Source organism: Aedes aegypti, chromosome 3 (genome assembly GCF_002204515.2).
Source record: "Aedes aegypti strain LVP_AGWG chromosome 3, AaegL5.0 Primary Assembly, whole genome shotgun sequence".
Taxonomy (NCBI): Eukaryota; Metazoa; Arthropoda; class Insecta; order Diptera; family Culicidae; genus Aedes; species Aedes aegypti.
Genome location: NC_035109.1, coordinates 283,445,955 through 283,518,043, shown reverse-complemented (window position 1 = coordinate 283,518,043; position 72,089 = coordinate 283,445,955). Strand labels below are relative to the sequence as shown.

General features: G+C 37.4%; 1 protein-coding gene across 1 annotated transcript; it reads left to right on the top strand.

Annotated features, from left to right (window-relative positions):
- The first annotated feature begins 33,423 nt into the window (after positions 1–33,423).
- Positions 33,424–55,113, top strand: LOC110678735 (protein gooseberry). The gene is made up of 3 exons (XM_021852006.1): positions 33,424–34,575; positions 45,914–47,126; positions 53,975–55,113. The coding sequence occupies exons 1-3, from the start codon at positions 34,521–34,523 to the stop codon at positions 54,117–54,119; spliced, it is 1,413 nt and encodes a 470-aa protein (XP_021707698.1). The 5' UTR covers positions 33,424–34,520; the 3' UTR covers positions 54,120–55,113.
- Positions 55,114–72,089: the final 16,976 nt, after the last annotated feature.

Sequence of the window (72,089 nt, the reverse complement as noted above, 5' to 3'; positions counted from 1 at the left end):
TAAAGAAAATTCATTCATTCATTCACCACCGCACTGTTTCCCCGTGATCATGTTAGAAGGTTAGAATGAAGTGTTTTAGAGGATATCTTGACAAAATTTCTTCAGGGCAGAATTCTTTTTTAATCTTTTTGAATATTTGCTTATGTATAAAACTTCTTCTTTAATTTTTACACAAATTTTCTTGAGCTACTTTTACGAGAATTCTGGGAGTAAATTTTTGATTCATGAAAAAATATATAAAAAAAAATATTGAAAGAGAGGCGTAAGAAATTAAAAAACCCTCTGAAGTCGAGTTCGCATGGAAATTTCTGGATTAGGTCGACAATATGTAGCTAATAGCCAAGGGCTGAAAGTCTCTCTAATAAAGACAATAATAATAATAATGTAGCTAATACATTGCAGTAAAATATTTTCTGAAAATTTCGTTTGCAATATTAAACAAATGTATTAAAATACTATGAAAAAATGGTTCAGCAATTTTAATTCATTCAATAACATGACTTCTACTGAGTTTGAAGGTTAAAGTTTATAAATCCGGTAGTTTCAAAGAATAAACAGTAACTTTATAAACTATTTGTTTATGGTGAAGATGTATTGAAGCCATACCTCAAAATTTCTAGAGCACAAATCTAAAGAACCAGATAGGGTTTCGAGCTGAAAATTTGATTCAACGATTGATCTATCGATCAAGTTTTCAGTCCGAACGATTGCCTGATTCTGTAGATTTATGCACTTGTAGAGGCTAGTTGAGGTCACGATTAATTTTCTTCTTAAAGAATCTTCTATATATCCTCCAGACTGTCTGATTCTCAGGCAGTTCGGCGCCAAACCTCAAATCTACAGCACAATGCTAGATAATCAGACAGCCATTCAAACTCAATATCTGATCTACTCGCTGGTAGAGGTGACCGATCGATTAAGCTTTTAGCTTGCATCGCTATTTGGTTGTCTAAATAGCGTTGTGCTGTTAAAGATTTGAGGAGTAGCTTCGATTCATCTCCATATTAAATAACTTTCAGTATTATTTTTTTTCAAAGTCTTACAAATGATTCAATAAATTCTAAATTTTAGTTAATTCCTAAGCTTGATCATGGATTTACCATAGAATTTTAAAAAGTATCGTCGATGTTTTTCTGAAATGTTTCATGTAAACTTGTAAAATCTCGAAAACTTATACAAACAGACTCAAGTCAAAAAAGAATTCAAACTTACTTTATCAATTCTACGTGTTTCGCAGACGAAATTCTAAACATTTTGCTCTAAATCAACTCGATTTTTCCCTTTTAGAACGTATGCTTTCCGGATTTACAAAACGACGAAAGTAAGATTTTCAACTTTCGCTACCTAACCACTACTTTCGCCGCTCCGCTGTATGGAGAGACAAAGTGACTTAACAACGAATGAAAACAAAACATTACTTGAGTCGATTTTACAGTGGTACAAAAATGTTGAAAGTAATTGAATAAATCATTTTTTAATGAAATTTTTGTGGGAAATAACAGGTACTGCCTAGTTTTTGAATGCGAGCTTATTGTATGCAAAATTTAGGCAATGTGCACGGCGAAAAAATGTCAAAAAGGTGATTCATTTTAAAACAGTTTTAGAAGACATGTTGTGATTCTCCTGAATTAATTTTCCCAAAGCCGTATGGAAGTTACTTACGTCGATTTGAAAAAGTAATCGAGAAATGTTATAATTTGAGCTTTGACTTAGGGGCGCTCATATGGTAGTTCGCCAAGGGCGCTTCGGCACCACGCTACGGCTCTGTGAAGCACATTTATTTATTATCGTCAATCAAAGTAGACTACATGTTAACACTTAAATCTATATACTGCTATATCTTACAGAGTTAAAGTATATTCTTAGGTTACTACGCGACATTGTTAAGTCTATTGTTTCGCAATGTTGATTATATAAACTCATCATTCGGTTTAGAGGAGAAAATTTTGCATAATTAGTACGACGGTGATTAATAAAAAACAAGTTACGATTCCTCAATTGCCGGGAAGGAGTATAAAAATTTAAACTGTTTAATAGGTTAGGAGAATCAATACGATGCGAAACAATATCGTTCACGAATGAAACCATAGCGAATTCGCGGCGCTTTTTCAATGTCTGAATATCAATGAGCATGCATCTTGATTCATAAGATGGAAGAGGGAAGGATGTCCAGCCCAATTTACGAAGAGCATATAACAGAAATTGCTTTTGAACTGATTCAAGACGTTCTTCATGCGTCTTCATAAAAGGAGACCATACAATACTACAATACTCTAATATAGACCTCACGTAAGCGACGTACAAAGTTTTAATAGTGTATGGATCATTAAAGTTAGAACCAAAGCGTTTGATAAAACCAAGCATATTTGTTGCTTTATGTATAATGGTGTTGTAATGATCGATAAAAGTGAGTTTTGAGTCTAAAATTACGCCTAAATCTCTGACCCTATCGCATTTTTCAACGATTTGATTTCCTAAAACTACAGTTGTTTCTTCTGTGTTTCGCTTTCTGCTAAAAGTAATTAAATTACATTTTTTAACATTTAACTGAAGTAGGCTTTTACTACACCATTCATCAAAAATAGATATTTCACTCAGATAGATGTCAATGTCGTTAGCATACTTGATTTCCATGAATAACTTCATATCGTCGGCATAGATAAGAATATTTATATGCTTAAGAATGTAGGAAATATCATTTACATATAATATGAAAAGAAGAGGTCCTAGATGTGAGCCTTGAGGAACTCCTGATGTAACTTGGATAGGATTCGATTTTTTACCATTATATCTCACTATTTGTTGCCGATTTGTTAAATATGATTGTATCCAGTTTAAAGATGGTTTATCAAATCCTATTTTTTCTAACTTGAAGAGTAACATAGAGATATCAATGCGGTCAAATGCTTTGCTGAAATCAGTATACAGAGCCTCTACATAGTTACCATTGTCCATAGCATTCAAAGTATAATTGGTGAATTCTAGTAAATTTGTAGAAGTGGAACGGCCTTTAAAAAATCCATGTTGTGCATTTGTAATTCTGTTCCTTAATTGCCCAAACAATTTTCTATTAACAATGGATTCAAAGAGCTTTGGAATACAGGAAATTATAGCAATTCCACGATAATTACGAATATCAGTTTTCTTCCCTGATTTGTAAATAGGTACTAAGAATGATTTCTTCCAGATTTTAGGAAATTTGCCGGATTTTAGTGACATATTGAACAGCCAAAACAAAGGAGATGTTAATTCAACAGCAAGCTTCTTCATGAATACTGGAGGGATTTCATCAGGTCCTGCACTTTTTGTGGCATCCAATCCTTTCAAGCCTGATAAGATGTCTTGTACACTTATCTGGTGCACACTAATGACATTTGAGGGGGCAGGGAAGAATGAAAAATAATTTAGGTCCCGATCCTCTTCTGAAAATGTCGTATAGATTTCTTGGAAAAACGTTGAAAAGAGGTGACAAATTTCTTCCGGGTTGTTAGCGTCTTTATCGTCAAGTTGCATTTTTGATGGTAGATTGTTTGATTTTAATTTTGTTTTAGTATAATTAAAGAAACTTCTTGGGCATGACTTTATATCGCTCTCAATTTTTCTATTATACTCTTCAAGTGCAGAATTTATAGCAATGTTCAACTGTTCACATAAGTCCAGGTATTTCTGCATATTATCATCACTTCCATGTTTTTTATAAATTTTGTGAGCCTTTTGCTTTCGATTTTTTAAATTCCTGATATTTCTATTGACTCACCTCTTCCATTCGATTGTACTCCGTTTGGCATAAAGTCGTTTGGCATAAGGTCGTTTGGCATAAAGCCGTTTGGCATAAAGTCGTTTGGCATAATGGTCATTTGGCATAATGGTCGTTTGGCATTATGATTGACTTAAAATAAATATCGGCATTTTTTAAGCTTTCACCGAGATCAACACCACCGAGCCCATAGCAAAAAATTTGGTAGGTTCTAAACAAGCGTGGTGTTCGTTCAGAGATTTTCCAAGCTAAGAATTCTAAAAATTGTTGTGAGATTAGAGAGCATTACAAAATTAAATTCGTGACGGGTCTCTACATCTCACAACATAGAGTATCTTTGAGCTTGCTGCGATATACATATTTGAAAACAGTAAATTGGCAAAGAAAGTTCGCAGTTATTCATTAAGGGAACGCTCATAGAATATTTCGCTGCAGATCAAGCTCTGTTCCAGTTTTCACGTAACACTGGATGAAAATTACTTGATAAAAAAAAATGTTTTTTTTTTTTTTGAAAAATATCTAAAGCTCTAATCCAAAGATCTATCAATGCAACTTAATGCAAAAGTAGCCTATATTTTTTTAGATTATTTTTCGTTTAAAATGTTTAAGGCTCTAACACAACAAAAAATTTGCACATCTTTAAAAGAAAATATTTGTGGCAAAACTTTTCAACGGTTCAATATAAATTCTAATTTTAGAAGTGAACATCAAAAACATCGTCTACTATCCAGACAAGGGAAAATTTGTAATTGAAATAATATTTTTTTCAGTATATCTCGGAATCTCGTGATCTCCGCGCTTTTTTTTCAAAAAAAGTATATGTTGAATATTGGCAGGTTCTAAAGTAATTATCGTTCTAACAACACATCTGACAAGAATTGATATAACAGCAAAATATAAAATTGGTTAAATGTTAACCTTAAGCTTTACTAAATAATAAAATTTAAAATAGTATACATGTGTATACAGGGTATCGGCAAATTATCCGTACAAACTTCAAAGGCATGGTTCTATGCAATTAAGCGGAATAATTTCAGTATTCTTACACGTTATAATACATTGACCTATTATATTCTTTAGCAGTAAATTTCACACATTTCCGATTTCAAATATTTGTAAAACCAAGACAAAAGTGTTGAAAGGTCTTAGAGAGAGCCGTTTTTCGAGCTTTTTGACAGAAGATAAAAGCCCATAGAACTCACAGGATTTGAACTGATTCATTTTCTATTTCCAGCCTAACTTGAAGCCAAGGAACTGTAGATTACTTCGAACAGTAATAGAAAATTTGGATTAATCTATTTCAGATTTTAGGGAGAAAAAATCTCAAAAATGACTAGCGGCCCTCAGGAATAACGTCTCCGAAAAATTAAAATTTGCTTATCTTAGAAAGAAGCAATTGTTTTTTAATTATTTGAAATTCTATTTTGTGTCAACATATGGATGTATTAAAAAAGCTACACGGTCAATGATTTTTTATCGTTTTAAATGTGTGATCATCTTTCCCATATTTTGTTGTTCGGATAATTTACGAACATCCTGTAGAGAAAAGCCTATTTTTCAAAGAAGGCTAAATTAATAATTAAACCAATAGAAGAATGGACGCCAAAAATTATTGCGGCATAATAAAACGAAAAGACGTAAATAAGTGCGTTCAGAATCAGCGAAGTGATTGTGCTACTTTTCCCCGAATGCCTTTTTCCCTAATGACTGGTTTTCCCGAAAAGTGGTGACGAGAAAGAACGATAAACAGTCAAAAGAAGGAAGTATTCTGTCATTCTCGGCTATACACATGTTGGCAAAAATGCTGAGGACGGTAAAACTCGAAAGAACCGCCAATTAAATAAACAAGGGTGCATATTAGATGGTCAGTTCGTTCACCACCATGAAATGTATAAAGTAACGACAATTATGAGTGCTAAAAACTTTTCGGGGAAATGGGCTAGACAGGGAAACGAGATATTCGGGGAACTGGCATTCGGGAAAACGACATTCGGGGAAAAGTAGCACAACCCATCGAAGTAACTGCAGTAATCGATTTTTCTCTTCGCTGATAAATTGAGCAGATCAATGTTAACGATTGCCGCCCCTTTGTCAGTTGGAAACAAAAAATACTTAAAAATATAGCTCCAAAGAACAGTCTATGCATGAAAGAAGATTTAATGAAATTTTAAATCAACAGTTTTCATACCTATAATTATGGTTACATCATATTGAGAAAACAAAATAAAACAATTAAAAAAAGGGTAAATTTGTGCTAAATATATAAAAATCTTCAGTGCAAAAATTTGTTCCAATAGCGAAACTGAAAAGAAAAATTAAAATTTGAAAGAAGGGTAATTTCTGGATAAATAATAAAATACTATTGGCCATAAATTTCCTTATATGCTTAAATTTATTCAAGAGTGAATGATTGTTAAATGAAGTGCCATTTTGTATCAATTGACTCCAAAACAAGCCTGATGTCATCAGAAAGATTCAATAGAAACGTAAAAACGAAAAATTGAGAAATTCTTGGTTTGAGACTCATTATGCCAAACGACTATTATGCCAAATGACCTACCACCCTTCCATTCACAATGGCTCTAAAGCATGACCTTGCTCAGTTTCCCAACTGAGCAACGCTTCCAATTAAAAACGAAAACTGATGATTAAAATTAAACAGTCTATCAGATAAGCTGAATCAATATGTATTCCTTATCGTTCACGTATGCTGAATAATACAGAGATTTAACGAAGATCCCCAAAAATCTGCAGGATAAATTCAGCATTTCTGTCAAGTATAACTCCAAAATTCCTTTAGCTTTAACACACTAAGGACGAAGCCTCAAAATCAGTTGGAACGCTTAATTCAATATTGGCACCTATAGGAATACATGGGTTTCTAGATTCATGTGGAATTTTTAAAATAATTCTAATATCTATTGTTTGATTTGTAGTACTACTTAAAAACACCGGAGCAAGTCCTATAAAAATTCTAATCGGCAGTGATTTGTAGATAACTTGAAACTTATCGTGATAACCCAGAGATTTTTAGCTGGTATGATAATCGTATGGATGGCTCCATCCCATTACCCCGAACGCCACTACCCCGAATGAGCCATTACCCGAATATTATGAGCAGCAATAATAAAAATAGCAAGTTTCTTAATTTGCGGGCAAAAATGTTGACCGTACAATAAAAATATATTGACCATTGATGTATACGTCTCTAATGTAAACTGGTAATTAGTGGTGCATAAAATTCGTTGGTAAAATTTTCATCATATATTTTCCTTTCAATTTTTTTGAAATATCCTCTTTTTTTTCTTTCTGGGACAGCCTGTTCTGCCTGTTTTTCAGCTCAGTGTGCACTTTCACAGTTCAAAGGTTTATTAACAAATTTAATAACGCCTAAAATTTATATTTTTAACACCTACCCAACCCTGCCGTAACACTTTTTGTAAGGAAATTGTATACATTTTGAATGAGGTGTAACATCTCGAGGACAACCACCCATAGAATATGTTTGCCCCCTTCAACATTTCAAATTTGTGATTGTGCTTTTCATAAAACAAGCCTTCTATTGACTGAGAGCTTCCTTTGTAAATTTGCCATTCCCGTTCATGTGCCACTATGCCCAGGGAAGTCAAGGAAATAGGATCCGTCATCGGAGGATTTCGAACCCATACCCTCAATATGATCTTGCTGAACAGCTACTTGCTCACCGGTATTTGGAGTTCTTGGTGGTGTTCATATATCAATTTTGTTATTAACACAGATTTTCCTTTGTTTTTTTTTGCTTTATTATAGAGACATTCAGCCCTGAGCTGGTTCGTCTCTGAAAAATTTTCCTTTGTTATAAATATAGGTTGTGTGATAGCATCATGTTGTTACAATGATTATTTCCGTCACGTCACGGCATAGCTGCAAGCATTTAACCAGAAATGTAGCCTTTTTTCTTAAATAGGCTGTTTTTCTAAGTTTTTGTTGGATGAACTAGGCACTTATATTTTAATATGGAACAACTTTTTTTTTTTTGAAAGCAGGATATCCCTAAAACAATTATCGAAGTTAATCCTGCTATAGTTCTAACAAAAAAAATCGTTCTTTTATCTTCTTGCATTAAGGTGAAACAGTTTGGAATCAACTTCTAAGATTGCACTGAAACTTCAAAGGCACAAATCTCGCGAAGAAAGCATCCAACAACAGTGTACTTTTTATTTTGGCTTTGTGCACTAGCAGAAAGCTTAAAATAAGAAGATCATTCATATTTCATCTGCTTATAAGAGAAAAAATACGTTTTCAATTTACTTAGTCTAACTTAACCTAAACATTTAACGCATTGATCATGGCAATAGAAGATTGTAACGATTTTTGCCTGAAATTAGGCTGATACAAATATTAACCCTTCAGTCGTCGCGCGGTTTGTCACCGTCAGAACCACCACGCTGATGCGATACGATAAGCGAGGTTTTTTCACCACTGTTGTACAAAATACAACAGCGCGACGACTGAAGTGTTAATTTTCTTTTATGTCACCCCCCCCCCCTTCGAAAATCCGAAAATTTTGAAGGGGAGAAAAAAAAAGATTCATCATTTTTTTGACATCAGTTAGGTTTTTTCAATTTACAAAGTAAAAAACAAGTAAAATAATGATCCAGAGGGCGATGAAAAACAGTTTAACAACTATCATTAAAAATAAAAATTCGATAAAACAACTTTTTTTTTTCAACTCATTGGTACTATACCAGGGAGGAAGCTTCAGAATCATTTTCAAAATTTTATTTTGAATTCTCTGCAGAGCTTTCTTCCTGGTATTACAACAGCTAGTCCATATTGGTGCAGCATACAACATGGCTGGCCTGAAAATTTGTTTGAATATCAAAAGCTTGTTCTTAAGACAAAGTTTTGATTTTCTATTAACCTTTACGTTACCGGCCTCCGATTATTTGAAAATGCCTAATAATTGCCATTTCGTCAATTCTGATTCGATTTTTTTGAAACCACAGTCAGTTTACTTTAAAATAGTTTCAGTTGTTAGTCATAATTGAAGAATGCTGAATTCGAAACCATGCCGGAGATATTCCGGATTGTACTGAGGTCACAAGGGTGACAAATTGGAGAAATGTGATTATTTTTTTTTATTTATTGCAGTTACAACACTGAAGTTTTTATGTCAAGTATAAGATAACGGTCTATTGTCATCATTTCAACATAATTCGAATAAGTGAACCGTTCCGGAACATCGTAGCCGGTTCCGCCAGGGCCTCTTTGAGGACATTTCCGTTTATTGTCGAAAACATACCGTGCGACGTCTCAATCTTCTTGAATTCAGAAGAACATGTCGATAAAGGAAGAATAAACTAAACACTCAAAGAATTGGCCACTCCAGAGCGCCTGACACAGGTTGCGCCAAGGCCTCTTTGAGCAAATTTCCATTTCTTGTCGGAAACATACCGTGTGACGTCTGAATCTTCACGAATTCGAGGGAACTTATCAATAAACGAAGATTTGGCCACTCCAGAGCAATACAATTTGAATTGGGGCGAATGAAGTGGCTTATTAGCTCAAAAATAAAAAATGCATGAAAAATTAGTAAGCAAAACCTTTGCGGAAAATTAGCATGAGCTCAAGCATAGATGACCGCTTCGTAGTTGCACTCCGAGATTAACCGGAGCAGTCGAAGATGCAGAGAGATTTAATGAATGGGGCTTGGGATTAACGAACCATTCTCAAATAGCACGAATTCAGAGTTCAAAGACTGAATGTACCTCTGCATCTCCACAATTGTCTTGGTAAGTACATTGGGTTAGTGGGTGTTTCCGATCCCATCGCTCGCTCCAGCTGGAGCAAGCAATACAATCGATGGACCAAACATTTATGACTGGATTACACCACTTTTTCTTCGCACTGCGCGAACCGGACACGTCCGATTTCTATTGCATCGCTCTCCCCCGTAGGGGCAAGTGACACAATCGATGGAAAGCCGAACTGTCCTGCTTGGGCTTCACGAAGCCCTACCTGAAACGTTGCACAATAGGTTTTGGACATGAAATTGAAATGTCCCCTAAGAGGCCTTGGCGGAACCAGTACCAGGTGCTTAAGTGTGACCTTATTAGTTGAAACCTAGTTCATACTTCATTAATTGACATGTTCTTTCGAATTCACGAAGATTCTTCACACGGTTTGTTATGGATATAAAATAGAAATATCTCCAAGGAGGCCCTGGTGGAACCTGTGCTTGGAGCTATGGAGTGGCCACATCACACGTTAATAAATTGATTCTTCTTTTATCAACATGTTTTTTTTACAATTCACAAAGATTGAGACAAAAGCAGAAATGCCAGAAGCTCTGGAGTAGCCAATCTTTTATTACCGTTTTATTATTCATTTATTGACTGGTTATTTAAAATTCATTAAGATTGAGATGTCGCACGGTATGTTTTTGGACATAAAATGGAAATGTTCCCCAAGAAGCCCTCGTGGAACCTGTGCCTGGGGATCTGGTGTGGCCACATCTGTTCGAACCGAGCTTTTTCTTCTTTTATTGACAATTTCTCTCGAATTCACTAAGATTGATACGTCGCACGGTATGTTTCCAACAAAAAATGGAAAAGTCCTCAAAGAGGCCCTGTGTTAGGTGCTCTGGAGTGGCCAAATCTATTGAAATTTAGTTTATTCTTCCTTTATTGACATGTTCTCCTGAATTCATGAAGATTGAGACGTCGCACGGTATGTTTTGGACATGAAACGGAAATGTCCCCAAACTGGCCCTGGCGGAACCGGCTACGATGTTCCGGAACGGTCCACTTATTCAAATTATGTAGAAATGATGACAATCGACCATTATCTCACGTTTCACCTAAACACTTTACTGCTGCAGCTGAAATGAATAAAAAAAATCACATTTCCCGAATTTGGCTTCGTCGTGACCCCAGTACAACCCGGAATATCTTCGGCATGATTCCAAATACAGAATTGTCCATATATGACAAATAACTGAAACCTTTTTAAAGTAAACTGAGGGTAGTTAAAAAAAATCGAATCAAAATTGACGAAATGGCAGCTGTTTGAAAATGCCTTGTCGGAGGCCGGTAACGTAAAGGTTAATAAGGGGATAGAGAAATTTTACATGTTTGTTGGCTTGAATGTCTTCAATGTGATTTTTGAAAGTCAAATTCTTATCTAGCATGAGCCCTAGACACTTAACTTCATTGGAACCTCTCTCATCGTAATCATCGTAATATATCAACTTAAAATGATAAGCTACTTTCTGGAAGTTTCGTGATGAGGATGTAGAAAATTCCATCATCGCCAGTAGCTTTCATATTTTTGATTTTTTTTTAATAATAGTTCACACTGTTTCTAAATCAGTCTCCCAGGAATTTTCGAAAACGTCCTCTTGATTGAGAATGTTTTTGAAGTCCTGAGTAATTTGATTTTCAATTGGACTAGTAAGTCCTAAATTAAAATTGTGCGCGCTTTCAAACTGCATAGCAAGTTTTTGAGCTTTTTCGCAATTAGTTAGTAAAAATTTGTTTTCCTCTTGCAATGCCGGTATTGGCTCCTGAGTTTTTTTTTTCAAAATTTTAGATAATTTCCAAAAGGGCTTAAAGCCAGGGTCCAATTGAGAAATTTTATTTCCAAAATTTTTGTTTCTTAATTGTGCAAAACTGCAATCCTGCAATTATCTGTGACTAGGAATTTGTCTACCCCAAGCGGCACAAAAGCGCAACATCCATTTCACCCGACTGGACCCAATGACCCACCGGAATAACTTCGGCCACTGGAACATTCCCGAGATCCTTGGATCACTTTTAGAAACTAGAAATGTTAACGAATATACTGACAAAAATTATTGTACTCAATAAAGTATTCGATGAGCGGTGCGAGTTTTAGTTATTTTTCTTTTCACTTTTAAGTTTCAAGTTAAGTTTAAGTTAAGTTTAAGTTAAGTTTAAGTTAAGTTTAAGTTAAGTTTAAGTTAAGTTAAGTTAAGTTAAGTTTAAGTTAAGTTTAAGTTAAGTTTAAGTTAAGTTTAAGTTAAGTTTAAGTTAAGTTTAAGTTAAGTTTAAGTTAAGTTTAAGTTAAGTTTAAGTTAAGTTTAAGTTAAGTTTAAGTTAAGTTTAAGTTAAGTTTAAGTTAAGTTTAAGTTAAGTTTAAGTTAAGTTTAAGTTAAGTTTAAGTTAAGTTTAAGTTAAGTTTAAGTTAAGTTTAAGTTAAGTTTAAGTTAAGTTTAAGTTAAGTTTAAGTTAAGTTTAAGTTAAGTTTAAGTTAAGTTTAAGTTAAGTTTAAGTTAAGTTTAAGTTAAGTTTAAGTTAAGTTTAAGTTAAGTTTAAGTTAAGTTTAAGTTAAGTTTAAGTTAAGTTTAAGTTAAGTTTAAGTTAAGTTTAAGTTAAGTTTAAGTTAAGTTTAAGTTAAGTTTAAGTTAAGTTTAAGTTAAGTTTAAGTTAAGTTTAAGTTAAGTTTAAGTTAAGTTTAAGTTAAGTTTAAGTTAAGTTTAAGTTAAGTTTAAGTTAAGTTTAAGTTAAGTTTAAGTTAAGTTTAAGTTAAGTTTAAGTTAAGTTTAAGTTAAGTTTAAGTTAAGTTTAAGTTAAGTTTAAGTTAAGTTTAAGTTAAGTTTAAGTTAAGTTTAAGTTAAGTTTAAGTTAAGTTTAAGTTAAGTTTAAGTTAAGTTTAAGTTAAGTTTAAGTTAAGTTTAAGTTAAGTTTAAGTTAAGTTTAAGTTAAGTTTAAGTTAAGTTTAAGTTAAGTTTAAGTTAAGTTTAAGTTAAGTTTAAGTTAAGTTTAAGTTAAGTTTAAGTTAAGTTTAAGTTAAGTTTAAGTTAAGTTTAAGTTAAGTTTAAGTTAAGTTTAAGTTAAGTTTAAGTTAAGTTTAAGTTAAGTTTAAGTTAAGTTTAAGTTAAGTTTAAGTTAAGTTTAAGTTAAGTTTAAGTTAAGTTTAAGTTAAGTTTAAGTTAAGTTTAAGTTAAGTTTAAGTTAAGTTTAAGTTAAGTTTAAGTTAAGTTTAAGTTAAGTTTAAGTTAAGTTTAAGTTAAGTTTAAGTTAAGTTTAAGTTAAGTTTAAGTTAAGTTTAAGTTAAGTTTAAGTTAAGTTTAAGTTAAGTTTAAGTTAAGTTTAAGTTAAGTTTAAGTTAAGTTTAAGTTAAGTTTAAGTTAAGTTTAAGTTAAGTTTAAGTTAAGTTTAAGTTAAGTTTAAGTTAAGTTTAAGTTAAGTTTAAGTTAAGTTTAAGTTAAGTTTAAGTTAAGTTTAAGTTAAGTTTAAGTTAAGTTTAAGTTAAGTTTAAGTTAAGTTTAAGTTAAGTTTAAGTTAAGTTTAAGTTAAGTTTAAGTTAAGTTTAAGTTAAGTTTAAGTTAAGTTTAAGTTAAGTTTAAGTTAAGTTTAAGTTAAGTTTAAGTTAAGTTTAAGTTAAGTTTAAGTTAAGTTTAAGTTAAGTTTAAGTTAAGTTTAAGTTAAGTTTAAGTTAAGTTTAAGTTAAGTTTAAGTTAGTTTACGGTTTTGAATGTTCTGTTGAGTTGAGCTTGTCTAGAAGATGTAGATTCTCTACACACTCAATATGTTCGGTAAAAATAACTGGGTTTTTGAACTACCGAAAAAGTCAGTAAACTAAAAATAAATGTCAGAAATCGAAAAACAGAGATTTTTCACTGAAATTTTGCTGAGAGCATTCTTGATATATCATATATTGATAAAAAATAAAACATGGTGAAATTTGCTTTTCAATAACGCGTGGCGACAGTTTTCACTTTACTGACTTTTTCGGTAGTTCCAAAACCCAGTAAAATTTTACCGACCCCAGTAATTTAATCTAAGTGTGTAGTGATGTTTTACGTCCTAGCAAATGTGCAAAGAAGGAAACAAAACCCAAAAGCATCCAACGACAAAACCACCAGCAAGAAGTACTCCACTTTATTGAATCAACACGTAGGCGGGCATGTTTGGCAACCCATAATTTCGAGAATTGTGCGCTGAAATAATGGGGCGGTACACCGCTTTACACATATTTTGGCACTCTGATATGCATGCAATATGCGCTTAAATTTGTGTTTCATTCCGCATTTCTGCCGGTCGTTTGTCGGGCTTCGGTTCGGTAAGTCGACTGTCGAGGAGGACGCTCAGTTCGGTTGGACAGATGGATACTCGCGTTGCCGAAGAAGGAACTTGCTGAGCTGTCGAGATGATTAAAATTAAGACATATTGAGCCGCATGTTTCTGTCGGATTTAGGGCCTTAATTTGGATGATTTCCGAAATTAATAACTACAGCTTGTGGAGTTCGTTGGGTGGTGAAGATGTGTTTTATTCAACCCGGGAATGACGACGAAGAGGCAAAATATGGGTTATTGGGGAGGTGGTCAATCACTGTGAAATGAAAGAAGACCGCCGCCCAAGACGACTTGCGTGGGAAGCTGTGGGAGATTGAGTCCCAAATCATCATGTCTTGTCGGATACTGACCGGCTCTATAGAGGCGGGTGGCTTAAACGAATGATTGATGTAAGGAATGTGACGTTTTTGTGGCTCTCTGCGATTGAGAGAGATTCAGAGCAATGGATTACAGTAGCTGATATGGGACAAACGGAACGGATAGAATAAATCAAGCGTAACAGGGACTCATAAACATGACTCAAAATCCAAATACTCGACTTTTCAAAGCAATTTTTTTTTTTTAATTTTTTTGTTTTTTTGTTCACAGTGTTAACCAGTGTAAATTTGTTTTAGTTGTTATTATGGCCGTTGCATTCAACTAATTTGCATACGGTTTCCACTACATACAATCCCTAGGAATCAAGTTTCATATGCTGGTACAAGTGGACATTTCTTTTGGATGGCCGGACTTATTCCGGTGTGCTTTTGGGTCAGGTCGACTAAAAATTAGATAAACTTCAATTTTCCATAGTAAATGCTTGTGCCATAGTGAATCTGGAAAGTGCCCAAGTGCTTCTACAGCCCTACAATAACAATTTGAACAAAGACAACTTTAACATGTCTCACAATGAGTTAAAAATATGACGAGCTTTTCCATTTCATCATCCATTTATGAAATTTCTGTCAATGAATTGCAGGTATGAGATTTAACAGTCAAGCAGATGAGAGTAATAATCCACTCCACGTAGGCTCATTGATCTTTAGATGCAAACTAAAAAATGTTTCTCATACAAAACGAAAAAGAAGTCTCCCATGCACCTGTGGCAACATGAGCAGCCGCCTGGATACAAAACGCGGTTTTCAAGTTGAAAATTTGATTGATTCCCTGGGAATATTACGATTGTGAATGAATGCAAAATGATACGTTAGGAATAGAAGGAAACATCAAACACTAATCACAGAAACAGGCAATTTATCATTTGAGACGTAATGCTAAGATGAAACAAATCTGCGTCTATAACATACCAAATTTTGCGGTTTTTCATTCAACCATTGATTCGATTACGTTTTCGCAACCAACTCAATGAAGCTCGAAGTCAAAAATAGAATAGTTATTAATAGCAAACACTCGATAATAAGGAATAATAAATAACCGCAATAAATGCGATTTGAATCACCTGCGCAAACCGGGAAGAAAGTTGCGTGAGCCTCTCAATCATGGTCCGTGAGTTTGTTTTCCAACTCTACGTTCCGCAAACTACCACAAAATTAGACCGTATCCGTTTGGACGTATGAAAATTGAAAAAGTCAATCCATTCAGTCTTTTCCAAACACAAACTTACCTCCAAGAGCCCAACCAACTCAACCGCTAGATTGATTTCGAACATATTTCATTTTCGGGGCTTGATAAGTACGATAGCTAAACGACCGCAGGGAGATTTACTCGGACTCCAGCCAGAAATTGATTGGTTCAACCTCGTGAGGGATTACCGGGTCGGCCCAATTGAAACTTCTTTTTTTTCTCTCCTCCCAAGAGCACCGGAATCAAGCGAAATCGGATTGGAAGATGATATCGCTCGGGGGTGATTATCAATCAAAAGCAGCTAATTGTTAAGTATCTAATATGGGCCCAGGACGATGCACAGTGGTGCAAAGTCGGATTATACCTCATAAATTAAAATTCTCCTCTGTATGACAAAACTATGGACATTTCAGCAAGATTGAATGATCACTGCATGAACATAAAAAAAAATCTAATTAAAATTCGTTCACCTTCCAATTTTGAAATCCTTTTTTTCTATTTTTGCGTCTTTTACAAACAAACTTATGTATGAGACGTAAACATGGAATCAGCATTCCGAAATTGGCAAGTGATCATATTTTCAACCATTTTGGAACATTTTTGAGGATTTGTTCAACTTTTGTGTGGAGGCCCGCCACTGTGCGATACGTTAGAGAACACGCGGGGCAAAAAGTACGTCACAATATTTCATCTCGTGGGGTCGGAATCCGCTCAAAAGATGTTCGCGGCTCCACGGTTTGGGACCCTTGCTGTGCGGATGGACGACGGTCGGTTCTCTTCGATCTGGCGTGGGTGATGTTTTGCTGCTCAAGTGCTGCTCCATTGAGGTACCTACGAGGCGTTGTTGGAAATGGATGTGGAGAGTAGCAACGAAAATTTATTTCGATGGTTACACGCAGAGAGGATTAATTGGAGCAAATTATTTCGTCGATGGAAAACAAAACTTAGCTAATGCGAAGCTACAATTTGTGATTTATTTTTACTACAACGATTAATACCCACTCATTATTTCAATAACAAGAATGCTGAATGGTCATCGTGATTGATTGTTTTCTTTTTATTCATTTGCTTCAAATATTCAACAAAAAAAAACAGATAAGATAGCAGATAGACGTAGCTGTAAGCGCGCAGCTATTCAGCAAAATCATACTGAGGGTCGTGAATTTGAATCCCAAAGATGTTTCCGTAATGGAAATTTTCTCGACTTCCTATAGGGTACCATCGTACCTGGGGATTTTTTTTTATTTCCGTACAAAGTGGGCCGAAGGGTCTGAGATTTTCATGAAACTTTTTCCACAGGCAGGGCTCATCAATATATAAATAAAAAAAAATTGAGAAAAATTGAGGGTCGCTTATTTTCCCGGAAATTTCAGTTGGAATTTTTTTTGCTTTCCTCTGTCATTACTTACTTTGAAAAATCATAACTCAAGAACGAAGCATCGTAGAAACAAAGTTTTTTTTATGAAAATTAAAGCAAATTTTCTCAGGAATAAAAAAAATATTAACTGGAAAAAGTTTTCCACAAAATTTTCCACCGTTGAAAAAAATCGTAAAGAAAAGCCGGAAAAACTATGCTCCAACTCATGCAAAATTTTCAAAAAATATTTTTGAGAAGAATCGCTGAAATTTTTGAAATGTACTCTTTTTTCGTTTTTGAAATATGGCCAATTTTGTAAAAAATGTGCAAATGTGCCATTTTGAGCCTTTTCTTTAAAGAATCAAAACTCAAGAAAGAAGCATCGTAGAAACAAAGTTTGTTTATGAAAATGAAAGCAAATTTTCTCAGGAATAAAAAAAAAATATTAACTGGAAACAGTTTGCCACAAAATTTTCCACCGTCGAGAAAATTCGTGAAGAAAAGCCGGAAAAACTATGTTTCAATTAGTGGAAAACTTTCAAAAATATATTTTTGAGAAGGCATACACGAGCGTTATTTTTATTGTTTTTGTGAGTAAATGTTTTTCTGATCACTCTGCTGTATTCTGACATATTTTCGCTATATAAAACCATATTTGTCACATTTCTTCTACCAATCTGAATGATGTACTAAAGCAAAAAGGTTTGAAGGTGTTGTTCCCTAAATAGCAGAAAAAGTGTTTGTCTGTCGTCTGCTCTGGTGATAAACTTTTAACCTCTGAAAATTACAATTGATTGTTGAAATGTTAGTTTGTATACATTTACCAAACCGTAACAGCCTTTATGGACAATATGATGCCCTGAGATTTATGGCCATCCGCTACAATGAAACTGCTGAGCATTACGACTTTTACATGTCTGACCAGAATATTCCTTTAAGAAGGTGAATCTTAAATTGTTTACTAGATAAGCTTCACCTTCTTAAAAGTTATTGACTTTTAAAATTTGAGCTCTCGATTTGTGCACATTGAGAAATGGTAAGCTAATCCCAAGCCCCATTCATAAAATCTCAATCTGTGAACTTCGATTGTTCTGCTCAATCACGGAGTAGCAACTACGAATTGTACGGTCATCTATGCCCATGCTCATGCTCACCAGAGACGCAAAAGAGTTGAGGGGTCTTGGTGGACCAATGGCTAGCGCTTGCGCTTGGTAGGCAGAATATTTACCGTTCGTATTAACAAGTCTGTTGGTTCGTAAGTTTTAGTTTCTTTCTGGTTCCGGGTCATTTTGCCGAATGCCATTTGACCGAATGCCATTTGGCCGAAATTGAAAACAATAGTGAACTACAGTTAGCATGCATTTGTAATGAATTTCAATGCTGTATTCCAAAGAACAGTTTATTCTTAAAGAAGGATAAATCATCATTGATATACAGCTCTTTAGTGCTAGCTCGAAGAACAAAAAATGCTGAAAGAAGATTTTAAATGTAAGCAATTAATCACTTCTCTGCTAGCAGTAGTAGCTGCTAGCATAGGATTTTACATTGCGTTTTTAGTCAGCTTTTGACAGTTATTAAAACGGTTATTGTTCTTTCTGTAACATCGATTTGCTTCAATTCTTCTGATAGTAATAAATTTCTAGCAATCACAAGTTTGGCTTCTTCTTTTTACAACGGTGAAACAGTTAGCTTCTTTAACGTATGTTTTCGCCGAATCGTTCGGTCTAATTTTAATGAGACTGTAAGAACGTAAAATGAGCCTAAGTTTTATTAACCCCTCTACCGGCAGCTTCATTTTTTACCGCAAAATTCAAATTAAAATCGTTATAACTTTTTTGATTTTCAATATTTTTGCACCATTTTTCACAAGTTCTCAAAAAACTCTTCTAGTTTCGAAATCCGTGTCGATATTAATTATTGGTCAACTGGTTTTAAAGATATTCCGATGTTCCTTGGGGGACCGATATTTTCCATACAATGGCGGCCGTTTTGTTTTTGATCAATTTATCAAAAAAATAAAATGTGGGCTATATAATGCCAGGTGATAAGGAGCTTCTCTGAAAAATCATACAAATCGGTTCAGTATTTTTGGAGACATCTGAAAATTAAGATATGATGTATTTTGAAGTTTTTAAGATCTTTATTTGGCCAGCGTGGTTCCAGAAACCTAAATGGCCATTACTTAAAGACGGCTGCACCAAATTGCTTCATTTTTTCACAACATACTCTCATTAATGTATTGTTCCGAAGAGTGAATATCCGAATACGATTAAAATTCTGTAGCCTGAGAAATTAACGGGGGGTTCTAGTTACGGGTCGGTCCCCCAAGGAATTTTTGAATATCTACAAAACCAGATGACCAATGATCAATATCGACACAGATCCTAAAACTAGAAGAGTTTTTTGAGAGCTTGTGAAAAAATGGTGCAAAAATATTGAAAAACAAAAAAGTTATAACGATTTGAATTAGAATTTTGCGGTAAAAAATGAAGCTGCCGGTAGAGGAGTTAACTATGAAAAATATTAAAATATGAAAGAACAGCCTATGAACAAAAAAAAATCTTCTTTAAATATTTAAGCTAGTGTAATGCAAATAATTGTATAACCATAAAGAACTGCCGATGATTCAAAGAAGGAAAAATTCCCAATTAAAATATAAGCTAGCTTATTGCCAATGATAATCAAACCAGTACAAGTTGAAAAAATAGCCTATGTTTAAAAGAAGGAAATTTTTTTATGAAATTATGAAAAACATTTCAAACCCTAGCACACCGTTGGCACCCAGAGACGAACTAGCCATGAGTTCAGAGTCTTGACGTGCGTTAACAACTTCGTCCTGAATGAACGGATAAATTTATGTTTTCACTTGGAGCGACAATGACGACCCGCCACATCATAAAGATCGACAAGTTAACTAGCAGATCAGTTAGTGGGCCACACTGATTAATCCTACACATCAGCGTTGCAAAAAAAAAATATTTTTGTTTTTGATTCAGCCAAACGACCCATTTGGCCAAATGGAATGAATGTCATAAATTTGCCTTAGCTCGGAAATCAAAATGATTTTATTGTTGGCTTATACCTTAGGCCACGAAAAACACGCATATTAGAATGACGCCATTTTGATCAATGCTCGAAAAACAGACAGCAATAAAAATACAGTGTAAATAATAAACTCAAAATAAGTTCTACTCAAACTTTAAAGAGAAAATACCCAATGTGTAGCTTTCTACAACGTTTTCTTCGTGATGCTTCTGAGTATTGGCATCACGTCTACATTGGAGTAAAGTCTGCTTCTCAACTGTTGAATTTTGCTTTTTTCTCACCACACTAAGATTTTATTACCGAAGTCGGTAAAATTTTACTGGGTTTTTGAACAGCAGAGTTTTCTCGGTAATTTCCATAAGAACTGAAAACTCCGTAAATCGACAAGATTCTCGAGCTGTCATTAAAAATGCTGGTTTAGTCAGTAAATCTTAAGCCATGTACTGGATTTTTCGGTAAATAAAATTTATTTGTTTAGCATAATTTGCTGATTTTTTCAGCTTTTGAGCATATTTTTTTCATTCCATATTTTTGTTGGTCCCAATTCATCACCCTGAACATCCAAACCATTTCCATCATGATTTTATATGTAGAAACTTGTTACTTCTGAAAGGAATTAAAAATCGGCAACAAATTGTTTGTCATAGGTTGTGCCGGGAACATCCCGGCTTCTTACCTAACCTTAACAAATTGGTGCTGTGATTGAGTTCCATAATTTACAGGTTTTTGAAACCTCAATGAATACTCGGTGTCTATTATCTTAATAGATAACAAGATACTGCCGATAATCAATTCCTTACCTTGCACCGAGCCCACAGGAATCAGCATTCAGGAAGTAAAACTCCTTTTCATTTGGAAGCAGCTCATCAGTCTCGCACATACCAACTTCTGATTCAGAATCTATCCATAATTGTTTTTGTGTCAAATTCTCTCTCGTGCTTTTTTGTTTTCTTTGCACTTTAACGAAAAAAGTCGGTAAAAAATAATTATCACTGAAAGACAGTACTTTGATTTTACTGACTTTTTAAACTCACTGAGTTCGTACGGTATTTTTAGAATATCACTGAACGATCAGCTAAACTGGTTACCGAATTCAGTAAAGTGATAAATATTTTGCTGAACATCAGTGAGTCCGAATAAAAAAGCTGAAAGTTCGGTATTTTGTTGTAATTTACAGTGCCAACACCGTAAAAAATATTACCGAACAGATAAACTGAGATTGAGTGAGATGTTGGGCGGTAGTTAAAACGATTCTTCATGGTTCAGAAAATCAAGGCGTTTTCAACTCATAAACTTAAGATTTTCGCTATGGTTGTAGGACATTTCCCAGAATGACATACCCCAGAACGCCATTCCCCAGAATGACGCTCCCCAGAATCCCATTCCCCAGAATGAGACATTCTCCAGAATACGACATTCCCCAGATAAAAAATATAGGAAATTTTTGGGCTGTTAAATGTCTGGGAAATGTCGTACAATCTTCGCTATGAATAAATGCACCTTTGCCAATGTTTTACATTAGAACTACAGATATCCCCACAAGGCTCACTAATGTTCCAACGCGCATTCTATAAACATCATTAAGCCTCAAAGCCCCCGGACAGACCTTTTATTTTTATTCGACTGGTGCTCAGAAACAAATAAGTTTAACGAAATCCGCTATGATCGATGAGATGAGTTAGACTTCCTACGAGTGAGGGTTTCAAACCGGAAATTCAGGTCTGGACACGTTTTTCAACCGGAAATAAGTGTTCCCTAGTTACATATTTTACAACTTTAACGACGAAACCGATGTTTAACGATATGTTTTAGCCATTTTTTGACATTATGTAACGGACTAAGCTAGAATACATCATTTGGTTTATTTTCTTGCGTGGGACGGTAGCCGGAACCTGGTTCCGGAATTACTTTCCGGGTATGAGCCGAGGCCATGGACACATATAAATTTGACTCGAAGCAACATATGCGGCTACTTGAACATCATGAAATCAGCTCAGAAAGCCAAAGCAAGACATCAACTCTCAATATTGTCAATTTTACCATATGGCCAAGGCTGGGTTGTAGGGTCACTTCCGGTGAACCAGGAGACAAACATTGATGAACTCAAAACTAAGTATGCGACTGCTCAAATAGTTCTTGCCTATATGGACGGATTCTGAGGTCACTTCCGGTGAATCTAAAGATATACATAAATGACAGGTAAAACTAGATATGCGACCGCTCAAACTTCATAAAAGAACCTCAGCATTGCTGTAAGACCGTGCTTCTTGTCTGTATGGATACTTCGGCCAGATGTTATCGAAATCACATTATTAAAGAAAAATCATATTCAATAACATGTTTTTATAACTAACTTGCCCTCCCGACAAACTTCGTCTTGCCATCAAGTAGGTAGGCTGTTGAAAAATGCCATGAAACCTCCAATACAAAATGACATAGTTATTCACTCCTGTTATACCGTGGTGAATCAAAATCCAGACGGTACTAATAAAATAATTAAAATTTTGCACTACAGCATATCAAAATTATAACATATTTTGTAACAAATACCGCTTTACGTGAAAATTAATTTGAGTAAAAACTATATATTTTTACTCATTTTTTGGGTAAATGTTTTTTAGTGTGTAATTCTTTTGTAGAAAATGACAGAAATGGAAGCAAAAAAGTATTACCGTAATCCGGGGTATCACTGATCAGCGGGGTAACATTGATCGGAATGACTTATCTCGTAAAAAGTTCGTATCATCATTTATTGGTGGAACATTTCCAAATCATGAATGGTGCTTCGCTTTCTCATATTCATGAGCTAATGAAAGTGAAGATTTTTGCAAAAATTGCGTTTACCTTATGCGAAAATTTGTCAACTTTTCGAAACAATGATTTCAATGGTTAAGATTACACTACCGAAGATTCATGTCTCACATAAGTTCTGCAAACGATATGAATAACAAAAATGCGGTTCTCACTTAAAATGACATCGCCAAAAACGATTCCGTTGTCAAAACTTTCATAAGTATGCTCAATTAGGCAACATTAACGAATTACTGTTAAGAATGCAGAACTCCCTTAGGCAATTGCCTACATTTAGGCGTATTCCGTGGTTCGAGGTGTTTTTAGTTTTGAAATAACTCAAAAAGTAAATGACTTGTAAGCGTTTGGCCTTCATATTCGGCTCCAGGGGCCATGATTTAAGTAAATAACGATATTTTTAATATTCCCAAACGTTGTTTACAAAGGTGATCTATGTTACCCCATATCAGCTAAATCAAAAAGTTGCTCAAAACATTTTTTTTTAAACATGCTTAAATCTTTCAAAAAACAAAATGTAGTATACAGTCACAAGCTATGGGTGGCAGTACTTGTTTTAAAAATATAAAATTGTCAACATTTGCATTTTCAAACGAAATATTTAAGAAATATTCAAAAAAAAAAGATCAATGTTACCCCAGATTACGGTATATCGTTTTCAAAAAGCCAAGTAATTAACGGGAATCAAACCTAGACATGTACCACACCACCGGAATGGACCTGACGCCTCTACCGTTGAGGCCATTGGTTCACTTGAAGTCAAGGGTGATGGAAGCTCAATTGGTTCTACGTTCTGGTTGGTTCTTTTCAGCTCATATAAATGAACTTGGTGTTTTTCAAATTGCTCCTGTGTCTGAGCTGAAAAACAGGACGTCACAGTTAATGGCACATATAAACGACAAACTAACTCGCTCTTGGTAAATGTTCTTCATACAATATAACACATATATTATATCTTGTCCTGTTATCATAACAATCTGTGATATAATTTTGTTATAATGATGAATGTAGCTAAAATTCAGTTCCAGTTATAACAAGATTGTAATAAGATTTGTTATAACCTTTTGTAACACGATGTGTTTTAAAATTAATTGTAACACTTTCTGAAATAATCTTGATATGAATCATTGGAAAAATAATACATAATATCTAAGTTTCATCAACTGGAGATATTCATATCTCAATATGATATAATTTGCATATGATCTGCTAGTCGGGTATCTCGTCATTTCAACGAGATACAGATTGTTGCCGCATTTTTTAGATTCTGCCCCAGTTTTTGGTCCTGAGAGCAATGACGGTAAACACGCAGCTTTTCAGCAAGACCATGTCGAGGGTCTTGGGTGCCAGTCGACGGTCCAGGATCTTTTCGTTTTGGAAATTACTGGACATTCAAGAGCAGAAAGTATCATCATGTCTGCCAAAAAGGAAACTTTTGGAGCCTGAGAATCAGGCACAGTCCCAGTGGGGATGTGATTGCCAGAAGAACAAAAAATGCTAATGTATTTTAGCAATCATCTTGACTTCATTCCCTAAATTCATAGTGTGCATACTTGTTTTTTGTTGTATGGTCATTCAACTTCAAGAAATGTGTATCAGTTATCTTTGACTGAAGCACATTTCTTGAAAATTGAGAATAAAAATCTTTTTGTTAAGCACCAGTGCAGACATTAAATCAGACTAATCGTTTCAACATGAAAAAGTTGCGTTCAGGTAACTTTCAATCGACTTTACTCACAAAAAATACCTCTTTCCAATGCTCACCAAACGGATAAACGATAAAAAATCTTGTTCAAGGGCACCCACAAAAAAAGCGCCGTAAACTAATTACCAGTGATTTATCAAAAAAGCATAAAACGATAATGAGCCTGGTCCATTTCGAGCAAGCAATCATCTTGGGAAATCAATTTTTAATGAGGAGCCACATTTATTTAAAGATTCGTTTACATAGACCAATGGCTGCTACACACGATTTGCTTTATGATGGAGGAGCAACAAAAAAAAAATCGAAAAACCCTTCAAATATACTAATCGTTTCAATTATGAACGCACTGCAGCTACTGATAGGCTGATTGAAAAAAAGTGCCTCTGATGGAATGGAATGGAAATTACACCGCGACTCTCGAAGGCCATAAAGTCGCTGCCGCTTTCCGGCATGCATTTCTCCGCCCATTGCTCGCAGCGCGTTGAACAATCTGTGTACAAATAAATATTATAGGATAATTTATCGGTTCATTAGATGCGGACCCAAATAGTGTAGGAATGGAGGAAACAGTCGCCGGGAAGGAAATGCTATCCAAAATAATAATAAAAAAAACTTGGTGTTCATAGCACAAGAAGAGTTGGTGAGAAATGAACCAGAATTGATTAAAAAATATATTTTTTTCATACATGTGTCTAATAAAAAATTCTGACAAAAAATTTAATATTTTTGTAAATTTTATAAATTGGGAAAATATTTTCTCACATAGTCGATTGTTTACTGCTTAAAACATAATACAAACAAGTTCAATTTTTTATATGGGTCTTTCAAATATAATATAAAATCAGGTAACTCAAAATTTAAAAAAAATTCCATCAAGATAACGACAAATCTTTGTAGACTGACTTAAAAAAAGTGATAAGCTTCTGGCGATGATAATGTTTTAAACTTCATCATCAAGAATTCCCAGAATGTAGCTATTCGATTTTGATTCAAATATAACAAACATATGAAATATTATATTTTGTCAATTTAAAAAATGTTTAGGTTGTACCCATCTTGCAACCGAACTATAAAATCTTCTTCTTCTTCTTCTTGGCATTAACGGCCCCACTGCACTGTGTTTTATTTTCTCGATTTCATGCGCTTTTTGAATAGCGCCCAAACGGTTGATTTTAGCGATAAAGTTTGTTCGGAGAAGTTTCTTGATCTATTAAAGCGTTTTTTTTTTCAAAACATTCAGATAGACATATGGTGTCTTCGGCAAAGTTGTAGAATTGGCAATTTGAAACAACTTTGTCGAAGACACGATTTTCCTATTTCTTATACTTATTGAGATGCATGCCGTTGTATGTGAATGGCCCCTAAAAATCATATTATTTATCATAACTTTTTTCCAAGATTTTAAACATTTTTTGTGTTTTCTACAAAGTTGTTTGTCATAAAAAAAACCGTGTTTTTGATGAACATATCATCACCCTATCTTTTGAAATAACAAAGTTATTCATGAATTACTCTTGTTTTAAGGGGTAGTTTAGGCCTCTATAAGTGGCTTCGGCGCAAAATGGCGCAGACAACTCTTACAAATCATGAAAGTACCATATCTCCCTTTTCGGCAGTTGATAAAAACTTTTGTTTATACCCAGACAACCAGAAGTTGCATAACAGTTTACGAACAAAGTCGTTTATAAGTACAAATTACATCCCACCCGCACTACTTGGTGTGCGAAATCGTTTGACCGACGAGTTTGCTCGCATAAAATGCTTTTTTATGGGTTCATATGTACATTATGTTTCGTCCCGCATACACATACAAAGTAAGTTGGATCAATCCGTAGCAGCTGTCAAATCAATTTTGTTGTTACAAATTAAGTCGTATAAGAGTACAGATTAGTTCGCAATAAAATATACAAACTCGCATTTCATACTGCTTTTCATCATATAAAATATGCACGTATATCGCCTCCACTTTTGTACGTATAGGGCCTTTTCGCGACATCTCATACGTGAAACTTTGCGCATATAAGCATCGCATAACGCAAAAAGTGATTTCGTTATATGTACATTCTGGTTGTGTGGGTAAGCGTCTTTGCATGGGTTTTTACTATCAAACAAATATGCCTTATTAAAACGAACTCGACTGATAATTCTTTTTCCTTAAGAGATAGAGAGGTGAAATGTTGAGCAAAAACACGCGTTTTAAGATATTCAACAACTTTGTACAAGACATGAAATACTCAATCCCAAAATGTAACTTGCTGGTAACTAATTTATTTTTGACTAATGGTCCCGGCAAACTTCGTCTTGCCATCAAGTAGGCTGTTGAAAAACGCTATGGATCGTCCCATACGCACAGTTCCGTGCGCTCTCGTTTTTTCAACTTCCCCGGTAATTATCCTAGGAGTTTGATACACACAAACACGTCGGAACCCTTAACGAACAAAACGGAGGAAGAATCATCCAAATGCGTTGACCCGTTCGTAAGCCAATTCATGACATACAAACACCAATCCATTTTTATTTTTATAGATTATCGGTTTAACATAAAATTACAAAAAAAATTGCTCTATTTTTTCTCTCTAAAACTACGTGGGTGCTTCAAAGTTTATGTCAGTTTGACGAAATATATTTTTAATGCTTTTTTGATCGTTTGTCTGGAAAAAGCATTATTCACACGCTTGATATATTTTTCAGGGCTTTAGGATATTTCGTCGAATGACATTTGGTCGAATGACGTTTGGTCGAATTACATTTGGTCGAAAGTACATATGGTCGAAAGTACATTTAGTCGAATGAACATTTGGTCGAATGTCTTTAGAACACTTATTTTCGTCGAATGATTAGTTGAACGGAAGTTTGGATGATAGCTTATTTTGAAATGGTTTATTGGAAGATCATTTGGTAAAATTGACATTTGTTTTGCAAAGTTGATAAGATAACGTATTTTTTTTTTTGAATAATCTGAATCATTAACTTTTGTTGAATGAGAAATGGGACATTTGCTGCAGTCTTATTTTCAAATTTAATACATCTTTTTATTTGTAATTTGAAGTTATGCCAAAATCAAAAGTTTCAATGATTATCCAAATGAACTTTTCAACAGTTTTTTGTCATTAACTGAAATACTGAGCTTTAGTGAATTTATTATTCTTCTAAAATATCATCATTCTTTTAAAAACTGCTCAACAAGTTATTTTATTACTCAACGATGTGAACATAACATTTTCTTCATTTATTATTCTTTTGAAATATCATCGTTCGTCGTAATGAAGATCAGCTCATCTGCTGGAAGCATTCGGAGAGAGAGCTGGGGATCTTTCTTTGCATCCCGGGTCTTGCAGCTCAATGGACGTGGTCATCCGGGTCAATTGGCTTATTGGGACTTCCAGCTTAATAACATTCCTCAAGCAAATATATGGTTTCGCTGACAAAGCTGATGACCTCGAGTAAATAACAGAGTTTGCAGTAGAAGATTTGGATTATTGAAAATGAAAAAAAGTGCTGATTCTTTGTACCGGGTAAGGGAAGATCAGTTGACTGAGGTGACAAAAGTTGGCTTGTTTCCATTTAAGATCAGCTTATCTTGAATCTCAGAACATACCTGAACAAGAAAGTAGCATGAAAGAGGTAGATTAATACGTTGGAAGAGCGTCCATCGAACTGAATATCAAATTTTTGCTAATCGCATATTGATCGTTGGTAAAATGGCTGATACTTTTTCAATTTCTTGTATAAGCGAAAAAATGCTACTCTCGACGATAGTCAGACTAAACGTAAAACTTTGTTTCCATAGTATTTAGATTCGAGCACAATTTTTTCCATGACATGTCGGTTCGACCCAATATCATATGCTTTCTGTTGCACCTAAACCTTTTCGACCAAATGTCCATCCGACGAAATGTCCGTTCGACCAAGTTCGTCACAGTCCATAAATTTGTATTTTTATACATGGATCAATCAGATATAACACCATGCTTTCATTTGAGGTAAACATTTCTCAGATAGGAATGTTCATGCGAACGGTTCCGGGTCATTTGGTCGAATGCCGTTTGGCCGAAATTGAAAACGAAAATGAACTACAGTTAGCATAGGTTCATAATGAATTTCATAGAACTTATTCAGCTTATTAAAAAAAAAAAAGATAAATCATCATTGATATACATTAACAGTCAGTGTTGAAAGAAGAACATCCTAAATGTAAGCAATTGTTCACTTCTATGCTAGCAGTAATAGTCAGCGATAGATGTTTTGGCATCGCGTTTCGTTGGCTTCGATCCCTCGAATTGTACTAAGTAATATATGTCATAGTACTGACATCAACAAGTCTTAGCTTCTTCTTTTCGAAACAGAGAAACAGCGTGCTTCTTTGACGTAAGTGTTCACCGAGTCGATTATTACTATACGCAAGCAACGGTACAGTGTTCAGTTCACATATTGTAATCTTAATCTTGGAGGAGAATGACATCTCACCTAAGTTAACCCTTGAGCTAAAGCCTGTCCACGATAAATTTCGGACACGGATGGCGGGTGTACCACAGAAAGTTCGAGAATTTTACAGAAAGAAGGATTAACATCCTTGTGAACTGTTTATTTTGTAGATATAACTCTTTTATTCTGAAATAAACAATTGTTTTTGTTGAATTATGAGTAACTTTTTTTTGCTGCCATTATTTGGGTGTCCGAAATTTAACGTGGACAGGCTTTAAAAAAATATGTTTTGATTAACTTATAATTTTAATTCCAATAACTATGAAAAATATTTCTCTCTTGAAAGAACAGCCTATGATCAAAAGAAGGAAAAACTTTTTATGAAAATTTAAGCAAGTGTAATGCATATAATCATTTCATCAGCACAACTACAAAGAACTGCCGATGATTTAAAGAAGGAAAAAATCCCATTTAAAATATAAACTAAACTACTACCGATAGTAATGGAACCAGTTTAACTCGAAAGAATAGCCTATGTTTAAAAAAAGGAAAAATACCTGATGAAATCATTGAAAACACTTGAAATCTTAATCTTAATCGAATCATTCATCACCTCAGAGTCTTTACGCGATGTGTGGAGTTCACAACTTCGTCCTGAATTAAAGGGTCGATGTTATCATTCTCTTGGAGCTTTTATACAACGACAAATATGACGTCCCACCACATCATAAAAATCAAATGACTCTTTTGGCCAAATGGCATTCGGCCACATGGTGTTCGACCAAACGGCATTCGGCCAAATGGCTGGTCACCCATGCGAACACATCAATCATTTACGTAGAAAAATATCCAAAAAGGTTGCGCAGAACTGCTCTAACAGGGGGGGTTGAGGACAAAACGTCTAAAGACAAAATGTCGAATGCCAAAACGTCCAAAGCATAACACGTCGAACACGACAACCCGTCGAAAAGAAAAAAAAATGCGATGATATATGACAAAACGATACAAAAATCGATTAAATGTAACGTCAAATAAAAATATTCAACAATGGTTTGAACAGTTAAAACATTGCAAAATACTCTTATCAAATGTTGTCATAATGGTACCGCAATTTTTGGCTGGTCTTGAAAGTGACAATAAAAAAATCAACTTGAAAATACTTTAAACTTGTCGGAATTGCTTAAGATTTGGTCTCTTACCAATTTCGCAAAATCTCATCAAGTTTAAGTCAAACATTCAAAAAGAGATGGGAGGGTTGTGCTTTGAAATAAAACATTCAGTTGATGCTTGTATTGTTTTAACTATTTAGTGTTTGAACGATAAAACTGTATGCATTTCCAACAAACACAAAAAATCAATGTATAGAAGACTATTCAAAAGTATGTATTAAAAACTTTCTGGACACCCTGGTGAAGATATTTATGTTAAAAAGCAAATAAAAAAATCAATTCATTTGTACGTATTCAATAAAAGAATAAGCAAGTTTTTTAAGAATAAAAATTATACTAGTTGCCAAAATTCGATAAAATTGTTATCACTAGTTTGTTTTAAGAATGAGTGTATTCTATAAGAATAAATAATACACTATTTTTTAACAGTAAATTCTATTCACCTATACACAATGTTAACATCGATTTTTGAGAAGAAGCTAATTGAGGTAAATATATCTTCTTCTTCTATCTGGCGTTACGTCCCAAACTGGGACAAAGCTTGCTTCTCAGATTAGTGTTCTTATGAGCACTTCCACAGTTATTAATTGAGAGCTTTCTTTGCCGATTGACCATTTTTGCATGTGTTTATCGTGTGGCAGGTACGAAGATACTTCTATGCCCTGGGAATCGAGAAAATTTCCTTTACGAAAAAATCCTCGACCAATGGGATTCGAACCCACGACCCTCAGCATGGTCATGCTGAATAGCTGCGCGTTTACCGCTACGGCTATCTGGGAGGTAAATAGATCTCATCTTAAATAAGGAAAAAATAACACAACTATGTTGAATTTCTCTCATTCCGACTCTAATCTCATTCTCAACAAACACGTAAGTTCTACAAGTAAACTCGATGCATCCCGCAAAGGCTTTGTACCGCGAGCCGAAATGTGCCGGGATAAGGATGGAGGTATCTTGACGGACGAACGTGAGGTTATTGAAAGGTGGAAGCAGCACTACGTGAACATCCTAAACGGCGCAGAGGAGGAAGATCAGGACAGCAGGAGGAATGGCTTCATCAGTACGGCGGATGAGGGAGACGTGCCAACTCCCACAATAGGCGAAGTTAAGGATGCTATCAAACAGCTCAAGTACAACAAAGCAGCTGGAAAAGATGGTATTGGATCTGAACTTATTCAAATGGGCCCGGACAGGTTGGCCACTCGTCTGCACCGATTGATAGCCCGGATCTGGGGTACCGAACAGCTACCGGAGGAGTGGAAGGATGGAATAATATACGCAATATACAAAAAGGGTGACAATTTGGAATATGAGAACTATCGAGCGATCACCATTCTTAACGCAGCTTATAAAGTGCTTTCCCAGATCATCAATCGCCGTCTATCACCATTGGCAAGTAGATTTGTGAGAAGTTATCAAGCCGGTTTTGTGGACGGGCGATCGACGACAGACCAAATCTTTATGTTGCGGCAGATCCTCCAAAAGTGTCGCGAATATCAAGTCTCTACGCACCACCTCTTCATCGATTTCAAAGCGGCCTAAGATACCATCGACCGCGAAGAGCTATGGAAGATTATGGACGAGAATGTTTTTCCTGGGAAACTGACTGATCAAAGCAACGATGGATAGTGTACAGTGCTATGTGAAGATATCGAGAGCATTATCGGACCCGTTTGAAACACGCAAAGGACTTTGACAAGGCGATGGTCTTTCCTGCCTCCTGTTCAATATTGCGCTAGAAGGTGTTATGAAACGGACGGGCTTCAACATGCGGGGCACGATCTTCAATAAATCCAGCCGGTTCATCTGCTTTGCTGACGATCGGGTTGGATTGAAGGTAAATACGTCGAAGACGAAATATCGAAATATCTGCTAGCTGGAGGAATCGAGCGCGATAGAGCTCGCATTGGCAGACGCGTGATGATCGACGGAGATAAGTTCGAGGTGGTGGACGAATTTGTCTACCTCGGATCATTGATAACGTCGGATAACAACTGCAGCAGAGAAATTCGAAGACGTATCATTGCCGGAAGTCGTGCTTACTACGGACTCCACAAGACCTTGCGGTCTGGTAAACTTCACTTCCGTACTAAGTGTACCATGTACAAGACGCTGATAAGACCGGTAGTCCTCTACGGGCATGAGACGTGGACAATGCTCGAAGAGGACCTGCAAGCGCTAGGAGTTTTTGAACGACGTGTGCTTAGGACGGTCTTCGGCGGAGTATGTGAGAACGGCGTATGGAGGAGAAGAATGAACCACGAGCTTGCGCAACTCTACGGTGAACCCAGTATGCAGAAAGTCGCCAAAGCTGGAAGGGTACGATGGGTGGGACACGTTGTGAGAATGCCGGACAACAATCCCGCAAAAATGGTGTTCAACTCAAATCCGGCCGATACAAGACGAAGGGGAGCGCAACGAGCTAGGTGGTTTGACCAAGTGGAGCAGGATCTTGGAAGTGTGGGGCGATCGAGAAATTGGAGGATAGCAGTCATGGACCGAGTTAGTTGGCGTAACATTGTGGCACAGGTCATGTCTCAAAGGCGTGAGGTGATGATATTCGGTCTTGTAATGTGAGGTGATAATTCTCGATTCGAGTGAAGTGATTCGCCGTGAAAATCAAATGGAGATTCACTCCAATCAAGTCGGTAATTGTCACCTCGCTATACGAGTCTATCTCATATTCTCACCTCACACTACTCGTAGAAAAAAAACTCAATTAATGTTCTCTTCATCTGTTGTTGCATGACTCCAGGGCTTTTTGTCTTCATAACATCTGATGCAGTCATCACAGTTCAGGCTTCAGTTTCAATTTCTAACAAATTTATGATAAAATTTTACGGAGGTATAGTGCGTATGCATGAGAAAACTGTTTATGAACTTCGGACATAACATTTTCGAAGAATTGATCAAATGAATGAACGAAATGAATCTGGTTATTCGCATCGTTTCCATGACCATTTTACAGTAAATCTGAATGTTTCATAAGGTTCTTAGAATTTGTGTCATAGTGTGAATTATTTAAATATTGAAGCTGCAACTTAGACAGTTATCTATGCAAGTGAGTGCAGAAATTGAAACTGATTGCTCGGGTCGAAATTAGATTTATCATAATGCAATGGTATACTTTCTTTGAAGTCAGGATTAGAGGATGTGGCAATGATTTGAATGTCTCAAAGATTGTGAGTTTCTTGAGATAAACTTGGTTCCTCTATGGCAAATCTGCTTAAACATTTTTAGGTTCACACAAAACCGCTACTGCCACTACAACTACTACATAGCACATCACTGCTACTTTGAATGAACACATTGATCTCATTTCCTCTCTGAATCAATTATCGCTCTAAATCACCCCTATTTTTACACCACCCAAGATCGTAAACCAGTCCCCATTGCACGCTGGAACTCTCATTCAATTTGAAACCATCGACTCGAACATGAACCAAAAAAAAAACCATACACAAAACAATCACCATCAAACAATTTTTACGACAATGTGCCCGGTTCCAGTTTCTAAGCCGCCGTGGACCATTTGTCACCCAACAAATAGCGGGCTCTGAAGTTACCGCCAACGAAGCCGCCGCAATTTCCACCCGAGCATTCCAGCTTTTCACGGGTCTTGTGTCCCTTTTTTCTGCCGCGTTATTCAGCGCCATAAACTTCCCTTAAATCGCTCGGGCTCGGAATCGGTCGTTATAATATATCGATCACCACAATCGCGTGGTGGCAACCCGAGAGCCGACCACCTTCAAGGCGACAAGATCAAAGCGAGTTTGCCGCCTGCCAGCGAGAGAAGAGAGTCTTCTGTGATAAGAAGCATCGATCATCATTGGGAGATTTGTCGCCCGTGCGTCCGAGGTTCGAGCTTAGGTGACACATGCATTAATAAAGTTGACTTGGATGCAGCGGATGCTTGCAATGCTTCTTGTGACGAGTATCGCTGTATTGGTGCAACGGATCGAACCAATCAGCAACGAGCTCCGATTGCGCGAGCAGCTCAGTCGATGATCGACTTGGTCGATTCTCTCAATGGACGACCCGGGCGAAGAGTCGAACGAAACGGAATGCGAGAAACGGATGGGCGTGGCTTACCAAACACACACAAGAATGCTTGGGAGATCCATGCCGAGAATGGTGGAATGGCGAACAGGGAAACAATGGAACGATGAAGAGGACGACGGCGATGCCGCCGGTTTGGTTGGGCAAAGAACCTGCCGAGCGTGTGACTGGGGCAGTCAGTAAGGTGCTAGCTTCTCAAGGAGAAACATCTCGCTCTCTTCTTAGGTAAAACTGTTTTCGTTGAAGTTTTTTTGTTCTTGTGGAATTGAGATTGCCTTCGGAAAGCCCTGAAGAGGAGTGGGAGAGTGCAAACAGAAGCGGAAAAGTGATCGTTGCAAGTCAAGTGAATGTTTATTTTGGATTGTTTTGAGAGGATCGGTGTTTGTTGGCAATTCAGGCAGCAAGAAGTGTGTTTGCTTTGGGACTGTTGACCGGAAATTGTCGAGTTGTTTTAAGTGATACGGATTTTTTGGAGGAACTGATAGCTTGTTTCAAGTGAAATTCTAAGGACGTGATCAAGTTGGCGCTAATCAGTGGACTCCACGACAAAATGGCAGTGGCGAGTTTGAACATGTCGCCGATCTTCTCCGGATACCCGTTCCAAGGTAAGTCAGCGGTGCGAAGCACCGTATTTCTAAAGAGTCACGATCGTTCAATCAATATAGAAAAGATAAAGGCGGCGAACCGTCGGGCGGCGGGTTTTTGTTTCTCATGGGCGCAACAACAGTTGGTCGCTCGCGGTGTAGAATCTAGCTAGCGGAGCCATATGTTGGAAGATCGCAGCCCATCGGGGTGTCGATCATTTATCGCTTCTGCCGGATCATAAATCATAGTGATCCCGGCGGTAAAGGCGGCAGTAACGTGGTGGAGGTGAGAAAGTTCGATCCTTGCAACGGTAACAGACGGTGAGCAAGGATCTGGTTTTTCATTAGGGAAAAGAAGGGGCGTTGGATTTTGATTCCGACAGGGCCGGCGGGGAAAGTTGGTCCTGATCTTGAATAATTTTCTTGAACTGCTCGGAGAGCAGTGCGAGGTGGCTGCGGTGAGGATGCGAGGCAATTGTAACATAAGGTAACAGGGATGGATATCAAAGGGACCGAGCCGACCGTTCGACGGAGGATCGCTCGCGCTCGACAAGGGGCTAACAAGATTAATGATTGTAAATATGTTATTGTTTGGTTATTGTTCGTGATTCGGGAAATGGACTTGCTTTGTGGAGCGGAGAAGAAGTGCTTGAAAGCTGGGAAAGAGGATTAAATTGGCCTTTTTTTCTCGGGGTCGGATGATTGTGTGTTGCTCGCAACAGTGGGATCGTATGGCGGGAGACAAAGATCCTATCGGGTGTTGGGCTGCTTGTAGATCGGGGATTAAGATAAGCTTATTAGAGGTTTGGAGGGATTTGCGGATGAGGAGTTTGCGTGAAATCTGGACTGGAAATGCGAAATTCTTACGCTCGATTGCATTTCGGAAATTGGGTGGATTGGATGGATGTAAGGGTGTAGTTTACAGACAAGGTTTTGGTTCAAAATTGAAGCCTTCAATTATTTCAGTATTTCAAACTTATCGCTAAGATTTTTCAAGCGTACCCAACTGAAAAAATGAAGAAGTAACCATTTGAATTTTTATTAAGGCATTGGATGGATATTATACATAACATTACGAAAATTTTCCAAAAACTTTGCCTGGCACATCTGCCTGAAGCTTTCCTCAATTTGTTCACGGTAAGCATCTATTTTGGCTTGAACTTTGTATGGGAAAAAATGTCAAAAATACACTGGAAGAAAACATCATTGCAAATTCTTGTTAAATTAGGTCTACTTTTTATAAACTATAACTTTCGATATCCTAAGTTAGTCGAATGGACTAGGATAATAAAGTGCGTAATCCCATTTTTTGTAACAATCGTTTTCATTAAGTGGGACTTAAGACTGACTTTATTACAATTAAAAAAAAAATAAACTAATATGATTTTGATTTATTAGTGTTTGACTATTGAATCGAAATTTTAAGTAAAACTTTCCCTATCTCTAATTTTTCTCATGTTATTGAATATGGTTTAATGATAAATACCGCGTTAAATAAAATTTTACTTAATTTCGAATGTGAATCTGCTGGATTCCGTTCCATTTTTGAGATTTAAGTTAGTGAAGTCACCATAACTTTGTTATTTTCTGACAAATTTTGAAACTTTTGCCACCGTTCTCTTCAAAATCAATTTAATGTATTGTTTTGAGACCATGCAGTTTGTCAACTATTAGTTAAAAGTGGTTTTCTTCACATTTTTGCTCAAATCATCTTGGCTTGATCATAACTAAACCGATTCTAAATATTTTTGCAAACTAAGCTCAATTAGTTGTTTTCAAACTGTGTATACAACAAATTAAGCAAAAAAAAATGTTATGATTAAGTTAAAATTTTCAATGAAACAATCAATTTCTCATTTTTTTTCGCCGGATATTACATTTTGACTATAAAACTAAAGTTTATAGAGCATCTTGTTAAAAAAAACGTACTTAAAAGTGCATATATTTTTAAACACAAGAAAACAAATTTTGTGTTACAAAATTATTTGAAAAATTGTTGGAAAGATCTTTCTAAAAGTTAAACAATTGAGAAAACTAGTTTCTGCTTTAGAGATAACATTTTACTAGGAAAAATTGGAATTTTTCGGTCAAAAATCACGTTTTTTGTGTAGTCTTTGTTAAATAACTTTGTCAAAACCAGTTTTAAGTCAAATGTAGCACTCACAGTTTGAAAAGATCTAAATTACCTTCGAAGCATGTAAAAGATTTTGAAACGATTGAATATTTATGAAGTTATGGTCAAACAGAGATGAATTTTTTAGTAAAATGAGGAAACAATTGAAGGAAACTACTTTTAATCAAGACTAGTTTTGGTTTCAGATAAACTTGACGTTCTGGAAAGTTTGAATAAATTCAATTTTGAAGAAAATGATGCCAAAACTTTCTAAATTTATTAATAAATAATATACTTCACTGAATGTCATTTTTAATAACTCGAAAATTCACCCCCAAACAACCAATAGTTCGGATTGTACTTAAGCAGTGAACTCCAGAGTTCACTTTTGGTACAAATCTAGTTTCAGTGAAACTTTTTTGCTGATTAAGAGAACACCATGGATATTCAATGAACTTCATTCTCAGAGAAGTAATTTATGAACTCATCAAAAACTTGAAAGTTCAGAACAAGTTTGAACTGGACTTCTTTTGTACTTGAAGGTAACAATCTAACTTAAACGAACTTTATGTAAACTGTAAAGTTCGGTTAACTACTTAAAAAAGGAGCTGATTAAGCCAAAACATGCCCTTTTATCCGAACTTTTGGTTGCTTGGGCCTTCAAGTCGCTTGCGCCACCTCTAAATGAGAATATTTTTAGCTCAAATTTTGAGATTTCTCGTTTCAAGTGATTTGAATTTAGAAGAGCACACGAATTTTTGGTTTTGAGAACTTTTGAACAATAAGCCGCACCCTAATTTTCAAATACCCCCTTGGTGGAGACCCCTTTGTAGCCTCTGTGGAGACAATTTTTAAGAACCTTTTGGAGATTTTTGTTTTCAATATTGGAATGTATTAGAAGCAATTGGAAATCTGTTGTTTGTTTGCTGATTTATTCACGATAACTATCAAAAACATTCACTTTACGTTCACTTTCATTAGGATTCGATGTCTACACTCTAAATTTGCTTTGATGCTTTTTTTACCATCCAAACTTGATCCAACGCTACTTTTTACGCTCTGTTGACTTGTGAATATACCGTTTTAATCGCATTCTTTAGATACCTCTAAGAATCCTTCTGTGAATACCTCTGTGAAGACCTCTGAAGAGAATTCAGATTAGGCTTCTATGGAGATCTCTGTGAAGATATTTGTGGTGTCCTTTGTGAAGAGGCCTCAATGTAAACTTTAGCGGAGACCTCTGACGAGACTATTAAGGATACCTCTGAGGAGATTTTTAAGCTGACTTCTGCGAATAACTCTGTAGAAACCTCTGCGTAGGCATTTGTGAAGACTTATGTGAAGGCTTCTGCCATGTATGGAAACTCCTATAGAAAACTCTGATCAGGGCTTTTAAAAATAAATATTTCAGTTCCATTAAAAACTCAGTAGAGCTTCATTATTTTATTTTTTTGTTATTATTATCAAAAACAGTTTTCAATTACAACAAAACCTATTTTACATTCACTTTCATTAGAATTATATTTGTGCACTATAAATTTGAACCGATGCGTTCTTTTACCATAACAATTTGAACCAACGCTACTTTTTACGTTCAACTTACTTGTGTATATACCGTTTTTAGCGCATTCTGTAGACATCTCTAAGAATCCTTCTGCGAAGGTCTCTGCGAAATCCTTGAAGTAATCTTCAGCAGAGATCTCTGACGAGACTGTGAAGGAAGCCTCTAAGGAGATTTTTAAATGACTTCTGTGAATAACTCTGTACAAATTCTTATGAAGACTTTTGTGGAGATTTCTCTGGAGGCTGATAAGAAGCTTCCGGGTGAAAGCTTTTCCAACTTCTGGAAGGAAACTTTTACAGCTTTGTAAAGGAAGCTTGTGGAAGGAAGCTTTAACAGCTTTGAAAGGAAACTTCCAGATTCTGGCAGGAAGCTTTTCCAGCTTCTATAAGGAAGCTTTTCAAACTTCTTGGAGGAAGATTTTTTAGCTTCTGGATGAAAGCTTTTCCAGCTTCTGGATAAAAGCTATCTTTCAGTTGCTGGAAGGAAGCTCTCCAGCTTCTGGAAAGAAGTTGTTCCAGCTTCTGGAAGTAAGATTTTCCAGGTTTTGGATGAAAGCTGCTCCAGCTTCTGAAAGAAAACTTTTTCAGCTTCTGGAGGGAAGCTTTTACTGCTTCTATAAAGTAGCTTTTCTAGCTTCTAAAAGGAAGATTTTCCAGCTCCTGAAAGAAAGATTTTCCAGATTCTGGATGAAAGCTTTTCCAGCTTTTGGAAGGAAGCTTTTACAACTTCTGGAGAGAAGCTTTTCAGCTTCTGAAAGGAAGTTTTTCCAGCTTCTGGGAGGTAGTTTTTCCAGCTTTAGGAAGGAAGTTTTTCTAGCTTTTGGATGGAAACTTTTCCAGTTTCTGGGAGGAAGCTTTTCGTGCTATGAAAAAGAAGCTTTTCAGCTTTGAGAAGGAAGCTTTTCCAGCTTTGGGAAGGATTCTTTTCCAGCTTCTGGTAGGAAGTTTTTCCAGTTTCTGGAAGGAAGTTTTTCCAGCTTCTGGAAAGGAAGCTTTTTCAGCTTTCTTAGGAAGCTTTTCCAGCTTCTAGAAGGATGCTTTTCGAGCTTTCCTCACAGAAGATTTTCCAGCTTCTGAAAGAAAGCTTTACCAGCTTCTGGAAGGAAGCTTTTCCAGCTTCTGGAAGGAAGCTTTTCCAGCTTCGGGAAGCTTTTTCAGCTTCTGGATCAACTTTCAACCTTAATTTTTCAGCTTTAGGATAGTTTTAAGGAATCTTTGAGGAGATTTGGAAGGCCTCTGAAGAGAGGTTTGTGAACACTTGTGGAGACTTGTAGGTAGTTTTCTCAAGAGTTCTGCAAAGCTTGGCGAGATTAGTGAAGATTGCTGTGTTCAATTCAGCGGAGATCTCCGTGGAAACTTTTTCAGATATTTTTGTGGAGACCTCTCTGCTGCCTCTGTGTAGACCGTTTTAAGGAACTTCCAGGGAATTTGTGTGAACTTTAGAAGAGCCCTTTGACGAGACTCTAAAGGAAACCTCTGAGGAGATTTTTCAGACCTCTGAAGAGGCTTTTGTGATCACTTGTGGAGACTTGAATGGAGTTTTCTGAAGAGTTCTATGGAAACTAGGAAAGATTAACGAATTTTTCTGTGTAGAATTCTGCGGGAATCACCGTGGAGACTTTTTCAGATATTTTTATGGAGACCTCTTTGTAGCTTCTGTGTATTTTAAAGAACTTTCTGGACATTTGTGTAAACTTTAGAAGAGAAAATTTTACGAGATATCTGTGGAGCCATGTAGAAAGTTTTCTGTAGAGTTCCCTGAAAACTCGGTGAAATTAGCGAAGCTTGTTGTGTAGAATGCTGCGGGAACTGCCGTGGAGACTTCTCCAGATACCCGAGGAGGAAAGAATAACTCGCAATCACTTATGCATACCTTATTTTGGTATCATACCGTAATTAGGTATTGTCAATACCTCATTTCAGTATTATAATGGTATTTAAAAAACATGTTTGAAACAATAAAAATACTTCATTTTGGTATTCGATAGCTATTGAGGACTGCTGGAGGTATTGAACTATTATTGAAAAAATCGCTTTTATATGAAAATCTATCACGTATTTTTTGGGTATTACAATACCTGATCTAGTTATCAGCTTTGTATTTGTAGAATATGCAGAAGGTATTATTTGAGGTATTTTACCTCTCATGCAGGGCTCTTTCATACCTCATTCAGGTTGTAAGTATTGGAAATTATCTGGTATGGAATACCTCGATTTGTTATTCAGTAGTTATTTTCTTCTGCTCGGATATCTTTGTGGAGACTTCTTTGCAGCTTATGTTTTTAGGTAATTAGAGAGAATTTGTGTAAACTTCAGAACAGACCCTTGACGAGACTCTTGATGAAACCTCTGAGGAGATTTTTCAGACCTCTGAAGAGGCTTTTGTGAACATCTGTGGTAATTCATATGGTATTCTCTGAAGATTTCTGTGAACACTTGGAGAGATTAGCAAAGATTGCTGTGTACAATCGTGCGGGAATCTCCGTAAAGACTTTTTAAAATATTTTTTGGGAGACTTCTTTGCAGCTTCTGTGGAGACTGTTTTAAAGAATTTCCTAGGAGTTTGAGTGAACTCTAGAAGAGACTTTTGACGATAGTTTTAAGGAAACCTCTGAGGAGATTTTTCAGACCTCTGATTAGGAACACTTGTGGAGACATCTGTGGCCATTTATGTAAAGTTTTCTGAAGATTTCTGTGAAAACTTGGAGATATTAGCAAAGATTGCTGTGTAGAATTCTGCAGAAATCTCCGTGGAGATTTTTTTCGAATATCTTTGTGGGGACCTCTTTTCAGTTTCTGTGGAGACTGTTTTAAAAAACTTTATAAAAATTCGAGTGAACTTTAGAAGTGACCTTTGACGAGAGTTTTAGGGAAACTTAAGGAGACATCTGTGAAGATTTGCAGGAAGTTTTCTGAAGAGACCTGTTGAAACTAGGAGAAATTAGCGAAGTTCCTGTGTACAATTCTGCCGGAATATCCGTTGAGAATTTTTTAGATATTTTTGTGGAGACTTTTCTGTAGCTTCTGTGGGGACTGTTTTAAATAATTTTCTGGAAATTTGTGTGAACTTTAGAAGAGACCTTTGATGAGAGTTTTAAGGAAACCTCTGAGCAGATTTTTTAGACTTCTGAAGAGGCTTTTGTGAGCTCCACAAGTGCTCTGTGTTGGTTTGTATGAAGTTTTCTGAAGAGTTCTGTGAAAACTTGGAGAGATTAGCGAAGACTGCTGTGAAGAATTCAGTGGTAATCTCCGTGGATACTTTTTCAGCTATCTTTGTGAAGACTTCTTTGCAGCTTCTGTGAAAACTGGTTTAAAGAACTTTCTTGAAATTTGAGTGAACTTTAGAAGAGACCCTTAACGAGAGTTTTAAGGAAACCTCTGAGGGGGTTTTCAGATGACTTCTGTGAATAACAAATGAAGGAGGCAAATAAAAAGACTTTCGTGGATCTATGGAAACTTCATAAGGGATAAAAAGATTTCTATTCCATTAAAACTTATGTAGAGCTTCCTTGGAGAATATTTTGAAGATAGATAGGGAATTTCCAATTTAGTAAACGTTTTCTACGCCTATAATAGGACTTCTTTCAAGACTTCTTTAGAACTGCTATAAATAATTCTTTGTTGACTTCCTTGGAGACTCCTGTGAAAGATTCTGTGGAGAACTCTGATGGGTGTATTTAGAAAGATTTCTGAGGAGACCCTGAGGAGCCTTTAAGAAAGTTTTGACTCCATTTTCATGCTTCCGTGGTGATCACTGGTGAGACTTCTAGGAAGATTCTAATGACACCTCAGTACGTAGACTTCTATGAAGACTTCTGTGTTTGCGGGTAACTCAAGTGTGCAAAGAATAATTAACCTTTTCATCAGTTAATTGCCATGAATTATTTGATTTGGATTCTTCATAAGCTGCTACCTCATACTACTACAGTTCATGTTCAATCGATTCGATAGAACAGAAAATAGATTCGTGATGAAAATAGAAAACGTGATCTGTTTGAAACCCAGCTCTTTAGACGTTTGCTCAATATATGCAAAACTGCAATACAAGATTGAAAGGATTCACGCCATTTGAACGGACAAAGGACGTTCTTACGATTCAAGGATTGCCAGTTAACGCTCGTTTGGGTATTGGTCAAACAGGTTGTTACAAAGTATTCTACGTGCTTCAACAACATCTTAGCTAAAATAGTTCTCCAATAGATAGTCTTCCTTCAATTCATTGTTGACTGTCAGATTCTGAGAAGCGGCAAGAAACTTTATGAACTATTTCTACCAACCTTTGAAAGCTTCTCTCCGAATCGTCATCTCTCCACCAACGACTACAAATTTCCGACGCATTCTTCGAATACATTCCCCGCAACAATAGCTCAATTATCATCCTGTCAAATCCGCAGTCCCATCAAAGGGGCCTTCCCGTAAATAAGTGTCTATTCGGTTCGAAACGTTCCCCACCTCAAAACTCATTAAAATTCGAGATTCATCACCTTCGCTTTCCAGAACCTTTCTTCCCTTTTGCCCTGACCCGTGCGTCGCCGTTCCGCTAGCTGCATCCCGTAAAGTGCATCACCACCAGAAGCGCACTCCCAGACACGCTGGCGCGCATGTTTTGCTTCGTCCTCTTTGGGCCCATATTCCGCTAGTCGTATGCGACGATCCCGACCGAAGCCCTTCAAAAAGGTCTACAGAAGAAGAGGGAAGAAGCGCAATCGCGGGCGAGTGACGTGGCGGTGGAAGCGAGCACATATTTTATTACAAAATTTGAGCGCTGATCCCGGGCTGGCAATGACCCGGAGGGGACCAGCAGCGGGAACCTCCCACCGTATCATCACCGAGCCGCGCGGTTGCGATCCTTCCGACCGATCGACCACGGCCGACCTGAACTCTATTGCGGCGTGAGCGAGGGCGGCAAACTGCCTTTGATCTTATTTTCAGTAATTCCTGTTTTCAACAATAACTCGACACTCGCTCATTCTGCGGCGGATTCCTCCGACGGGATCCCCCCCAGTTCCGGGCCAGCGATGCCCGATAATGATATCGTAATGGTATTGGAAATATTTTATTACGCCTTTTGCGAACCCATCGAGGGAGCTCTTCGAGAGGATCGTGATCTTTGAGCGCAAAAGGGCAGTGAGAATAAATCGCGTCGAAATTTCTTTGCCGAGCTGGGCACGTCCTGCTTCGGCTGGGTTTGCCAAGGTCCCCGGAGGAACCTCCTAATGTAATAATTTATATGGATGTTTAATATATTTATAAACTAAATGATCAATTTATATGATAAAGTATCGCCGCCGGGGACGCACTCCAAGTCTACAGGATCTACAGGACGTTTCGGCTCGACGACGTACATTTTAATCAATTGATCGCTCGATCGCCTCCTAGGCCGGGTTTGGGACCTCGAAGGTGGGCACCAAGCGAGCAAAATTTAATCAAATTGCCAAAATCGACCAGATGGCTGTTCGTGGAATGCCGACAACGACACCGACAGCAACACATGTCTACGCCACTCCACACAATGGCGATCATTTATCTTTTCAACACGTTCGCTGCGCAGGACTGGATCTCTCCAAGAAATTTATGGACCTTTGATCATCACACACTCACACGCAACGCAATGGGCTGCCATGTTCATTGATCGAGGACTGATTTATAGGTCACTAATTCAATTTATGCTTCGCAGCAGTTTGGAGGATCGGCACTCAGCTGATTACTCGACGAAGCAAGGCTCTCTACGGACACCTCTTCAAGTAACGATCGAAAGCTGCGTCTAATTATAGCGCACAAGTGAGGGAAAAATTGAAATCAAACATCGTGATCTTGCTTGCGGAATTGATCGACGGTGATCGAAGCGTCGAACTTGACGATCCCGGCCACGATCATGCCCGCAGAAAGGCGTTGCAAACCTGCACCATATAATTAGATTTTAATATACAACGTGTAAACATGCCATCGACTCGACATTCATCATCATCCACCGAGTTTCGAGCCTGGAACCCACTGCATCCCATCCAGAACCGGTTTCTTCATCGCCCGAAAATTTTCCCCAATTGAGCAATTTCCTGCGGGAACCGACCACGAAAGTGCAAATAACAATATTCAAAATCGTAATCCGCCTCGGGGATTGCAGATCACACACGTCGGGCAGCAAATCTAATTTACTGCTTCTGCGGAAAAGTCTTGCAAGGATCGCTGCAAACATATGCCGTCGCTGCAAAGCATTCGTATCAAATCGGCGTCTTTGTTTTGCTGCCTTGTCTTGTCAGGCTACCGATCGTGACCTTCCGGGTGCGCAACATTTTCACGCTTCCAGTCGTCCCAAAACTATAAAAAAAAGAAACAACAATTCATCGGAATTTGAATACATCTCATCCCGGGTCTGGGACGAGGATCCGCGTGCTTTGCTAAAAACCATTAAATTCTAATTAAGCTACCATCCGTTCCGTAGCGCGCGAGTGGGTCTCTACCCCACTTCGCAAGCACGAATTCCTCCGCGGACGAATGATAAATGAACCCCAGGAGGGCCCAACCGACTCAAGACGGGACCCCGAACAGTAGCCTAATGATCGTTTCGGTATTTTGTTTCGCTTCGCCCAACCTCGCATCTGACGCAGACACCATTATTGGCGGAATAATTAATTGCAATTCGCGCCTAATTGAAGTGCGATCAAATACGGAGCCAAGGTCGACGTCTGGACGAAGTTCCAGCAGTCGATCTTACTTTGTACTCTCGCGCGCACCGGGACATCCCTGCTTCTTCAGCGGGATGATTGATAGGTCTGACCTTCGCACGTTGTCAGTTACCTACCATGACACATTAGTCACGCACAGGAACTGCCGTAACTTGCGTTACGCAAATGAACGTGACAGTTCGGACGTTGCAATCGCTTCCCTTATTTGGAGCGGGAGTTGACAAATGACATCCCTGCAAGCAGCGCTGGCCGACGCCAAACCGGTCCCGGTGTGCGAACAGTGGTGTCAAAAAAGCAGTCAGAGATTTTAATCCTCTGCTTGCTGGACGCCACAGAAGAAGAACTTCTTCGCTGGGACGAACCGCAGAAAGAGATGAAAACGAAAATTGTACCCTTTGCTTGCGAGCGATCAAAGACGAAGATCGCAAGCCGACGGTCGCCGCAAGGTTTTAATCAATATGAATCACCACGCCCCGTCCCTCCTTCATTCTCGTCCTCATCCACCAAACCCCCCACAACAGGAAATTGATTAAACCGGTTGCATTCCTCCGCAATTGATCGATCACCCACGATCAATTGAACCTAATCCTAGCGTCACTTTAGCCTCAATTTGTGCGCTCTTAAACACGCACAACCGAACAATACCCGAAACGGGCTCGTTACAAGATCCTAATCGTCCGTCCCACACTTGTTCTGCACCGCCGCCGCCGTCGTTCTCGGACACAATTCGGATGACACAACAATGTGACACCCCGCCGGAGAATGACACGGCACAAAAGCCGAACCCGTCCCGAAAAGCCCCGACACACAGACAGAGAGAGAAATGGATCAATTTTTCATTTCCTCCAGCTCACCTTGCACGCTCATACCCAGGTTCTAAGTGTGCGGATCGGTTGACCGCCTTTGAAGTCGCTCGACCACCCGCGCTACGGGTACAAATTTGTGAACAGGTTTCACCTAATGAGATTCTCGACCTTTTTTTGCTTCTTTCTTGCAGGTCAGGGACGTGTGAATCAGCTTGGAGGAGTGTTCATCAACGGGCGCCCCTTGCCCAATCACATTCGGCTTAAGATCGTCGAAATGGCGGCGGCCGGAGTGCGGCCCTGTGTCATCTCCCGGCAGCTACGGGTTTCGCACGGGTGCGTTTCGAAGATTTTGAACCGCTACCAAGAGACGGGGTCGATCCGTCCGGGAGTTATCGGAGGATCCAAACCACGGGTTTCCACGCCGGAGATCGAGAACAAGATCGAGGAGATGCGCAAGGCCAATCCGGAGATTTTTAGCTATGAGATCCGAGAGAGGTTGATCAAGGAGGGAATCTGCGATAAAGATTCGGCGCCGTCGGTGAGCTCAATTAGCCGGCTGTTCCGTGCGGGCCGCCAGGAAGATGATCGTCGTGGCAATCACTCGATAAACGAAATTTTGGGAGGATCTTCATGCGACGATGAAAGCGATACCGATACTGAACCCAACATCCAACTCAAGAGAAAGCAACGACGTTGCCGAACCACCTTCAATGGAGAACAGTTGGAAGCCTTGGAGATCGCGTTCGCAAGAACGCAGTACCCCGATGTCTACACACGGGAAGAACTCGCTCAAAAGACTCGACTCACGGAAGCTCGCGTCCAAGTTTGGTTCTCAAACCGCCGAGCTCGTCTGCGCAAGCACATGAACTCTCAGCAGCTCGCTGCATTCAACGCTCAGTATCCTGCCCAGTTCGAACATCAGGCAGCTGCTTCCGCTGCGGCTGTTGCTGCCGCCTCTGCTCCAACCAGCTCAGCAGGCTTCCCATCAAGCATGCAATCCTGGAGTCAAGCCTGCTACCCACCCACAAATCAAACCTCAATCCACGCAGCATCGCAAACGGCCTACAACCCACTGGCCCAAACTATGATCCATCCTACGTCCGCAACCATGAGCCCACCTGCTTCCCTAAGCCCCCCAACTTCAATCAGCCCGGCTCATAACCAAATTTCGTCGGCCTCTGCCCACGCTTCATCTTCCCCTTCGGCCCAGCACTCGTCCACCGCATCCTCCTCCAACTACAACTACTTCCCCATGTTGGACAACTCCCAGTCCTACGCTTCGACCGCATCGTACGCCAACGCATCCAACACCTCCGGCAACACATCCATCGACAACTCCTCGTCGCAATGGCGTTCGTCACATGCAACCCACAACAAAGCCGCCACCGAATGGGATGCCTATAGGTAAGTGTCAACCAATTATCACATCCCCCGGCGCACTATGGGATATTTGAATAATCTAAGGCTGGCCAAAAGTATTTCGAAATCTTTTTCACATTGTTCATGTCCAGTTAGTAGCGAATTACGTTTTGAACGGCATTTCGATAAATTATGGGTGACATACGGTTTACCGAATGCCCAAAATCCATATAATTTCGAAACTTGGGATTTTCAGTTAAGTTGTTCTGGAGGTGGAGTGCTTTTTTTTGGTGCCTTGTTTAATTCGGAATTAGCCAGTTAGGTGATGGCAGTAGTGGGCATGAAAATTTTACTATTGTTATGCAGATATATCAGCAGCCAGTCAAATTAGACATATGGCGTCTTAGGAAAAGCTGTTTAGTAACTCAAGGCCTACAATAGGATTCTAAAATGTTCGATAAAATCTGATTTTTAATCAATAACACGATAAAACGTGTTCCGTTCTAAAATTTAGCGAATTTTCACGCTTAAAATAACAGCTAGGTTAAGTGTACCAGTTATGGACATGATGGTTCCCTATTTCGCCATACGTGTTATTTTGTTTATTTTCGAATTTTTAATCATTAAGTAATTTAATATGACATATATCTTGATGTGAAAACAATCAAGAATATTCAAAATGTGATCATTTTCGAGAAAACACTTATGGTCAAATAGGGAACCACTCTAGTCATAACTGGTACACTTTCGCTGTACCACATTTAAAATTTAATTTAAAAAATGGGTCGAATTTTGAACCTTGGCACGTATGACGTTCACTTAGTCGACAAAAACACAACAAGGGCTCAGCTTTTTAACACTGGGGTTGTTTCTATCTGAAATTTTGAAAAGAACGCGGAAAACAAAATAAACCTAAAATTTGAGTTTGAACCAAAAGATACGAAAAAAATCTGAGAAGAAATGTTTTTTTTACCGTAAACCAACAAAAAATAATAAAGAATTGAGTAAACATGTACTTCTGGCATTAACTACTGAAATTGGGACAGAGCTTTCAAAATTGTCGGAAATGTGAGCCATGACACTTTTGTTCATGTTAGTCGACAAACAAGCCACAGGCCTTTTCATGTGACAGGTCCGTGTATGCATTTCTTTACATCAGAGGAGGACCGGTGCCATAGAAATTGTACTGCAATAGCCGAACAAGTTTTCCTAGGTTATATAATCGTGAACACTCTTTATTCTTACTGTGTTAACTTATATTGAAGTTAAGCATCTTCTTCTGGTTATAAGTTACTGAACGATGAGTCTTCAATAACTCAGACAGTCATTTGAAATTAGGTCTGCTAGCTTGATTTTCAACGTGAGCTTCCAAAGTAACATTAGTGGCTGAACGATAGTTTATTGACTGAAATATGCTTAAGAGTTATATTCTTAGTTCTTGCAAAGTTGTTTTCTGGGTCTGCTCCACAAATTTTAAGGAACAAAATAATAAAGGGTGTGGCTATACTTTTCACTATTTTCTTCCATTTAATACAGCAGTGAAATGTCGTTAATTTTAAATTATTTCACACACTACTTTCACCTACTCTGGTAATAAAATTCGATTTCGACTTAGTAGCACTTCAAATCTTATTCTATTTGATAATCACGATCAAAAAAAGCCGTTTAAATATCTTCAATTTCCTTTGAATTTCTGAACTGTTATCATGAACAAAGCTGAACTTCAAAATGGGAACATCGATTTCTTTTTTTTATTTTGCACAGACATGCAGGATAGCCATAGAGAATGACCGGTGTGCACTGGAGAGCACTATGAAAAATATATTGGTTTTTGTTTGTCACAAGTTGGCTTGAGAACTAGTTAGAGGAATTATATCACCGTTACATTCTTCCAGGACTCCGATTTGTTGATGCACCGGAATATTCGGGAGAAATTAAGAGGTGTGTTGATTTTTCATCATTCTTATTTCGAACAGTTCCTTACTTTTGCCTTGTATTTCGGACTTTTTGATTCGAAATCTGGACAACTCATGAAATTCCTAATTAGATACACCAGTTAAAAATATGTTGTAAACTTCAGTTTATTTTCATGCACATATTTGAAACATCAAAATGAACTGAAATGTCAACGACAAATCGCATATTTTTCATTCGAATACACTTTAAGTTTACACGATTATGTAAAACATCTTAAGTTGAAAATTAAACGTGATGCTATAACAATAGATGATTTTGATTTACTTTTCCTATCTTCTTCTGTTTACGCTACATTGAAATTTAAATAATTTTTTATCTGTGTGTCTTTGAAGCATCGGTTGAAATTATCCAACCATTAGAAAATCGTGTTAGGCTGTGAACATTTTAAATTTTCATTGATATCTACAAAAAATGCTTATTGAAACGAGCCTTTATTTTTGAACGACAAATATTTTGTGAGAAACATTTCCCATACAAAACAAAGTGTTAGAAATATGAAGCTGTCAGGAACTTAACCCGTTAACGCCCAAGGTATCTCACAATTGGAATTCAGCTCGGTTTTTGTTATTCATAGTCGTATTCCCATAAATTAAACCTTATTTCACCAAAAAAAATCAAGTCTATGGTGGGTATCCAAAAAAATTCTTAAAAGTGTGTCGTCCATATCTAGCTGTTCTATAAGTTTATTTTCGAGATTAATCAAATATATTTTCATGCAGTTAGACCCATTACAATGTAAACAAGTTGAAAAAAACTGCTGGTGTGGGGTAATTCATAAATTACGCCACGTACAGAACTGGAAGGAGGGGGTTACAATGAAACGTGACTACCCGTATAAAAATTGGAATGCATACAACCAGTGTGAAACAGAGGAAAATTGAGGAGGATGAATATGGCAAAACTTTGCGTGACGTAATTTATGGACGTACCCTGATAAAGAAATTGCAACATAAAGAATAAAAATTTCAGAGGCGAAAGGTTCATGCCAGAATCAAATCATTTAGTGACTTCAATTCAATTTTCTGCTCTACCACGTAAGAAAGATACAGACATACATACATTTCCATACATGTACATGTACAATTATGCACACTTATACCATTTATACCAAAAACAAAATAAAATCTTACATCAAATATTTTGATTTAGAAAAAAACCTACAGATGTTTCAAAATAGTCTTCAAAAAGATTATATAAAACTTGCCAGCTGATAATAGAAACATAACTATCAAAATATTTTTTTCTGGGTCAAGTTATTAGTATATGTGGCTCGGATCTGACAGCGATCGAAATATATAGATTTGCAATATCAGAATTTCATTAGTGCTGATCAAAAGTTAGTTCTTCAGTCAAATATTGGACTCCAACTATTACATGCTTTACAGATGTGAATACTTGAAGCCAACATTATTCGGCTATAAGGTTGAAGTTACTGCATCATTGATGCATATACACGCAAAAAATTGTACGGTAAAAACTACAATTTTAGGGGGTTAACTTAAGCGCTCGCACCGGCAATTTTCAGCAGACCATAAATGCGCTTGATTTTACCATGTCTGTTGTCGAAATCAGATTGTTGTAAATTATTTCTGTCAAATGTACCAGTAATGTGGTGGGATGTACCGTAAACATAGTAAATTGGTCTGATATTCCATGGTAGTTTCAAGAATGGGCGTAGTCAGCTAAAATAGTAATTTTTACCACAGATGTTTTTCCAGTGTAGTCTTATTCACCGATAGAACTAAATCCACGTGGTCCAAGATTTTTGACACTAGAGCTGGCCAGAATACCTGGGGAGCATACTGAAACGTGCCCGCTCAAATGTCACAATTCTTTTTGGTCTTAGTGAGATCAGCAAAGAAGGCTCTTTACTGCTACCTCAACGTGTCGCTGGTTCTAAAAAGTAAACAACCATACAAAACTACGACCAAACAATGGTGAAGGCGTAATCAATTTTCTCGAAAACATTCATTTTGGGAATGAGGTAGAATTTTCTGATTAAATTGGCAACAACGTAGCGCGTAGTAAGTAACTGCTTGTAAACAATATCTTTCAAGCGCATTTATTACCTGTAATTTTGCGAAAAATAATTTTTACTTTTCCACGTTTAAGTCATAAAACTGGTTCTGGACTTAGGTTGGCGGCTATTCAATTTTACTCTCATTTGACAGCCGCCCTTCACCCTTGGAGTTCAGTTCATGGATGGATAAATCAATTTGTCGGTTTTTTTCGTTCTTTACTCCCTTCAAAAGATCAAAAGATCTAAATGGTGTCAAGATTCATCTAAAAATGTAAGGAGCATTGCATCCGAAATAAGCGATTGTTGCTCGGATCAATAGTAAGTATCCATTGTTTTGATCTAGGCTGACCAATTTCTTATTGGTTGTTTCCTTGATGTTTCGCACATAACAACAATTCCCAGCTAATATGTTTTTTTTTTGCGAAAATATCTCCTTTAGTTGATCATCGTTTTCGAAGATACCAAGTTTTTCATCACTGGACTTCAATCATGAGAATAACTTCCGAACTTAAAAGGGTTAAGGCGAATAGTTTTCTTTGGATTTAATCAGTGGACTGATATATAAACGAATAAAATTTGTGCCCAGTAGTGCCATTTAGATGATTTCCGAAGTAATAAGTTTCCAGGCGAATAGGTCTCATTCAGTTCTCCAACTTTGTCAAAAACACTAACTTCGTATCCAATCTCTAGATTGAGATAAAAGCAAATATGTTTGTCTACTAGCGCGACCTTGGGAGAATTTCCCAAACTACTATGTTTCTGGGCGAATAGATCCCATTTAGTTGAACACTTTTGTCGAAGATACCAATTTAGAGAGTTTGGTTTTTTTCAGTCTCATCGCTGGACTGATATAAAAAAAAAATAAAATATTTGACCATTAGCGCCACCTTGTGAGTGTTTTCCGAACTAATTTGGTTTTAGGCGAATAGGATTCATTAAGTTGTTCAACATTGTCCATGACACAAACTTTGTATCTAATCACTTGACTGAGATATTAGCAAATACAATCTTTGCCCACTAGCGCCATCTTGAGAGTGTTATAAGGTTTTATGTGACTAAGTATCATTTAGTTGTTCAACATTGTCGAAGACAACAATTTTGTATCTCATAACAAAACTTAGATGCAAGCAAATACAATATTTGCCCACTAGTGCAATCCAGTGAATGTTTTCTGAACTAATAAGTTTTCGGGCGAATAGATCTCATTCAGTTGAACACATTTGTCGAAGACACCAATGTTGTATCTCATCACTGAACTGAGATACAAACAATCAAAATGTTCGACCATTAGCGCCATCTTTTGAGTGTGTTGAAAACACCAACGTTGGGCACCGACCTTTTAGCAAGGTAATAAAACGCGAACTTAGTTTTATTAGCCTATGCTGTAAAGCTGTAATATATTTGTCGTTTAGTTTTAGTATATACAATAATGTCTAATTAGTACTTACAACTTCGGTGTTTTACACAGAGGAACAAAAGGAGGTTCCTTCGCGCCCGTGCTGCATCTTGTTTTCATAATCTTTGTTTTGATATTCATATTTCGACAGCAATGGCGCATACATAAAACACACGAAGAATGACAGACACAAACATGACAGTGCACAGGGGTTCACAACACATTTCTCACGTAACAGAATGTTTTCCGAACAAATAAGGTTTTAGGCGAATAGTTCTCATTTAGTTGATCAACTTTATCGAAGACACCAATTTTGTATCTCATAACTGAACTAAGATATAAGCAAATAAAGTTTTGGCACACTAGCGCCATCTTGGGAGTGTTTTTCGAATTTATAAGGTTCTATGCGAATAGGTATTATTTAGTTGTTCAACACCATTTTTGTATCTCATAACTGAACTAAGATATAAGCAAATAAAGCATTGGCTCGCTAGCGTCATCTTGGGAGTGTTTTCCAAATTTGTAAGGTTCTATGCGAATAGGTATAATTTAGTTGTTCAACTTTGTCGAAGACACCATTTTTGTATCTCATAACTGGGCTAAGATATAAGCAAATAAAGTTTTGGCCACTAGCGCCATCTTGGGAGTGTTTTCCGTATTTATAAGATTCTATGCGAATAGGTATTATTTAGTTGTTCAACTTTGTCGAAGACACCATTTTTGTATCTCATAACTGGGCTAAGATATAAGCAAATAAAATTTTGGCTCACTAGCGCCATCTTGGGAGTGTTTTTCCGAATTTGTAAGGTTCTATGCGAATAGGTATTATTTAGTTGTTCAACTTTGTCGAAGACACCATTTTTGTATCTCATAACTGGGCTAAGATATAAGCAAATAAAGTTTTGGCTCACTAGCGCCATCTTGGGAGTGTTTTCCGAATTTGTAAGGTTCTATGCGAATAGCTATTATTTAGTTGTTCAACTTTGTCGAAGACATCAATTTTGTATCTCATCGCTGGACTGAGATATAAACGAAGCAAATATTTGTACGCTGGAAAGTTGTTTCATATGTTGCTTATAAATGCGACATTTTTTGGCGTATGTGCGCCACCTGGTGAGTTAATTCTGAATTAAAATAGTTACCAAGTGGAAGTCAGCAGTCCTGTGATCAACTTTGCAGAAGACAGTTTTCTCCTAATCCTCTGTATTTTCAAGATATTTGCACTACAAGTACTGTCCTATTTATAGGACGCTGGGCGTTCGGGGCTTCTGTCCTATTTTTAGGACGCTGGGCGGATATGGGTTAAATCAGAACGTTACTATTCCATAACTGATTATGTGTCATATGCAAAACAATATTTCGAAATCTGAGAAAATTTGAAAAAAATACTTCTGGCCGGTGAATTTGCCAAACACCCCATAGTGCGTCGAAAACAAACTTTCCCTTCTGACAAAAAGGCATCCCCTCTAATCAACCTTTCCACCTCTCTTTCATTCACAGCTCATTCTTCTCGAACAACATGAACCACCACCATCACCATCCGCACCACGCTTACTCTGCGGCGGCCGCTGCTGCCGCCGAAGCCAAGTCCGGATATCCCTACTTCGGTCAGCTCGGAGGACTGGACATGAGCCGCCTGCACTGAAACTGAAAAACACTCATAAATTAATCATAATTTACTCACAACACCCACTCGTCGTCATCATGCCACCTGGCAGTGCAGTTTGATGACTCGCGTGAGACAGTACCTAGGCCACAGACAAACGGACGTAACACTTGGAACAAGTTTCCTTAAAATCCATGGCCAAATTCACGAATTACTGTTTTGTATAACAAGATCTGCAGATGGCGTTAGTGTGAAACGTCAAACACGAAGAAAAACTATGGTTGTGACGAGGGTAATATAGCGAACTTGTAATTATTATTAATCGAGTGGTCGCTAGACATTTCATCAGCGTTACGTCTGCTTGTCCGTTCCCAAACGTTTAGGAGTAGGTGCGACCGAATTGCGGTGCATAATTTCCCCCGAAAGGCGGCGCGCTAGAGCTTGACCGGTGCATGCTCGCTCCTAGAGAACAACAACTCCCCGTTCCGGGGAGTTCATAAATATTCAAGCACGCATTCGCTTCGGTTTTGCGGCGCGCGAGAGTTGCTATCTCGTTATCTTTTAAGGGGGTTAGTTTTTTTTATCTTCTTTATTTTAAGTGTTTAAGTTGGCTGAAAATATGTACCTTGGCTAATTTTTATGGGCTTTTGCACGGCCACGGCGATCGACGGGCACGATCTGAATGCGATGCGAGCTTGCTAGTGTAAATATTTGGTTTTAAAGTGCCGATAGGTCGACTATTTCTGTTCAAATTTATTAGCGATAAGGTTTGGGTCGGGCGGTAAGTTTTGTGGCGAAGGTTCAAGTATTACAGGCGGCGTGTGCGCGACTGAACGGTATTGCAGGTGTAAATGATAGCTATACAAATTGAGAGAACATTTAACAGACTGCATAAGTATAGTTATGAGAACGTTAGATAATCCGACATAATTTGTAAGACAAGATTTCCTTACATTAGATGATAAGACAAGAAGATATTTATATATACGAGGTACAAAGAAATTGAGATGCAAAATAAACTGTTCAAATAAAATACACACAATTGTTCGACATTGATTTGGATGAAAGAAATTCACATTTGATAAAAAATTGTAAGGGTGTTTAGGGTAATATGCACTGTTGGGGTAAACGCACCTTGTCAATTTCTCTGAAAAATAACAACTTTTGATTGAATCATGATGATGAACGTTGTAAGTTGTTTACACCCATTCAATTCATTTTAAATAGCTTGTCAGGAAGATAGAGCAATGAACTCAAGTAGCACGTTTAGGACGCAACCAGGTCCGTCGCACTCGGGCTCAGATTGGGTACCACTTCTAGTACTGCATTTGGTCCCTCGGTAGTGCAAAAGGTACCCAAGTTTGACACATCGCAGTACACTTTTCACGGCATTCTAGATTACCTTATGAGCCATAAAATTTTGGGCATTTGCAAGGGACATGACGGTCTTTAATTTGTCTTTGACACAACTTTCCTGATAATTTTGTTTATATTTTTGAAGGGGATAGAATAAGCCTTAATAAATAAAAATATGTTTAGAGACAAGGTTAACTGTCCATGAGACGATCAGGCGAAATAAATAATTTCTATTTACAAACAATTTTCTGTTTAACTTCAAATTATCGCAACACGTTCTCCGTTTGATGGGTCAGAACGAACCATCTCAAAATAAGCTCAAATAATTAAATTTTGGTCATTTGAAGTCTCTTTCCATTAATTTATACTAAAATCGTTTAAATCGTATTTTTCGATAAATAAATTTATCTTTTAAACACGATGATGCATTATGCGCACATTTTTCTGGTACCACTCTGGACAAATAAAGATCTTGAAAACTCTTAAAATCCTCAGATCGTAATATTCAGATTTTTCCAAGAATACTAGACCCATTTCTATGATTTTTTCATAATACCTTCTTATTACCTAGCATTGTATAGCACATTTTATTTTTTTTTTTGATAAATTGACCAAAAACAAAATGGCCAATGACATTTTATATGGATAATGTCGGTCCCCCAAGGAAAATAGGAATTACTTCAAAACTAGATCACCAATAATATCGACACGGATTCTTGAACTAGAAGAGTTTTTTGAGATCTTGTGAAAAAATGGTGCAAAAATATCGAGAAACAAAAAAGTTATCGTGATTTAAATATTTATTTAGGTAAAAAAATAAGCTGCCGGTACAGAGGTTAATGTCTTTCCCCTCACATGTAACACTGGCAGATCCGAGTTGCAATGCAAATGTATGCATGTGCTGCGTCCGTAGTGTGACTGTGTGTACTATCATAACGGTGACTACATGGAGCGGTACTTAGCGTTGACCAAGGGTGGTACTGGCGGCTCTTTATTGCTACCCCAACGTGTAGCTGGTTCAAAAATGTAAACAACCATACAAAATTACGACCAAACAATGGTGAAGGCGTTATCAATTTTGTCGAAAAAAATCATTTTGGAAATTCAGCAGAATTTTATGATTAAATTGCCAACAGCGTTCTGCATTTATTACCTGTAATCTTGCGAATCATATTTTTTACTTCTATTTGACAGGCGCCCTCCACCCTTAGCGTTGACACGTCAGTGCAGTACACACGATTCTATTTTTGCACGGATTTTTTTACACGGCCGTGCAAAAAAAGTTTCCATAAATTGTTTTCGGTCAAAACCTTATTTTTGCATGAAACGTCGAGAAACGAGGTTTTTTTTGCACGGTTTTTGAAATTTTGAACTGAAAACTTTTTTTGCACGGTACGCATCCCCCGTGCAAAAACAGAATCGGGTGTATGAGATCCTTGGTGAGGTAAGTTTTATAGATTGGAAGCGTCCGGCCAGCATTCCAAATGATTCTCCCGTAGCGAATAAATATGGCTGCTAATTCTCGAACGAGAGATAGAGAATATTTAAAGGTGCGTGGTATTTGTTGTGAGTTTTGTCCCAAAACGGGCGCCATTTTTACCGCCCAAAGTTGCCATTTTCGCATTCGTATACCGTGTGGTAGGTACGATAATACTCTATGCCCAGGGAAGTCAAAAAAAATTTATTACGAAAAGATCCTGGACCGCCCGGGATTCGAACCCAGACACCATCAGCATGGCTTTGCTTTGTAGTCGCGGACTCTACCCATTGGCGTAGAAACAGAGGGGGCCAGGGGGGCTTGGCCCCCTCCAGAATCATCCAGCCCCCCCCCCCCAGAATTTTTGATGATAGTTAAAATAAAAATTAAAAAAATAACACGAAGCAAAATCTTCTGAATCAATGTACATGACTCTTGTTATTGACAAAATTCTTTTCAGTTGTTACGTTATTTTAGAGAAAACCTCGCTTGTCTTAAACAGCATCAGCGTAGCGCTTTTGACCTCGGTGAATTGCGCAACAGCCGAAAGCATAACCGTCCGGTTGTCGATCGATTGGTTACTGTTATAACTAGCTTTTTGTTGTATGCGTTAAGTGTAATTTTTCGGTATCTCCGTTGCAAAAAAATACCGTGGTAAAAGAAAGCTTCAATATCCTGGAATTCTAATTGCCAAAAATCGTTTTTTCTTCTGAATAACCCAAATATTGCTGTTTCAGCATAAAGCAGCATATACAGTGCATTTTGATCTCTCATGTATTTAGGATACCCTGCTCGAGGTGTCTGGTGATGATGATTTCCCTAATGAGAATTCACTAAATAAATCCATACATTAACTTCATAGTGTATGTTAACTCGTATAGTGTCCGACAAAAATAATTGAAGAGATAGACAAACTTACTAAAGGAATTTCTCAGACAATACATAGTGGAAATTCTTGTTGAAAAATAAGGCTTAATTTTCAAGGAGCTTCGGCATGGCCAAGTTTTTTTCAGATGGATGGCAAAAATTTAAACTGGCGTGAATAAATGTAACAAAATCCAACAATAAATTCTCTCTTTGATTCAATTTTTTAAGTATTTTCGCATGAATAAATTTATCAATTAATTTGATTAATTACCAACAGGTTTTTAGTAAAATTTAAAAAATCTTTCGATATTCTTTGTAGAATTTTAGTACAATCAAATTCCTCAATAGTGGTGAAGTAATCTGTAGAGAAACATGTAGCAAAATAACTGGCAAGAGGGAAATGATTCATTTAGATATTCATAAAGAAATTTGTATTGATCTTCCTTAAAATGCTTCTTTAGAAATAATTTCACCAATTGGTCGGTGTTCAGGCAGGCCAGATTAGATGATATTTTGGCCTTCTAAAGATGAGTCAACGATTTTATAAAATTTGATTTTTTTTTTCGGTACGATTTTGACACAGATGTGTTATTAAATTGATAAGTTTCAACATTACAGCAAACAAGATAATATTTGTTACTCCAAATGCTTTAAGTACGTTTTTCAGTAATCATTTAAAAATACTTGATCCAGTCTGTCTAAAAACCGACCAATTAATGTCAGAATCCATATTCTTGGTTTGAATTTTTGTGCGATACGAGGGCGAAATTTCTAAAGGCTTTCTGGCTGAATTCTAGAGATCCAGAAGTCAAGGATGGATATATTTCAAAGATGATTTCTAAAAAAGATTCTGACGGAACTTCATGAGAAATTTGTTTTATTTGTAAATTAATTAAAGATTTAATTTACCTCTGAAGAAAAAATTATAAACTATCTTTCATTGCAGCATTGCCCATATATTGTTCTACCTGCTTCAACATTTGAAGAATTTCTTACAAAAATCTTTCCATACTCCAAAAAGCAACGTTTTAGAGAATCTAAAAAAGGTACAGTCGACTCTCCATAACTCGATATTCAAGGGACCATCGACTTATAGAATTATCGAGTTATAGAATGTACCGAAACAAAAAATCACAAAATCGAAGGAACAAATTTCTGTTTTTCTAATACGTAAATGTTCACCTCTGTAAGAAAGTAATATTATTTTGTTGATTGTACTCTACAAACTATTATTTGAAAACTATTTTCGAAATGCTCGAAAAAATCACATTATTTTGGCTGACAATATTTTTTTTATTTTCATATTTTTCAACTTGTATTATAACTTGCAAGTATTTTTTTCATCTCCAAACAAGAATTAGACCACGTTTCCCCAAATAAAAAAGATTTTAAAATAGATATCGACTTATGGAGAGAAATTTCCCTCTCACGTGACATTGACTAGTGGAGATATCGAGTTATAGAAATATCGACTTATGGAGAGCACGATGTATGGAAATTTGAAGGGACCGAAAAATCCATCGACTTATAGAGTATATCGAGTTATAGAACATCGAGTTGTGGAGAGTCGACTGTAATTCTAAAAAAGCAGAATTCTTATGCATATGATTTTTAAAAGTCCATCAGGAATCCCTCAACAAATTTTCAAAGTAATGCAAAAGTTTCCCCTAAGATTTCAATTCATTAAAATCTTACATTACGAATTTTACCACAACATATCTTTGATAATGTTCTTAAAAATTCCTGAAATATTTTCGTGTTAATATTCTACAGTACTACATACTAATCAATAATAAATTCATCGAAAAAGTTTGTTTGGAATTTTTAAAGGTAGGAAAAATGGGTTCATTCCACATCAATATACTCACCATACTATCATGAAATTTCGGAGTATATACAGCATATGTTCTAAGATTTTATTTAATAATAGTTCCTGTAAAAATTTCATCCATTTTAACAAGAATCATTTTCTATTTCAAAAGACGAAGTAAAAAGAACAAACAATTTTAGAGTAAATCCATCATGGACCACTCAAGCTTTTCTGTGAGGTACATTGTGAACACGTTTCATTCTACGGTTGAATTCTTGAATTTTACGACAGAATATTTTTGTAAATTTTTCCGAATGATATTAAAGCCGCAATTATTCAAAAAAAAAATGCCTCTAGAAAACTAATATGGAGTGATTCGTAGAGGAATTTGTAAAGCAATCCTAAAAAATATTGATTTATTCCTGGAGTAGTTTTGCACCAAAAAATTGAGCGGGGATAAATTTTCAAATGTTATTTATGGAAGAATCCTTAAAAAAATGCAGTTTTTTCTAGAAGCTGAAAGAATACTTGATGGAACTTTTTGAAAAATATGTTAAGAATAAATTGTAAAATCTTATTTAATCTTAGACAAATTTCTTCAATAAATTCCCAAATCAATCGAAAATACTTAGACAAATTTCTGGTTCATTTTTCGGGAGAATCTTGGGGAAACAATAACATAATTCTCTAAGAAATCCCTGATCAAATTACTCGGAAAATCAGTTGAACGTAATCCGCTAGACTGTTAGAATTCTTTAACCATTTTTTCGAGAGTGTTTTGAAGGAATGTGGGGTGTTGCTCATTGACTTTAGAGAAATCTAAAGAAACATTATCTGTGAAAGAATAATGTAGATAGATCTGCTGATAGAACTTTTTTGAGAAAACGTGCAAAATATTTTCCCAATTAAATTCTTTTAAATTGCTCATGAAATTCTTGTGGAATATTAAGGGGAATCCTTAGAGTAACATCTGGTAGAATTTTTTTTTTTTTGCAGGAAGTCTAGAGAATTTCCAAACATTTTTTTACAAACAACTGGAGGATACTTTAAACAAACAATTGGAATGAATATATAATTAATAAGTATAAGACATTCCAAAATAAATGATAAAATGATTTACTAAAGCATTCTCAGGTGGAATTCTTCAAGAGATTTTTAATCAATTCGATAGAGATTCTTCGAAAAATTTCCTGGTGAGATTGAAAAGTCTGGGAATGATTTTTCATGGGAATCCCAGGGATGAACTCAGTTAAAATTGGTAAAGAAGTTCTTGAAGAATCCACTGAAAAGTACGAACATAATTTATGAAGAAATTCCCGTAGTAATTCTCAGAGGAATCTCTTCAAAGCACATGGTTATTTTTCTACAATTAATTAAGGATTTTTGACTGACAAAAAGAATGAATCTTTTCCGTAGCGAAAAACAAAATTAACGAATACCACTGATGTGTCACGAATATAACGAAAATAACTTATAAATAAAATCAATACAAATCCATTAAAACTACGAAATTTGTGAAAATCGTGACATTACTTCTATAAAACAAGTATTTTCTAGGCCCCCCCTAGGCCCCCTCTAGAAAAAAAAATCCTAGCTACGCCAATGACTCTACCCACTCGGCTTAGGAAGGCCCCAGAGACCCAATAATATGTAGCAGGATTTCGTGCTAAAACAGGCTATCCCATAATTGGTCCACATGAGATAATAAATTAATGGTTCCCCGGGGAGAAATGGGAAACTTTACACACAAAAGATACATCCTTATGTTTATTGCTGTTTTTTTTTTCCTAATTTTATGGAATTCATTAAGCATTGTTAATTTAATACGTAACGGTAAATTTGATAAATTTAGATCGCCTCCATTCTCCATGTAACGCTTCTAGTATTCTCAATTTCTGTATGAGTGGTAATATTTAAGCTTATCGTCTCCCTCCCCCTAAAGTATTGCGTAAATTGTGGCCGGCGCCTAAGCTGCTAATGAATGTTTCCGTAAATCTATGGGATTTGAGAAAATATCAAAAGGCAAAAGTTTGGAAGAACAAGAAATCGACGAGGAAAAAAAAGAAACGAAAGGTTGAAAACCTTCCACGGTTAAAATTGGCTTGACCTCTTGTCTTTCGACTGTTTGTTCTTTCAAATCTTTTCCCCTTAGTCTGTGGAATTTTATGCTCTATAGATATACGAATTCTGTTTATTTTTACAACTTTTAACAGTTTTGAAATCTTAAAGAATACAAAGAATTAGTTTTGAAATGTTCTTTTTGCAATTTCTCATTGTAATAGGCTGTTTTCCATCACGCCAATCTGTCATGAAACGGCCTACTTTTCTGCACTGAACTATGTAGAGCGATAACATTAATTACGCAACTGAAATAAGTGGTGTAATGATTGATTACGCAACTGTTTCTCATTACGCAACTCAAAACCGTTGCAAAATGATCAAAATGGCAAAAAATGTTGTACGCAACTCGTTGCAGAACTCGATTTTTACAGCACTCATCGTAATTAGCAAAGAGCTATGGAAAATCATGGACGAGTACAGCTTTCCCGGGAAGCTCACAAGACTGATAAGAGCAACGATGGACGGTGTGCAGAATAGCGTGAAGATTTCTTGCGAATATTCCAGTTCGGTCGAACCCCGCCGGGGACTTCGACAGGGTGATGGACTTTCGTGCCTCCTGTTCAACATCGCGCTAGAAGGTGTCATGCGGAGAGTCGGGTTCAATAACCGAGGTACGATTTTCACAAGATCCAGCCAATTTGTTTGCTTCGCGGATGATACGGATATTGTCGGCAGAATATTTCGAACGGTAGCAAACCTGTACACCCGCCTGGAACGTGAAGCGACAAAAGTAGGCATGGTGGTGAATGCGTCAAAAACAAAGTACATGTTGATAGGCGGAAACGAGCGCGACAGAGCCCGCCTGGAAAGCAGTGTTACGATAGACGAGGATACTTTTGAGGTGGTTGACGAGTTCGTCTACCTCGGATCCTTGTTAACGGCTGATAACAACGTTAGTCGTGAAATACGGAGACGTATCATCAATGAAAGTCGCGCCTACTATGGGCTCCAGAAGAAGCTGAGGGCAAGAAAGATTCAACCCGGACCAAATGTATCATGTACAAAACGCTTATAAGACCGGTGCACTGTGTTTTATTTTCTCGATTTCAAGCGCTTTTCGAATAGCGCCTAAACCATTGATTTTAGCGATATAGTTTGTTCGGAGAAATTTCTTGGTGTATTGAAGCGCATCTTTTGATGCAAAAAGTTTTGTGATCAATCCACCTAGCAATGAGATAGAAAAACTATTTTTTCAAAACATTTAGATAGACATATGGTGTCATCGGTAAAATTGTAGAATTGGCTATTTGAAACAACTTTGCCGAAGACACGGTTTTTCTATCTCTTATACTTTTTGAGATATATGCCGTTGTATGTGAATGGTCCCTAAAAATCATATTTTTTATCATAACTTTTTTCCAAGGTTTTTAACATTTTTTGTGTTTTCTACAAAGTAATTTGTCATGGAAAAACCCGTGTTTTTGCTGAACATACCATCACCCTATCTTTTGAAGTAACAAAGTTATCCATGAATTACTCTTTTTTCGAGGGGTAGTTTAGGCCTCTATAACTGGCTTCGGCACAAAATGGCGCAGACAACTCTTACAAATCATGAAAGTACCATATCTCCCCTTTCGGCAGTTGATAAAACTTTTGTCTATAAGCGTCTTTGCATGGGTTTTTACTATCGAACAAATAAGCCTTATTAAAACGAATTCGACTGACAAATTCTTTTACTTTAAAAGTTAGAGAGGTGCGATGGTCAACAAAAACACGCGTTTTAAGATGTTTAACAACTTTGTAGAAGACATGAAAAATGTTAAAAGTCTTGTAAAAGAGTTACGAATTTTTAACATAAAGTACACAAATTTGTATGCAAAATCTCGTTTAAAATCATTTTTGTTCAAAACTTTTTACTTTAATTTTTAACATTTTTCATGTCTTCTACAAAGTTGTTAAACATCCTAAAACGCGTATTTTTGCTGAATATCGCACCTCTCTATCTTTAAAAGTAAAAGAATTATTTGTTGAATTCGTTTTAATAAGGCCTATTTGTTTGATAGTAGAAACCCATGCAAAGACGCTTGTAGACAAAAGTTTTATCAACTGCCGAAAGGGGAGATATGGTACTTGCATGATGTGTAAGAGTTGTCTGTGCCATTTTGCGCCGAAGCCAGTTATAGAGGCCTAAACTACCCCTTGAAAAAAGAGTTATTCATGAATAACTTTGTTACTTTAAAAGATAAGGTGATGGTATGTTCAGCAAAAACACGGGGTTTTCTATGACAAACAACTTTGTAGAGAACACAACAAATGTTGAAAATCTTGGAAAAAAGTTATGATAAAAAATATGATTTTTAGGGACCATTCACATACAACGGCATATATCTTAAAAAGTATAAGAGATAGAAAAATCGTGTCTTGAACAACGTTGTTTCAAATAGCCAATTCTACATCTTTACCGAAGACACCATATGCCTATCTAAATGTTTTGAAGAAGTAGTTTTTCTATCTCACTGCTAGGTGGATTGATCACAAAACTTTTTTCCAAGAAACTTCTCCGAACAAACTATATCGCTAAAATCAACGGTTTGGGCACTTTTCAAAAAACGTAGCGAGTAAATTGCGTAACATCGTTAACGAGGTTTTATTTTTCAAATTAATTGTTGCAACACCAACTAAATAAAAAATAAATAATGTGTTCTGATGCAAAGGTAATTCACTGTATTGATATCAGTAGCAAACAATATACGTGTTCTAAGCAGGTTAGTTGATACAATATTTATTTTTATTGGACGCTCTCTGTGGCTGTGAGAGAATATGGATGAGGGGAAGCGTTTGGAGGGAAGAACATTGAAGGGGTCGATGGGTGCCATATTGACTGCCATTTTTGTACGATAGGGAATATGTCCTTAAGGTGATTATAAAACGAAGCCAAACTTTGAATGAATTGAAATGGTCAAAAATTACTTTAAATTGCTTCGTATGGTTCAATTGGTAGACTGGTATAAAATGGCTAAAAATGGATAAGAATGGCTTGGAGTTTAAAAAAATGGTCCAAAACGGCTTTAATTTACTCAATTGGTCTAAATCGGTTGAGAATGGCTTAATATGGCACAACTGCTATTCCAAATTTTTTAACCTTTCGTGGTAAGAGTTCAAGGCTCTCTATACAATCAAACGTGGTATGGAGCAATATGCTCTCATTTTGCTTTCACGATTTTTCCTCTTCCAGGGACCTCACCTAAATTTCCTTTTCCATCGAATAGTTGATGAAAATGTCTCAAATATGGCAATGGCACAAATCTCCCAATTGGCGGGGAACGTGCTTCTTGATCAGGCTTTCTTATACATGGTACCTCTGAAACATAACTCAATTCAGTAATGATCCTCAGATTACGATTCCTCTCAGCTTCACCGCCCTGTCGTCATTATTCCGTCATTCATGGCATGAAACCAGTAGGACTGCCTTCTCGATTAGTGGGTGGCAAACCGCCGCTTCGACTTCTGGTCTTAGCACTGCACTGCGCTACTGGCTGACACAATCTTCACCAGCACCGGGGATGCTGGCAAACAAAAGATTCCCTTTCTCGGCAGGATAATAAGACTCAATATGTTTGCTTCCTTGTGCTCGTCTATGTCGATACGATTCCTTTTGCCGGTGTCATGTTCCACATAGCGGCATTCCGAACCTGTCGTCACATTATTTATCACCATTGTAACTATGTGAGTCCTGCTGCTGCTGCTATTCATCAATCGTGCTGTGTGACGCACTTAGGACACTTTTTTCCCGGCAGTCAAAGGAGGAACTCATACGAGAGAGATCTCTTCGTTTGAACTAGCGAATATTGGACTTGCAAAGACCACCATCGTGGAAGACGCAACAAGGCCAAGGACCGCATCCGAAGCAGCAGTAGTCACAGTAGGACTATTTCGTGGCAGGTTATTTCCATCTTTTTTGCTCTGATATTTCCATTCTGTTGCGCAGTGGTCCTGCAAGGAGATTCAGGAGGAAAGATGCATTCAGAGCTTTAGAATGAAACAAAAAAATCAATTTAGTTTTTTAAGGCATGTATATATTAACAAACTTTTTTTTTAATTCCTTTATTAGTGTCATTTCAAACATAACTTTCATATCTTATATGTAGTTGTTTTGTGTTAGGCAACATTATCATCCTTATTTGGTAAAACTAAATTAAGTTTTAATTAACTTTTTTTTTATATTATTAGTTATGGCTATATCGGACATTCGACTCAAAGGTGAAGGGAGTATGTAAAAGATTTTAACAAATAATGAAATGAATAGCAAGGGAGCGACGATGGATATTCTATGTAACTCATCAGTACTATACCAGGGAGGGTGCTTCAGAATCCTTTTCAAAATATTTTGAATCTTCTGTCGAGCTTGCCTTTCCTGAGATTACAACAGCTATTGATACAGCATACAACATGACTGGCCTGAAAATTTGTTTGAAGATCAAAGCTTATTCTTAAGACATCTCTTTTCATAAATCTCCTTGCTGAACCACTGTGCAGTGTGACATCGAGCTAGGAATCGATCCGGAAGAGCCCAACAAAGGCATCCCGAAACGAGATAATTAATGGCTTTTCGATACTGCGGAGGAGATGATTTAGGCCAAACCCGTGTTGCTGTTGCCGCATATGTATTCCTTTCTTTCTATATGACGCATTCGGCATGTTGTCGGTTGTCGATTTAGCTACTGGAGTTTGTCGGTTTGGTTACAATCATCAAAAGTTGCTTATGTTTTGCTGCTACGACAAGAACAATCCCGAAAGATTTGGTCTAGTCATGCCGTAAGAAGTTTTTTTTGTATCCGAGGGCTGATTCCTTGTTGCGGTATCGGGCGGATGAATGAAAGCATGTGAAGGAATTTGTTTGATTGGATCGGAAAATTATCTTTGGGTGAGAGTGTTAATTGGTTTTGGGTGTTTGATCTGACTTCAGCAGTAGGGGAAGGTGGGAAATTCTAAAATGGGTTTCGATTAAGGGTTTCAACTTATATAAACATCGTTATCATCATCAATACTTTGACTTGTCCCTTGTATATTTTTTCTTTGAAGTGTTCCAAAGGCAAATTTCTTTAGAGCTTCAGCATTTTTGTAGCAACATTTGTCAGTTGAATGCATGTATATTTTCTCAGTGTATAACTTCTAACGAAATTCAAGTAAGGTTTATGATGAATGTAGTGTCTCTCGCCTCACTATAAATGTGGTACCAACCGTCTAGTACCAAATTAGATTTTTATGGATGAGAGCTACTTACTTCCACGTTTAGTGAGAACGGTCTCTTTCATCATCCGGCGGTTGAACCGATCCGACGTGCCATATTAATTTCTATCAACTCTTGTATTGATTCTTGAAATAATAAGGTAGTTTTAGGCGAAGTAGGCCGTCATTGAAAATTGTATTGAACAGTGCTGGGAATGGTAATAGTAGTAGGCTTGAATATCAAGAAACTCACGGTGCTCTTCCCAGCACAATAGATCTCATCAAGCCTATTGTGGGTGCATTAATTTAAAGCCTTGATTACACAGTGCGTGCAATGCACGAACGTTCGCTCAAATAAAAATTCGTTCAATATTCGCGCGAACTGTTTGAGATTCTGTATGAACGAACTGTTCGCCCACATATTATTGTCAGTGCAGACAATATCAAGAACGGACACAAACTTCGCCCAACTACTTCGCGGGACCAGAACGTCGCTGGACTCTGGCGACCTTTTCATGTTAGTGCTCGAGCGACACAGGCTATTTCAATGCGTCGCTGGAGCACTAAACTACAAAGCGCTCACGAGTCCAGCGACGTGAAAGTTGAGCGAATTGAGAGCATGTAGCTCCATACCACAATGTGTTCGAACAGCGCCCTAAAATGGGCACTGCCAAACGCATGCGCGTAAAGATAGCCTATAGCTCATTACCATAGCGGGTTAAGAATAACAGGATGTCCTGAAGATTCAGGCTTCTGAATTCAGTTTCACTTAATAAGTGTTTACCAAATAATTGGAATCGCATTTGCACAAAAACTGGACAGTTACATATCAGGTGATACGAAGTTCCATAATCAGAATCACAACCATTAGACTATCAGCCTGGAGCTTCTTAAATTGATATCTGAGCTGCTCCAAATGATGTGATGAGTATCAGCATCACTGCCCACAATCAGCAGAAGACCTTTTCATAGACAGTGAACGACAGCTCGTTTGAAGTCATCCATTGGGGATGGTTCATCATATGGTAAATACACCACAAAACGCTATTTACAAGCACGCATGCACGAGGCATTTCATGCGAGTTTGCCATATTTTATGCTGAATATTGGTCTAACAAAGCTATCCTAACCGTAGCCACTACCCAAACTAGGCAGGATTAAGCTTTTCACAATCTCAGCACGAAAAAGACCAGCAGCGAAAAAACCAGATCGGTATCTCTTAAAAACCGCCAAAGGCGAAAAGTGTAAAACGCATAATGCGAAACCATAAAGGTTAAAATTTAAACTTAATTACAACGTATTAATAATCCTACCCTTATTTAGCCTCAGGCTTGAGACTGAAGAAGGGTAACCGATTATCTCGGGGAAACACAAGGTCACCTGCACCATTGCTCCGGGTAGCACAGGAATGGCATAATACTGTAGAGGGCGCCCTGGTACTCCACAGGCTCCGTTTGCGGTTAGGTTTTATTAAGACCCCCCTAATCATTCATTCTAAGGAACGGTATGCTTAATGTCGCATGAATTAAGGGTCACTTGTTAGGTGGACTTTTACCACCAGAATAGGCAGTCCGTAGTATTAATTCTTAGCCAATTGAAACAACCGCTACCGACACTACGCGGCTATCTAGGCTGATCGGGAAAAAGAAGTTAACATTGATGATTAACTTCTGACGTGCCCCAAACAGCCCCTAAAGGACTTTTGTTATTGTTTCGAAAATATCTGTGTGGTAATACTACCTAAGTTTAACATTTCATATTTGTTGAAAGTATCAACAACTGGGTCCACACAGTTACCTAAATAGAAATTTCTCTTACGAAAATAGGGTTTGTTAACTAGCGTCAATTTAACTGTATCGTTTTGCATGAGTCTGCAAGGATGGCTTGTTGCTGTTCTTTGATTTTAATAGTTATCTACTCTAACCGTAGCCATTTTCCAAACTAGGCAGGATAAAACTTTTTGCAATCTCAGTACGATAAGACAGCAACGAACAAAAAACTGATTGATTTCTATTAAAATCTCAAAGGCGGTGCACAGAATGTTCTTCTTCTTCTTCTTCTTCTTGGCATTACACTATAGTCGTTTTCCATACAGACTGGCGGCCAAAAATATTTATTCAATCTCATGTCGTATTTATGAGTTTTGTGATACAAATTTGATGTTTTATTTTCAAAAATAAGTTTTCGAGACTAACTTTTGAATAGTGAAATAATTAGTTTTGTTACTAATGATGCATATAATCCATTTATGCGATTAACCATCATAAATGTGCAAACCATTATAAATGTTAGAACTTACATAGAAATGATGATTTGAATGATTTAGCCATATTCATTTATTCTCTGAATTATTTTTTAGCTGTTTTAATAGAAAATGGGTAAAAATATTTGAAAAATTAAAAAAGCTTTAAATTAAAAAGTGCAAATTTATGCAGCTAAATTCTTCATGATCCTTTAGCTTACATCTCTAAGTACCCTTGGAATAAATTTTAGCCTGGGACAACTTGGGACAAAAAAATATGGGATATTTAAAGTTTCGATATAAAACCATATATATTTTTTCAGTGCACTCCCCGTATTTTTCTGACCTAAAGTACGAATTTTTATTTCATTTTATATTTCTTAGATAGCTTTAAGAACTTTCGGACAGTGTATAAAGATCTGTATACAATATTACCATTATGCAGTATATTGTATTCAATGTGTACCTTGTGTTTGCACTGAATTCTTCATTTTTCTTAAACACTCTAACTTTCATATACTGTGTAAAATAAAATATAAAAGATCTTGCTCTGATATTCCGGGAATAACCTAATAGAAAGGGGCCCAGATAGCCGGAGCGGTAAACCTGGGCACTGTTGTCCTTCTGACATCAGCTAGAGTGAGGAGGTGCCAGGTGGGAGCTTGGGATTTTTACCCTTTCTAAGCGAAACTCGTACATACAGCCGTATGGAATACCACCTTTAGTACTTCCTTCGGGAGGTGACCGAGCGTCTGGTCCATCTGACCTGGGGCTCAAGCATGGTCTACCTAGGATGTGGCGGGGGTTCATCAGTGGGCTCTGGTGAATCTCTACAAAAAACCACATATCTGCAAGTAACCCTGAACAAGCGACCTGGTACCGCTTTCAAAGTACCTTAGCCCTCTGGAGTGCCAACCGGCACATCAGGATGGATGCCAGTAAAATCCTGATAATGGTATACTGGTCACAACGCAGAACAACGGACAGGACACGGATTACGGATTGGATACGTCGACTAACAGTCGTGGGCTGGCAGCGTACTCTACTGTTCCCTGAGTAAGGAAGGGTGACACCAACTTGAAACGGCGAACAGGACTATGAGGAAACTGCCTCCGTCCTGATAAAACCTTGGCAGGCCTTCGTGTACGTTCGAAACTCGTCACCAACCTCGGTGAGTAGTAGGCTCAGATGTAACATTCCTGACTTACGCCGATCCGACTCTGAACACAACCCCCATGAAGGATTGTGTCAACCCTAGCATGGCCTCCCTGCTTGCATAGACAACCATGGGATCACGAGAGGCGACTATTTACAACGAGTAGAGATAGCGGCCCAAAGGGGGGACCCAATCGAATGGAGCAAATAATCGATTTGGATGGAGAATCTAGTGGAGGGAACGAAGACGCGATAGTATTCGCAAGGAGCGGAAATATGCAGAGATCGCCAGTGATACCACAGACGGTAGCAGCCAGCACTAGCAGATGCAGCACACCGAGTGAGCCACCGGGAAACCAGCGGGATGCAGGCTTCCTGAGTCATGTGTTCACACCAAAGTCGGGGAGCAGCACCGCTCAAGACGACCGGCAGCATGAGAAGTCGGAGCTGTCGGAAGTAAAGAGGAAGGTCAATGAACTCTATGAGTTCGTCAAGACGAAAAACAACGTCCACCTCAGAATCAAGCAGCTGGTCACGAGCATCAAGTCTACCGTTACAGCCGCAGAACGCGGACAGAAGGAATTGCGGAGTAGAGCGGAAAAAGCCGAAAAAGCATTAACTTCGGTGAATGCAACAGCCGTTGCACAGGAGACGCTCAGGAGCAATCCGACCACCCGCTCGGAAAAAAAAAAACGAGGGATACACCAGGAGAGGAGGAAGATCCCAAAAAGCAGAGAAGCGGCAATGAGTGCGTCAGTGAGCAGAACGGCAGTGAATGGCGCACCGTGAAAGGTCAAAAGGAGAAGAATACAGCTCGTAAGGAGAGGAAGCGGCAAAAAAAGGAACCGAAGAAGAAAGAAAAGCGACGGTCACCTCGCGAGAGGTTCAGGGGCGATGCTCTTGTCATTGAGGCAAGCGATAAGACAAGCTACGCGGTGATTCTCAGGAGAGTGAGGGAGGACCCAGAGATTAAGGAGCTGGGTGAAAACGTGGTGAGAACCAGGCGCACCCAGAAAGGTGACATGCTCTTTGAGCTTAAAAAAGATCCGTCGATCAAGAGTTCGGCCTGTCGAGAGCTCGTCGCGAAGTCGCTGGGCAACGAGGCAAGCGTGAGAGCCTTATCCCAGGAGGCAGTGATCGAATGTAGAGAACTGGACGACATCACAACAGAAGACGACGTGAGGGGTGCACTGTTATCTCAATGCAACCTGGAAGAAGCACCGCAGTCCATCCGGCTGAGGAGAGCTTACGGAGGTATACAAATAGCGACGATCCGATTACCAGTCGCTGCAGCCAAAAAACTCGTCGAGGCTGGTAAGATCAAGGTGGGATGGTCGGTTTGCCCGCAGAAACTGATCCCTCGGGAGACAAATCCGGTAGAGAGATGCTTCAAATGCATGGATTTCGGCCACCGGGCAATAAACTGCAAAGGCCCGGACAGGTCCGAACACTGCAGGAAATGTGGTGAAAAAGGTCACGTTGGCAGGGACTGCCTGAAGACACCTAGGTGCATGCTGTGTAAGGTGGAGGAAGGTAAGGCCCATACGACGGGTGGCTTCAAGTGCCCCAAATATCAGAAGGCGAAGGCAGGGCAGTAATGATGATAACGCAGGTGAACCTCAATCATTGCGACGCCGCACAACAACTGTTGTGGCAGTCGACAACAGAAACAAAGTGCGACATTGCGATCATTGCAGAACCGTATCGAGTTCCTCCCGATAACGGCAATTGGGTAGCAGACAGAGCAGAGACGTCGGCGATTCAAGTAATGGGACGATTCCCTATCCAAGAAGTAGTCGAACGCTCACACGA

Excerpts from the sequence above, each read along its gene's own strand:
- LOC110678735 (XM_021852006.1), top strand. The coding sequence starts at position 34,521 with ATGGCAGTGGCGAGTTTGAACATGTCGCCGATCTTCTCCGGATACCCG. Across the intron at positions 34,576-45,913 it reads CTCCGGATACCCGTTCCAAG|GTCAGGGACGTGTGAATCAG; the intron begins GTAAGTCAGCGG and ends TCTTTCTTGCAG. Across the intron at positions 47,127-53,974 it reads ACCGAATGGGATGCCTATAG|CTCATTCTTCTCGAACAACA; the intron begins GTAAGTGTCAAC and ends TTTCATTCACAG.